Genomic DNA, 63,579 nt, shown 5'->3' with positions numbered 1-63,579 from the left:
TTGTGGACAGAGGAGGTACCCAAACTGCACTATTCGTTTTAATGGCATCAATTCAAATACAACTAATCAAGAAAAGACATAAAGTCTTTACTCTTTTCTTAGATTTAGAAAAAGCATATGATTCGATTAGCATAAATGATCTGGAGAATAAATTGATAAAACATAAAGCAGATGAACACTTGATTAAAATGATAAGTTTGTTGTTTGGGAGATACGAGACGATCATTAAACAAGATAATAATGTCTGGCCACCATTCACAACCTATAGAGGTTTATTACAGGGAGACCCTCTATCGCCGTACCTTTTTAATTTTTATCTATTCGACTTAAATAAATGTTTCCTTAGAGACGAAGATGGCATTCAAATAGATAACCAAATCATCCACTCAATCTCATACGCAGATGACATTGTATTAGTAGCTCCAACGGCTGCTTCACTTCGCAGGAAAATTCAACAAATAACTGAATATTTGGAAAATTTAAAAGTTAAAATAAATCCCAAAAAATCAGTTATAATGATTTTTCGTAATGGCAGTAATTTACCCAAAAAGCATATGTGCTTTTATATTAAGAAAGAAGAAGTGAAAATTGTTAATGAAGTTAAATTCTTGGGAATAATATTCACGCCTAATTTATCTTTTGACAAACAATATAAAAGCTCAATAACAAAGGCAAAAAATTTAATAAATAATCTGATAGTGTTATTCTGCAAAGCTAAAATCAAGAATCTGAAAACTTATTTCCAACTCTTTAATTCAATTATCATTAACTCGATGTGTTATGCATCTCCTATCTGGTCTACAGGCAAGTTCAACGAATTTGAAAAAATACAAAATACTTTTATCCGTAAAATTTTCCAATTAGAATATAATATACCAGGAAGTGCTTTAAGAATGGAACTGAGTAGATATAAACTAAACACCACATTAATAAAAAGGTACATAAAATTTCTACAAAAAATTATAAACGCTGATGACCTAACTACAAAATTACTGAATGTGTTATATCAAAAATCAAAGATTACAGATTTAAAACGAAATTGGATAGTACGTCTCTCGAAGATATTTAACACATACGGTTTTTCTATGAGTCTATTTATGGATCAGTCATACATCAGTGAACAGCAAAATAAACTATTAATACAAAGAGTAATGGAAAACTCCATTGTCCAAGATATCGACGATATACAGAAACGAAACAATATAAGCTGGTATAAAATAATTTTAAATTACCCATCAAATAATAACTATATGTTGACGAATCTCTCATTTAATGTTAAAAAGTTTTTTATACAGCTAAGACTAAATAAAAACTGGATAAATTTAAACAATGAATTCTTTGACTACTCTCATACCAAATGCCCAAGCTGTAGTAAGACATTATCTAAATTTCATATCCTCTGTGAAAACTGCAGCGAAAATTGTAATATTCAACAATCAGATATTGGTCGATTAATCATTTGTTCTAATGAAACGGATATGTATAAGTTCCTTGATACAGCAAACATCAATACTATCTTTAAATTATATAATTATACAAAGCAACGTATGAACAAACAATGCAGTGTTAATTATTAATTAATGTACTACATATTAGACAACTAACGTTCATTATATATATAGAAAAAGTTCTAATAATAGAGGACATATATCCTGTATATGTTAATCACGTCCTTGTAACAGGCGAAAGCCTTATATGATAAATAAACTTTGAATTGAATTGAATTATACTAATCTTTATATATTTGTAAATAATAAAGTAATTAAAAAATAATAATAATTTTATGAATCTCATTCTAATAAAAAGTGTTGTTTGAGTAAAAGAATAATAAATAAATAAGATTTTAAATTAATGTATATTTTAGGTCCTACTGTATATACAGTAATGTATAATAATATATGATATACTGTATAATGTATATGCTATAAGTATACACATAAATAAAATATTTCAATTATTTAATGTATTGTGTTATAATATTTTAATCACCTCTATTATTATTGAAATGTTTTACTTCAATATTCAGAATGATCCTAATTAAAACATCTCTATTCAATGACTTCTAGAAAAATATTCGGCAGTCCAAGTGCAACTAAATTTGGTATGACTACATTATGGGACATGGAGAAGACATTTTCGTAAGGAAAAAAAAGTACCAAAATTCGTCACTTTTGCCTCTTTGAGTCTTAATCCTGTGAGTTTTGGCTGCGGGGACACTACAAATGTGGTTTATCGATGACACGTTGCAAATCTGGCAGCCTTGAAATATAGTGTCACACTGCATGTGAGAAGCATCACTGAGGAGCAATTACATCTGGCCGTTGAACACGTTATTCATCTCCTTCAGGTTTTACACCTTCAGAATGGAAACCGCATCGAGCATTATCCGCTGCATCGCTAAGGTCTCTGTGCAGCGTGAGTATCTTGTGCAAATAAAATGTCTGTTACTCGCAGCGCCAAAAGTGACACGGTGGTGAGTTTTATTACTATTTGTTTTAGAGGAAATGTTTTTTACCATGTCCTGAAATGTCACCATAACAGATTTGGTTGCATTTGGACTGCTAAATATATCTCCGGATAGCATCTAATAGGGACACTTTAATTACAATCACCCAATATACAATATTTGAAAATTTTATCTAATGTAATTAAAACTTTACAGAAAACCAGTTGTTATACATATTTTAATAATAATAAATCGATTTAATACAGTATTTTAAAGATTAAGTGGGTGCAACTTTGTGTTTTCTATAAGTCGAGTGATAAATGTAAAAATATCTTAATAATAATTCTGTATTATATCTAATATATTTATATAATGTATATTATTATTATTATTGTTGTTGTTCTTAAATTAAAAGATTTTATTAGTTACTGTTTACTGTTATGATCTTTGTTATTACTCATTTCAAAATATTTGGACTTAAATACGAAATGTTTTCAACACTGTATACATTATTATACAGCTAATGATAATTATTATAAATTTATTTTGAAAAAGTTTGTGGGTTAATTCTAAAGCATATTATTTATTTAACATAATGATCAAAAATCGGTAAAAATAAACTTTTAATTTTTTTTTTTTTTTTAGAATGTACGGAAAATCATCTTTAAACATTTACCAAACTACTTACAATTGCATGAAATATAAATTTAACAAAGTTTCAACTCAATTTAACTTCATTTCTTTTTCTTACCTTTAAACTTTAATAATTTTACACTGTACTCTTGTCAAACGAAAAAAGCATTGTCTTGTTTTTTATATTTTAATTAATCTTTATTACTAGATATTATATTAAATTAGGAAATCAATTTGAAATGTATTAAACAGAGATATTAATTCTAAAATTTAAATTTTATAAAGTATCCAAAACAAGTTATAAAAAAATATTATTGATGAAAAAACGGGAGAAGGAGAAAGCTCATAGAATTCCAAAACATTTTAGACTATTTTGAATTAAAAGCAAGTAAACTGATATTATAATTGCAAAATAAGAAATAAATAGACATGAAGGAAAATTCATTTATTCTATTTTCTGTCATTTTTATATCTAATATTGCTTTATATTTTTTAAAAAGTATTTTATTTGCATAAACTTTTTTATAGTTAATCAGTGAACTTGTTATTTTTTCTTTTTTTTTTTAATATTTCTATTCAAAACTACCCTCAAGATGCACTTAGCAGTATTCTATTCAACTTAAAGGCTGTTTCATATTTTATGACTTCATCCAACATGCTTCCTTGAGAGAAAGATCTGTATTTAATAGTTGAAAACATTTCATCATGTCAGATGAAAGTATCAAATTCAATCTTTATATTTCAACTAGAAATTTTTCTATTATGCCTATAATAAATTCGTAATGTTAGGCTATATAAATTGAATGATAAATAAATTTTTATTGCTTGTATCAGAATAATATTTAATGCATGTATCTTATTAAAGTATATGTGAATTTTCTATATTAAAATGTTAAAATTTTCGTAACACGTTTTTATGAATTATTAAAGTATTAATAGTATTAAAGTATTAAAGCTTAAATTTATTAAAGTATTAAAAGACCGTACATAAATTCTTATGTTTCTTTTTTTAAATGAACATAAACATACGTATTTAAATCATTTTTAATTATTTTAAAATTAATCGATAGAAATTAAATTTTAATTAATATATTAAAATAAAATTGTGACGGATGATTTCCATTTTACTGATTTTCCGTTTCTGTAATATTTCTTGTTGTTTCAACGTTTCTTATAAATCGTATAAGATAAAATTCTAAATTGTTTAACATTAGAATATTGTAGAAAACAAAGACGATATTTTAACAGCATTTAAGTTGAACTTTATCATTTATATTCAAAAACAATTTGAATGTAAACGAGGAAGCTGTTTTGTAGAAAATTTGCCTTAAGGAATTTGTTACGTTACATCGAGTAACGATGTAACTTTTAAAAAAATCGATATGCCCAAATTTGAAATGAAGAAGAAATTTCTAATGAAAATAAATTCTAATACTGTATGTCTTACACGTAACAAGATAAAATGTAATTGATGCAGTTTTATAGTGTTTTCGGTCTGAATACGTTAAGGATTCATAACAAAATATTATGAATGTGTTAAAAAAATAAAAAAAACTATGAATAGATAAAAAGATATTTTTTTTCTTATAAGAAATGCATACATTATTTATAAGCTGTTCCTACTAATGCGTATATATAGTGTAATAACAATAGATCTACTTTGGACAACACTCGGAATTCTACACCAAAGAAATCTATTCACCCTGCTAAAATATGTATAATAGATTCCATTAATAAGATCTGTAACTAAAATAAAATCCAGACACTCTTAAAATTAATATCTAATTTTAAGAAATAAGAAAATACACACATTCATTCTATTTTTCTCATTTCATTCTATTCCTAATTAGAAATATTTGAGAGAATTAATAGAAGAGTATAATTAAGTAAACTCTGTCAAACTTTTGTACAAGAAAATCATTTTAATAATACAAAATTATTAGTAAACAAATTAAATTTCTTAAATCTCATTATAAAATACAAAACGAAGACTGACACAAATTGGCATCTTTTACGAATCCTTCACATACTGATGGTATAAAACAGTATATAAACGTTGGCAATATCAATCTTAATTTAAAAGTTTCCTATTTTTCTAAAACGCAAAGACGAGAACGTCCCTTGATAGATGGAAAAGAAGCATCTGAAAGTTTATAATTAAAGCTCCACCCGACCAATGTTTATAAAGTATTCCTATATTGATTTATGAAAGCCATTTATAACGCTTCAATTTTTGATAGTTTATATTTTTTATATCCAGGGAAATGTGTTTTAACCAACGTTAAATTTAACAAGAAGGAAGAAGGTTTTATTCTTAAAATAAAAAATTTAAATTTATACAGCTGCAATCAATGATTATAATGTAATTACAAAAGAAACAATAAGTCTTTAACTTAAACATTTATATTTTTATATTTTTCACTTTTATTATTATTGCCTGTAAAGCTATGTGACGTCGTCTCATTAATTCGTTATAAGTTTCTTGATAAATTTAAAACAAATTATCTTTACCCCATCGTATTCAACGACATCCGATCTAAATAGCAAGATAATCAGTCATATTCATGCAACGAGACATCAATACCATATACTAATGAGCTATCAGATAGAATATTCTTTATACTAAAAGAAATTGCCAAAAATAACAATACAGAAACTCCGTTGAAAACGTTAAGTTTGTCATCCATTATCGTGTTAACATTGTACATTTGTGCTTAGTCAAATAATCAATCTGCTTAACAACAATACATTTGTTATTTAGCTGAACGTTAACACGAAAGAAAACATCAAATCAACAGTGAGAAATTAAATCTAACTCTTAAAAACAAGTAAAACGATTGCGAAATAAAGATTTTTTTTTTAATTCGAATCAAAACATGGAAATAAACTTCTTTTCCTCGTTTAACTAGCTAAAATACTTCATTTCATTGACCATAATTTCCTCTTTTTAGGAGAAATATCAGTATAAATAATATAAATATACATTTGAATGATATTGATAAATTCAAAAATTGCAAAATAAATCTAAATTTTAAATCTGTAATTTTCTTTTTTTTTTTTTTTTCCTTCTGTTTGGCTGCAGAGAGGAAGACGTGAAAGATGAGTAAGAAAGTTCGGGAGTTAACATAAATAGACATAAGTTATACTAAGATAAATGACATCAATGCTCAAGTTACAAATTAATCTTAAGCCAAAATTAAAATGTCATATTCTAATTCATTCGTAATAGTAAATTTTTCTTTACATATTTTTATTTTATATATTTAACTTTTTAACTTTTTCATTCGATATTTATTTGTTTAGTTATTCTCCATACACATTCTCATATTTCCATACTTCCATCTAATAAGATCAAAACTTATAACTAAATGGTTTTTATTTATTTTAAGCTGGTTAATAAATAATTAACAGGATCTACGCTATTAAATTTATGCTCCATTAAAAAATTTCGAAATAAGAGATGTTTGCAATGTTTCAATAATTTCTAATATTCTCCTGTTTTTTTTTTCAATTGATAAGGTTGTATTTAATAATAAATGGTTTTTTCCTTTATTTTCTTATTTAATAAAAATTGTTTGAATATCATCATTTAAATTGTTTATTCTTGCGACTTATTTTGCATTATTATATATAATTTAATTAGATATATATAAGTTATACTGTTATAATTGAATAATTAAACAATTATAGGACACTTTCTACATTAGAAAATTTTCTCCCAATCTTATCTTGACCGGATACATAGTAACATATTTGTTCGTCGCACAGAGTACACAAACGTAATTAAGTCTACATTTAAAAGGACCTCCTTTGCAAACAAATCTATTAGGTCGAGGAAGAATGATTGTCTTCCTCGACTACTACTTTAAAAAAAAAAAAAAAAAAAAAAAAAAAAACATCAAATTCAAATAAAAATTGACTTATTTATCTCTTGATAATATTTATTCATAATCCTAGACTTTTCAAAATATATAGGCCCTATATATATAAAAATAATAATAAATTGAATTATTAAAGTTGTATATTTTCACAAAAAACGACTGATCTACTAAAAATACGTAGAACTATTCTAATACAAAAACTTTGGCAGGTTTTATTACGTAGGATATGAAAAACATATTTTTTTTTGTTATCCTCGAATTCAAATACATTAAAATAAATAAATATAAAACAGAATATTCCTATTCCCAATAATATAAGTTATACAGTACGTGCTTGGTAAGACACATCGCTAACCAAATCCCAAAATAGTTCAATTAATGTCTACGCAGTCTGACTGAAAGATGTTTCTAACTCAATGTATATCTGCTTCCAGCTTAATAAAAACCGCAAAAAAAAAAAGAAATTAAAATTATAAATTCAATATTGTAGAAAAGTTTTTTGTGAGAATAATATACACGAGTTTAGTGATGTTATTGCATAAGATATCTCTTCCGGAAAATAAGATACGTGCATTTGGATTCCATGTTTTCTAAAAAAAAATTTATCGACCTACCTTGACAGTGTCGAGAAAAACATTGAGTAATATAGTCGGAGAACATTTTCTAGAAGTAAATTATTTATCAATACTGAATACAAAAAGTGTTTAAATTATAAAAGTTAATAAACTAAATACTAAATTTTTTCAATGTAATTTTTAATATAGAAGAGGATAGCTTCTATTTATAGCGTATAAACCACACAAACATATCTATAGTTTATATATTACATAGAAGTGTGAGTAGATAAATAGACATCTAATATAGGTATATGTATGTAATACTGTTTATTATCTCATTACTTATTCATTTACAATAGAAATTAGATTAAACATATATATTAAATATACACGAAATCTGAATATAGTAATTATTAATTACTATAAAATTGCTATTAAACTGAATTCGTTTATTATATAAAATTTATGTTAAAAGAAACAATAAATATAGAAAAAAACGAATAATTGTTAAAGAAATTTGTATATATATATATATATTTGTTATTATTTTCTTTTCCTTTTCTTGAGAATTATAGGTAGCATTACATTTTTCTTTCATGAAAAGGTTTATCTAAACAACTCTAGATTTGATTTACTGTTACTGTCATCTTTTCTTGTGTCATTAAACAGAGTAAAAAAAAACCCTTTTTATTTAAAGAGCATTGGAAGAGACATGTGTATTGCAGATAAAGAAGAAAAGACTTCGTAATAGTCACTTTTTATCTGATGGAAAAGATAAATTAGTTATGATTTATTTAATCTTACATAACCCGGTGGGTATATTATTAGTGAGAAATAATGCATCCATCGTACAGTTAGTTAGGCATTTGTTCCTCTCCTATAAAGTGCTTCAATTTAAACGAGAAACTAAAGAAAAGAAGACAATAGTGATCTAGAATAAATTGACTGGAAGTCGACAAACCTTTATAAAAAGAAAAAAAAAATTGTTGACAACTCTCGGTAATAATAGCGATTGGGATAGTACAGAAGGAAATAGAAAAAGCTTCTAAAGATTTATAATGAACCTTATAAATTTTCTTTTTCTTTTTTATATTTTTAAAAAATTCCATTTAAATGCAAAACCTCTTGAAATCAATTAAGTAAACAATATGTAAATAAAATAATTATATATAAATTTCAAAAATGCTCGTTAACATTATAAATGGGTAATTAAATGCATAATTAAGAATAGTGTAATTAAGATATGATAATTTAAGAAATAAAAATTATTTTTACAAAGATAATTTCATTTCTATATCAAAATAAATCATTTTAGAAATAATTTTAAGTGGTAAATTTATATAAAACAATCCTCTAAAACTTTACGATTATTTGTGAAATTATTTTTCAATTAAAAATCCTTAAGTGGTGTTAACTTAATTAATCAATGTTCAGAATTTAATACGAGATGTATTTTAATGTATAAATGTATATAATACGTTCGTATGTTTAATTTTAAGAATTTTATTTCGATTAAATTTGCCGAACTTATTTTTATCGCGTATATATACAGAAGAGTAGTAAATAAAGCGCGGATGTATACACGACGTGCTTTAACGAAGAGAATCGGAAGAAAGTTGCTTCCAAACGGAAAATGGCATTCAACAACGTGGACAATTATGTATTACAGTTACAGCAAGAGAAAAACAGCATTGAAAAAGAATTCCCCCATGCCAAAAGACTACTAGAAAAAGGTGAGCATCCGTGACATCATGGTGATCGATGTAAACTTAGGATTAAGTAACATCGTCTACCTTACGCGGTATTATATAAATCCGATAATCTAATTTATTAATGTCACAACGCGTTAGATGAAAAAGTATAAATGAGAAAGTTTCCAATTGAAAAATTCTCCCGGTGGAATTTTACACCTATGCGTTGCTATTAATTCCATTCGAGCGGCTACTTGAGAGACGTGATCAAAAAGACCGCTCTGAATACGAAAGTTGTAGACAGAACAACGGGTTATTGAACTACCTCTGGTTTTTTCTCTCGGGAAATGTGCCAACTAAACTAAATTGAGTAAATAGCTAGAGAGAAATTAACTTAAATATGCTAGAAAGATATTTCTCGTTTCAGGACTTATTAGCAATCAAGATGATGAATGAGTCAGATAAATGTTACACTCCCACATATGCTAGTTATTGTTTAGATACTTAATCCAAATACGCATTCCTCTATAATAACAATGGTAAATGGTCCTTATATTTATATTTATGACTTTTTATATTTTAAAGCAATGGATGTATCTTAAAAATAGAATATATATATTTATATATATATATATATATTTTTATCAATAAAGGAAGTCAAACAAAATTTTCAGTTTATTTACATAGAGTTTATTTAAATAACCTTAAAAAAGATGGACTGTGATTTTTGCGAGTAGAGTGTGTCGATGCATTTGCAATTCCTCTTTAACCATATTGAATTATGGATTAGTAAAAAGGGATGAAATATTTCTTTCTTTGATCAAATCGTAGAAAACAGTGAAGAACTTTAGTAAAACCTACAGCTATTGATTTATCTCCTGATACTATAGGTTAAAGACAGATATGCTCTGCTGTTTAAGGCAGATAAGACACGACAAGCTATAAAAAAAAATACCTTTAAAGGAATTGTAAAGTTAATGTATCTCTATCGGATTTTTTGTTAAAGCTGAAAGTATAATGTAGATATTCGCTAACGTCGTGTTATCTTTTTTCTGATACTAAATACGGCTATTTTAATTTTACATCTTTTTAAAAGGTTTTTCTGCCTATTTTATCAGATTTGGGTTACATTATTTAAAAACTAATAAAATAGAAATAGTCTCTAACAAAGAAAATTGTGGTCGGTTTTTATCTTATCTAAATAAAGAAAGATAATACGTAGATATAGCCAAAGTTTATATTCTAAGATATTCATAACGATCACTTACTTCTTTAAAGATATATTTTGTAATTGAAAATCTCTCAAACTGTTTTTTTCCCCTCCAATTTTTAAATAATCTAAAGGAAAAAAATATGGAAGATATTTTGTAAATCGTCGCAGATGAAGTTAAAATATATTACGTTGAAAGCAAAGAAAAAATAAATTTTTACGAGAAAAGTAATCTTCTAATCAATTTGTATGTGTAAAGAGAATGTAAATAAAGATAAAATCCTACCAATTTTGTTTATTCTTACAGTAAAATACGAAGGTGATAATTATAGATTTAAAAATCATGATAGATAAATATTTTTATACGCGTAAATCAGTTTTTTTTGGAGGGATTTTAATTTAAATTTTAAATAAACATAAAAATTAACTAGTGTTGGTTATTTAAGGGGAAAATATTTATTCGTGATAGTTAAATTACAAGAACGATTTATGATAATTTCATTATCATAAATGTAACCACTTTAATTTTAAATTATCACAAACTTTTCTGGTCGTACAGCAAGTATCTTATTAGGTACAACGTATCAAAAACAACAAAAACCTAAGCAATTTTTTTATAAAAAGAATTGCGGTAATCTTTATAGAAGTCTTTTGCAATAAGAGAAACTTCTAATTTAACAACTAGAAGGAAACTATTAGGGATAAGAGATTTTCATCATCTAAAACATCTTCGGAAACTTTCAGAAACTAAATGCTTCCTTTGTCAGTTTAAACAAATTAAATTTCTTTTTACCATTAAAATTACGAAAATGATAGAAAAGTTTTACTTTATTTTATTTTTTTTCTTTATCAAAAATTAATATTTTTTCCGCCTCATTATCTGCAATAACGAACAATTCATTTCCATCAAAATAAAATAACTTTACAATTAAAAAAAAATGTAATACATTAAAATTACTCCTTTAATTTTAATTTAAGCTACGCTAAATTATTTTAATTTTAGAAAATAATTATTATAGTTTTAAATCTTGTTTATCGTTATCTTAATGATTTACTTTTGAAGTTTCTTTTTTTTAAAAAAATAAAATATTCTTCTCTAAGCTGATTAATATTGCAACGATTTTCGCTAGTAAAAATTTTCAATTAATTTCTACTTATATTATTTACACAAATATACTTATAAAATAAAATTAATTAATCCATATAATACTGTTATTTAAGTAATAAACTAAATATAGAACAAAATTTTACTTGTTTGTTTGTTTTTAATGAACTATTTTTATCTCTTTAGATTCGTTCCTTAGGACATTTTAAAAAAATATAAATAATATTAAAACTTGTAAAATATTTATATGTTAAAATATTATTAAAAATATGACTATAAATATTTCGAAATTTGGTATTACAGATTCGCTTCCAGCAAATCATCATCTTAAAAATTGCATACTGAAAATTACTATAACGCGTTTTAGCATTCTCCAATAAAAATATTTCCTGTAAAACTCTTGGCAGTTTTTCTGAAGTTCTTATTACACTCATACTTGGAAAATATGTCAAAAATGGCATTTTTCGATCCTCTTTATACGTCATTTATAAGGAGCATTTCTTCCTTGATCTTAAGCTTGAAAAGTCTATTGAGTAACGGTAGGACTAATAATATTTCTTTCTTTTTTATAAAAAATATAATAAAAATAACGTCAGTAATTACATCTAATCAATTCAAATACGTAATGTATATATTATTATTACAAAAATAATTATAAAATATTAATATATATTATATATATATATATATATATTGAGAAAGATAAAATTAAATCCGAAGCAATTTATATTTATATGTTAGAATTATGTTTACAGTATCTGTTCATTCGTAATTTATATGATATACTCTAATAGCATAATATAATACTTATATTTATAACTTATATAAATATTCGTGTAATATACATATGTAGCTTCTACAGTTACTATAGAAATAGTAACGGTGATAATTTTCCAATAAACTCAGCAGTTGTTTGTTCTTCTCCAAATTTTTTCAACGAGAAACCATGACAGGTCTAGATTTTTCGTCTGATAATGAATAAAAATAACTCTTAGGTGTGTGTTTTGATAGCACTTTCTCTGTTTTTTTTTCTTCTTCTTTTTAGTACGAGTGTTGTCATTTATAATACATAGAGAAATGAGTATTGCTTTCTAAACAAAATTTTTCAATTAACTATATTATATATAATATATAATGATAAATAATTATATTTGAAAACAAACTGCTTGGTAATTAATGTCGACATATTGAATGTCGTTATTTATATATTATATTCTTCTCTAAGCTGATTAATATTGCATACTCTATATATTTTATATTTTATCTTATAATTTTATATATTTTATATTTTATCTCTTACTCTTTATATTTTATATTTTATCTTATGAGTAATTCGTCTACGAATATAATTAGAACTTTTTTATCTTTGTCTAAGTTATTCGAGAATAAACTGATATATTCCTTTAAGAAAGGAAAGTAAGAAGCATTTATATTCCAAAGAGAAATGTACTTTTGGAATTCGGGAATACAAAATAGAGCAGTTTTGGAATAAAACTATTGACTTTTCTCTAAAAACCGCTGTAAGCTCTTTTTAAAATGTAAACTATTTATCATTCAATTACATATACCGATACAAAAACTACTTACTGACATAAATCAGCTTAGCGCCAAATGGTTTCAATCCCATTTTTTAAAAAAAAATTTACCTTTCCTTGAACTGTTGGTACACTTAACTCAATTATCCGCTTAAAATTTATTTGGAAGGATAATTTAAGTTCAAGACGTTTTGATCGATTTAAAACAGCAATTTGTCACTGAACGACTAAATTAAATGCAGCCTCGAACGAAAATTAAAGAAAAAAAATTCATTTTTAAAAAGTATAGGACCTTCTTGATCTTTTCCAGGACAGTAAATGATAAATTCCAAAAGAAAAAAAAAAGTTCTACAAGTTTTTCATTAAATCAATTTTATGTTAAAAGTAAAAGAGAATTTTAATGGGATTTACATTAAAATTTTAGGGTATTGTAATTATCGAATGTTGAGATTCATATAATTAATTTTGTCCCAAACTTTTTTTTTTTGGTTAATTTATATCTCCTATGATGATCGTACTTTTAATTATTCAAGATATAGATTTCTCTCCAGAGAGACAAACATGTTGAATGGCATCTCAAGAGATGTAAACATCTTGAATAAATAAATCATAAAGTAATATTTCAAACTTAACGTTTTTCGGTGCTACTTTTACTAACTCGTATAAATAATTAAATATTTTAATAATTAAATTTAAACTATAAATATATATATATATATATATTATTTATTTTGATATTAATAATTAAATATATTAATTGCTATATTTTCGTAAAATTAATTTATATTGGCTTACGAAGTTTGTTTTGTTTTGTAATAATTCTCAAATTTCTATGAGACTATTAATGATCGAATTTCTTTAAAACATGAAGTTGATATATGTAGGCAGTTGGTATCCTATCATGTGTCTTTCCTGTAGACTAAACAGCTCCAGATTTAGTTCAGAGTCTGCATTTAAACGATTACTTTTGTTTTCTCATTTAAATTTATTTAAATTACTGGATACCATTCGAGAAGTATTAAAATTAAATATTTCTCTGAGATATTTCACATATTTAAATTTATAACTGCATTGTTTATGAAATTATAAATTATGTTAACATAATTATCTCTGTCTAATTAAAGGCAAGGCAGTGTTAAAAATTTTATGTAGTGCCCAAAATATACTTTTTTTTCTGTACAAATTTATGATAGCGATGAAAGAAAAGTTGTAGTTTTAAATATGGCGTAACCTTTATAAGATAAAATAAATTTTACCGTAAATTATTTTTAACATTTATTTATTTTTAAGTTACCTCAAATTTAGATTCTTGTCTATAAATAGAACACATCCAGGAAGTAGTTTTGGATAAGTCCGAGAAATTACTGAATTAAAATAACTTTTTTAATTATTATTTTTTTAAAAAATTCAGCTAAATTATTAATGTTCTGTGTCGTTTTCCATATAATTCTAAAGAAAAAAAATCGAAAAAAAATTTAAAATTTTATAAGCTTAATTTATGTTCTAAATTGATCGACTGTCATATTTCACTTATAAAATAAAATTTATCATATTGTATTTTTTATTGCTTTTTTAAAAATATATATAATTATAAATTTTTAAAAGTTTAATAATTAATTATTTTCTTATTTTTATACACAAAAAATATGCTTATTATTTAATAATTTCATATATTTTTCTACACGAATTTTAAGTAACTTATTTCCGATAATAAAGTCAATCGTTGCAATTTCGGTTGCCAATTATTATGAGATTAACGTGTTTACATAAAATTGTTATGTGATAAATCGTTTTTTAACCGTTTATTTGTCGTTTACTTATTTAATTCTTTATTTTATTGTTATTTTTCTATCGTAAGCTAGTTACGAAATAAAGTATATTAAGTTTAAGAAATATTTTTGAGTTATAACAATTGATGCAATTTTTAAAAATATTTAAAAAAAAATATTTTTACAATATTAATAAAAAAGCTTATTCTATTTTATCCTAAATAAATAGACAACAAACATAAATTTATTGTTATTTTCTATAGAAAAGAATGACAAATTTTTATCTCTATAAGCTTATCCCATTGAAAGTAATGTTCGCAAGAAAATTCGTTTTTAACCAAACAAAATCCATCAAAACATTTTATATATGTTTACAATCAATATAGTATAGTTAGATAATGTTTGCAGATTTTCAAAATTTAGCCATCACTCTGCATACATATAAATTATGTTCTACTTCTACATCCTCTATCAATACAGAATATCTTTTTATAATATATAAATCTTAAGAGAAACGGCATTTTTTTAAAAGATATTTAGAAATTTTGTATATATTTTTATACGTGTAGAAAATTTTAAATCGTTTACTTTAATTTTTTTTAATGTCAAGCGCTAATTTGTCATTAGCGCTCGATATTAATCATTAGCAGAAAATTACAAAAAAAAATCATTAGCATTAATGATTACTCGTAAATCTGTATTTTGTCACCTTAATAGTTTTTCTATTAAAATTATTATTATTTTTTAAACTTTGATTTAATAAAACGATCGTTTCAGTAAATCGTCAAAAATGCATTTCCTTGTCGGTTTGGAACTTTAACAAAAATTAAATTGTCGAATTTGTATTTTTCTGTCACAAGTAATGCCTGTTAACACACATGTTGACTGCACGTTATAAATAGCGCTAATTATCCTCAACAAGAAACTGTGCCACGAATTCGTGAGAGGTTTTTTTTCCCTCCCCTCCCAAAAAATTTAAGTAGGGACAACATGATTATTCATTAATTACAAATAATTTATCTAGGAATTGATAAGACCTACAATTTGCATGCTAATCCCACGCGCAATTAAACATTAGTCAGGTTCATTCAAATTAAAGTAAATCTTGTTAACTCTTCCAAGAGGAGGAAAAAATGATAGAGAAGAGTGAAATATAATTTGAAACCTTTAGTATATTCAATATTCTTCAATTATTGTATAAAAATTCGATTTAAAATTGACTTTTTTAAATAAAACTTTCAGATAATTCAAGTTATTAAATCGTTTTAATATTTAAAATGTTATTTTAACTTATTAATATTATTATTAGAAATAAATTTATAAAATATGAAAGAAAGAGAACCATCCTATCTCGATATTTTATTGAAAATTCTTCGAGTTTTTTCTGTAAGCCCTTCATTTGTCAAAAATTGATGTCTCATTTATCATATTTTATGTCTTATATATATATATTTTAAACTTGTAACAAAAATAATTTATTATAAATTTTATAAAATATTTTAAAACAGAAACCATTATAAGTTCGTTTTAACAACGTTAATTTCGAGTATTTATACAAAGCTTTATTAAAAGTAGGAATAATTCTACAATTTACATGTCTAAAATGTAACACATTTCCTACAAAATAAGATATTTAAACCCGATATGAAAAACAACTTTAAAAAAATATATATGTAATTAATTTTAAAACATTAAAACTCAAACTTTGTCACGTAAAAATGAAAATAAATGATAAAATTTTAAACTGATTATGACAGAAAATTAAAGTGGATATAGAAGAGATATTTTAAGTATGTTTGCAGCTAATTATAACGGATAAAATTTTCAATTAATTTAAATTTATGTAAAAACTGTTCACGCCAAGAGAGTTTAGAAAATTAAATTGTTTAATCAATCATAACTCAAAGAATATTTTTTACTGATGGAATTGTAGTAATGTATGATTATACGTGTATTTATTTTTTGTTGTCGCTGGTGTGAACTATGTGTTAAATGACTACGAGGATGTTCTCTTAAGGAATAACAAACATAATGGAAGAACATCTTTTTGATATTGTTCCTGTCTCAAAGGACGTCCTACAGATCACTTGTCTGATGGACAAAAGATGTTCCTTTAGTGAGAAAAGAGATGAAAGAACACCTGGGATTATCATCAGCACCATGTACAAATTTCTCCCCGCATTTCTTTCGGAAAAATATAATTAATCACTATTCTTAACATCGATACTTTTTAAGATTTAATTTGTTAACACAATAAATTCTCCTTAATTAATAATCTTTCTATTATTCGCCAAAGAACCGCTTATATAAACTTTTTTTTTATTAAACAAATTGTATTATGAAGAGAAAGAGTTTTTTATTGGCTATTCTAAATAATGCTAGTATACAATTTTATTTCTGTTGCAAAGTAGAAAAATTCAAAAACGACAAAAAGAATTTTTTCGTAAGAATTGTAGTGTATAACAGATAAGAATAACTTTCTATACAAGAATAGCTCATGAGATAGAACATCAGAATAGAGGCAACAAAAATTGACTAGTCCACATCACTTCTTGGACAAAAGCCCGCATATAAGAGGATATCAAATTTATGAATGGATAAATCCATGAAAATTCTCTTCTGGCCTGTAACGATATTTCAAACAGAAGAATGTTGAAAATTTCCTAACTATTTGCTGATCGGGAATAAGTATTACAACAGGAAAGGAAAAGAAAAAAGAAAAAAAAACACTGAAAAATTAACAAAGAATGGCGATATTTTTACAAGAAGCACATTTTTTAAATTATTTTCAATTTAATTTGTAAAAATAATTTTCTTCTACTTTTACAAAAAAAAATTGAAAGTAATTTTTTACATATTTTTCTCATTAAGATAGTGATTAAAATAGTTTACTGCATTTAAAACGATATAAAAATTGTGATATATATATATATATATATTTTAAATGGCAGAATTTTGCAGAATTATTCAGTAATTCCATATATTTTAGTACACTTTAAATTCATTATTTTTAAAAAGTTTTTGTATTTTTTAATAAATTTTGACGGTGAGAAACATGCACGTTTGCCAAAATAATAAAATTTATCTTATAAACTGTACGTTGTCAAAGAAGTAAATTAAAACAAGAAAAGAAAAATAAAAGAAATAATTATCATAAATCTTTTTAAAATGATAATTTATTTTAAAAAGTGTATTATTTAATATTACTTAATCATTTAACGTTAACTAAAGAATGTTTTATTTTGAATTTAACTTTAAGATTAACGGAATATTTTATAGTTATTTATCTAATCATTTCTAGACTTTTCGGAATTATTTTTATAGAATTTAACGAGGTACTTTAAGAAATAATTTTGAACATTTTCCTTTTGGATTATTTTAATTTTCAATGACATCACTGGCAGCCTTTAATTATTTCGGCTTTCATCATTAAGGTAAACCATGCGACAAAGAAATATAAATTCAACAACTATCATTTTCTATACTGTATCAAAGATTTCGCATTAAAATTAACATGAAAAGCATCTTTATAAATTTCAATGAATTTTAAATTTCATTCTTCGAAACATCAATAAACTTTCTAAACTTTCTATATATTATCATTATATTACATTATATTTTTATTTAGGCTATATTACGAGGATTAATATATTAATATGATTAGTTTAAAATTCATGAAATTGTAAGTGTTGAGACTTTAAATTTTAATTTTCATTATTAAGCTTAATCTATTAGAAAATCAGTAGAAAATTACTTATAAACTTCATTTATAGCAGCCGCTAATTACACTTTTGTAATTAAATGCATAAAACTCTGTCGTATCGTTAACCAGAAGTCATCGAACAAATTTTAATTGATCATTAATGTAAATTATTGAGCTGTTAATGCTTGAGAATTTAGAGAGAAGCCTTATCATTGACTCTATATTTTAATAAAAATCAATAGTTAATTATTTTATTAATTAAAATTAAATTTACATTTATTTATTTCTTTTTCGTTATATATTTTAGAAAATTAAGGCAAAAATTCACTAAAAATAAATATGTCTAAATTAATTTTTTCTTTCTTTTAAAAAAATTACAGTAAATATTCTTAGATTACTCGTTAATTTTATCCAAGATCAACGCAAGTTATATATATATTTATTTATTTTTCATATTTAAGACGTTTTTAACTAGCAAATTAATTTTTAGAAAAGTAACGTATATCCTGTAGTACGGCATATTTTATATGAAAAGTAATCAGATATGTTCCTTCAACTAATTAAATTTATCGACTTATACATTATATTTTCATTTTAATATAAATAAAAATATAAAATTTTTTCGAATATGGATGTTTATACTTAAATTTTTTTAAATCTAAATATAAACATTTGACTGGAGCTTAGTATAGAAACTAAGTAACACTAGATTTTACTCGGTTCGACTAAAACCTCCCATGTAAAAATATCACTTAGTTTTTTTTTTAACTATAGTATAAGCTTACTGAAATTTTAAAATTTGAAATTTAAAATCTGCTTATTTTCTACTTAATATAAAACTTTTTTTTTCCTTTAGAAATCTCCAGGATTGAAAGTGGAGAGGAGTTTACATCGGCCACGTTTACTGACATCCATAAAGGTAAATCGATTCGCCTGCAAGTAAAAGTAGTAGTACCTGTAAAAGATCATCCAAATGTAAGTATAGTCGTTGGCACTTGTCCCATTTTGAGACATTTCAGTTAAACAAATAGGCTATGAAAAGTGGATATACGAAACGAGCAAATTCACATTCAAAATATTTTTTCTTCTATGAGATATGATAATGGATATTTTAGATATTTATCTACGATATCAATATGGTCGTTTAGTTAAATTATTTATTCTCTTATATATATATATCTTTTCAACAAAATTATACTTCAAAACATTTCATTTAACATAATCGAATATTTGACGCTTCTATTCAGAAGAGGAAAATAATAATAATAAAAAAAAGGAAATTAGTAACAGGTTTCTTTACGTATATTTTGAAAACCGACTTTCCAGCAGGTGTGTTTACACCAGAAAACACGACAAACAGAAAAAAAAACAAATGAAAAGAAAGAGTGAAGATAATTAAACTGAGAGCCTAGTGAAAAAGCAAGATTAAAGACCATGAATATGGATGAGATTAGAAAAGACTTCGGAGAAGGATAACTGTCTATTCAAAATGACAGATATTTTCCATTTAAAAAAATCATGATTGATTTAAAGAACGTAATTTTCTCGATTCTATCCTTATAAAAGCTATGTTTTACTTTCATATTACTATAATCATAAAACATCATAATATATTAATGTTTTCTAATGAGTTCAATGTATTTAAAAACAATTAGTGGGGGAAAAAATATATTTATGGAGGAAGAATTAAGGGTTCGGGTTACATAATAAACACTAGTTAAAACTTTTGAAAATTTGGATGCTGAAAGAGACATCATTAGTCGTTCAGATAATTAAGAGAGGGAAAGATGAGTCTCTAACGAAAATATAATTGTCTCGAGTGAGAAGAATATAAAAAGAATTATTTATTTTTCAATTATAATAGCTATTTTTGATGCAGAAAATAAAAATAAAAGTTACTGTATCTAGAAATAGAAATCGTATTTGATAAATTAGTAAAGTGGTTTATGGAAATTCATCTGATACTTTATTCTTAGTCAAGAAAAATTGTCTTGTTGAAAATTTATATTGATTTTTAATTATTATGTTACATTTATAAAAATAAATCTTTTAGGCTAAAGAATTTTAATCAAGAAATAGAAATAAAATTCTTTGCTTATTTATTGATTTGCAATTTTTCTATTTATAAAACCATCCACTCAAGCAATTATGAAATATGAATCTATATAATATTCAATATATTATACTGTAATTTATTCTATTAAGAGAAGTTTATTTTGAAAATCTATCAAACTTTTTATAGAAGTATTTTAAAATGTTGTATTTTATTATATTAAGTTATTTTTATAATGAGAACTTTGTGATATTATTTTACCAATTATTTCACTTTTGTGTATATAACATTATCGTACTGTAAATTGCGGTGTATAAGTTTTTAAGCTTAAAAATTCTCGATATAGATAAATTACATTGTATCCATGCTTCAGTTCTGCCCTGCTATATATTTTAAGTTTGAATTGTATGAAAGTATAGACCTAAATCAGAATTTTGAGCTAAAAGCCTATCGATTTACACGTTCGGTCGAATTTTACGGTATATCAGTTAATTTTGATTGTTTTCTTCACGATTTTTCTTTAATTATAATAGATATTTACAGTCTCTAAGTGATGAAAATTGTGTGTTTTAATATCTATATATCATATTTTCAACATTAGTGATAGAGAGACGAGGTGGGCCAAAATCGGTAACAATACGAATCCTACTCTTTAAATCGAATAAAATCGATAAAATAAATTTTTATAATTTTCTTATTATGGCTTTTATATTAAATATTAAATTTTGAGGCCGTTTTACATCTTGAATCCGAGCTAAAAAAAATCTAATTGGCTCTTCTATGTGGGTCTTAGCTTACGATAAACCAAACGTATAAATGCTTCTCGTGCTTTTGGATTTTATAATAATTTTGAATTTATTAATCTTTATACTTTTCATTCTTTAATAAATTGAAAAAAAGTTATAAATTTTCAGGGTTAAATGCATAAATATTAGATAAAGATACTTATTTTCTTGCAATTGTTGTAAACAAAAGAATAGCATGCATTCAAGCATGAGACGAATTGATAATTTTCAAAATATTCTATCTTAATGTTAAACAATTTTCAAAAGTTAATCAGAACGAACTTTAATCATTTTAAATTCTAAAATTTAATTTTACTTTTTAATTTAAAAATAACAAAGGTGTAAAGATTTCTTAACAGATAAAATTTGAAAAGAAGTTCCATTTATTACAGCAAAACTTTCACTTCAGCGCATCTAACTGTAGATAACAAGACTAATTCGAGAAGAAATCGTTTTTGAATGAATTAATTTAACAACGTTTTTACTTTAATTAAGGCTTTTTTTCCTATATATTTTTTATTTAAAGAAATGGTTCGTATTAATTAAAAATTAAAACTAATTCTGTAAACTATTGTAAATTGAAAATGACATTGTTTATCTCTTCAGTAGATTTTTTTTTTGTTTTAGTTTGTTCATTTTTTACAAATGCTAATTCAATAATTCTATGTAATTTTCTAGTTCATATATGTAGAATGCCTGTATTTAAAACATTATTACTAGATATTTAATACTAAAGAATAAATTTAAAAAACTGTAGAATTATTTAATCGTAATGGATTTAATTTGCATAAAAGTGAATATTCAATACATTTAAAAAAGAAAATTAAATCTAATGAATGTTTTTTATATACTAGAGATTCTACAGATATGTGTAATCAATAGTAATGTCTTATTAAATTCTCTTGTTCTTATCAAATTTTTTAGAAAGAGGGGTTAAACCCTGAAAAATCTTTCGTGTTTCAGGACCATAACAATTAATAATATTCAATGTAGCATTGATATAGAAAAATTTTTTAAATGTTATCGTTTGTTAACTCAGAAAGTTGATTGATAATTTAAATTCCGTGTTATCTTTCAGTTTACAACAAAGTTAAGATATAAGTTTCTTGTTTTCTCCGAAATCCCAAATGGCTAAAGAGTTACTGTTCTTCGTTTTTATTTATTTGTGAGAGTCTAAACAGATCCCAAGTTATCAACGAAATATCAGGCTGTAAGGAATCACTATCTCTGTTAATTTGCATATTAAGAAGATATCTAACTTGCTTGAAGTATGATATAAAAGAATTTACATAAATTTTTATTTGAAATGTCATTGTCCTCTCGATGAAGTTCTGTATCTTTCAAGCACTTATGAAAGTAAAATATTTCTTTAATAGCCTTAATTATACGATAATAATCTGTAGTTTATCAGATGTAAAGTAATTCTGTGATTCAATTTTCTCGAATATATATAAAAAATCTACTAGATATATGCTAAACAAAATTGTTTAAACGGTGTTGATTAGTGTAATGATTTAGTAATGATGTTTAAACACTTGGCTCCGTATTTTGGGGAGCTCAGCACAAAATATAAACGTGGAGCCTATTCAAAACGCCACTCTAAGCGCAAATATCTGTACCTAAACTTAGATCTGAAACTGGCTTTGTCTTTAAATAGTGTATACATAGAATATTTTACAAAAGAAGCTTCTATTAATTAACAAAACGTTTAATAACTGTACATATATATGTTAATAACTATGCAAGGTGTCTCACGCGAAGAGTTACAAGCTAATAACGCCAGAAGAACTTAAAAGATGCAAATTTTTATTATTTTCTATGGTTTTAAAGGAGCTTCACAACAATGGTAAAATTCTTTCGCTCCTCGGAAATTTATATTTGAAATTTCAAATGGAATCAAGTGTAAAATTGTATATTCAAACTGACAAGAATAGCAGTAACTACAACACTATTTTGTCTATTTATTTATTTTATTAAATATTCAAATTGTTGGCCACTTATTTTTAAACATTTATTTATTCTTTTTATAAAACTTTGCACGATTCTGCACAACATTTCGTGGCCGCTGTAGCACAGGTTTCACACCTTCTCCGTTTCATTTTTTCTCTCGAAGTAGGTGGTAGGAACGTCACTTTTTTTTTTCTTGATGTATCTCCGTAGAAAGTAATCGAGAGATGTGAGATCAGGTGTATGAGGGGGCCATCGAACGAGTCTTCCACGACCTATCCATCTGTCACCGAATTCCTGGTTTAATAGAGTACACGTATCTTTGGCAAAACGTGGTGAAGCACCATCTTGCTGAAACCACATTTTTCTTCCCAGATTTAGTGGTACATCTTTTATAGTCGACCGCACAATTGAAAGGAGAGGGACTAAACAATTTTGAAACAACGCAAGCTCCAACTGTGCCTAACATTTAATTGACTCATGTTATAAAAAAAGTGCTTTAGATGAAAGTTTATTGTCTTTTTTCTGTAGAACTTAAAAATAAACACTTTTCTCTGAAATTCCATTTGAATTTTTAAAGTTGTCCGCCCTACTACGAAAGAGGGCGAGGAACAACATAACTTTTGCATTGTTACGAAGCTCCTTTGAAACCAGGTGAAACCCCTCATTCACCTGATAAAAATGGGGGAAAAATACAGTTCACATAGGTCAAGTTATATTTGAGTTCGTAACACTTTACCTGTACACCCTTTATATAATGAAAGGGTAGAGCAAGAACATTTTAATGCCTTTATCATTAACATCACTGATTAAAATTACTTAAAAATTGATAAAAATTTAAAATAAAGACAGCTATTAAATTAATTTACTATTGTGGTGTATTTTATATTAGTTCTTACTCATTAGCATATCTAAAGATGAGATCAGAAGTGCTTCTATGTTTACAATTTAATTTTCTATTTATTATCACGCTGTTTAGCATTTAAGAAGATAACATATTGACTTATTCTTTGACGCAGTATTAATTTTGAAGTGCAATAACTGCTTTATTGTCTTCATAAATTCTTTTAATAGTAAGGCAACTGAAGTTTAATCCTTACTGTGCAATACACACCTTTTACTTAATGCTATTTTTATTATCTCTACTTTTTTTTATGGCTTAATGAAAATAAACAATACACCTATATAAAGTAACCCGAATATATATTTCTTAAGATTTTAAGTAGATAAGTCAGTAATATACTCTTGTACAGTACATGTACAGTATTTTAATAATACATTATATAATCCTCCTTTTAATGTTAAATATAAACATATTTGATAATAAACTTGATTATTCTTAAAGCAATTTATTTAATTAATTTAAATATCAGATTTCATCGAGTTGAAATTAGTGCAATTAATTTTAGTTTAATTGGAATCTGGATGCTTTCTATAATTATGACAATGCTAACTGTTAAAACGTCTTTGTTTTTAGTTCATAAAATTCAATTTTTATTTAAAAAAGAATTTATTTTTCTATGAAAATCATCTTTAAAAATTAAATAAATTTATGTAGATAATATTATTATTACTGTTCAATTATTAAATTTCAAAAATCTTTACATATTCTAAATTTAATTTTTATTTTTACATAATATATGAAAATTTAATTATACTTACAAATTGAACATACTGAATATTAAATGATAATATACATAAATTAATATTTGCTATTATAATAAGTAATTATAACTAAGATTTATAACTGAAAAAACACTTTTCAAAAGGGATAATAATAATAAATAAAATCCTAAAGGAAATGTCTTCTAAAAGGAAAGTAGAATGTAAGTACAGTACAAATAGCTATTTGCCAATATTACTTTATAAAGTATCTATAATGTAAATTCTTGGGATAAAAAAGCAATTTGAAGATAAACCAGTTGAATGCAACAGTTATCATAAAGACAATGGATTGCTGGAAATGACAGAAGTGGAATATCGACACGCAAAAGGTTTGGCAATAATAAATCTACGATGGATTCGATAAAAACAGATAAAAGACCAAAAGCACAACCCAAAAGATATGTTAGAAGAAGAAGAAAGAAAAATGGATCACATTCTCTGCACGGATATAGGATCCATCATACTCGAAGTTCAGTAAACAGTTATAATGATTGCTGTAATCTATAAAGTAAACTTCTCATTAAACAAAAAGATTTATCTTCTATTCGACGTATCAGTAACGATCACACATTATACTTTATTTAATCATAAATGTATTAGAAAAAATCCACCTTAAAATTAATAATCACTACCCCAATTTATTTTAATTAACTTTACAACTGTTATTTTAAAACTTGTAATTATATTAATACACTGTAAGAGAGTTAAGCTACGAATAATTTCTATTAATTATACATTTTTATGGTTAGTTTTCGAAGTATATATCCGTTTTTGTGTACTGAAATTTTAAAGTTTAAAATTAAATAATTTTATTAGATACTATTTTAGTTGTAAAAAAAAAATGTAGAAATTCATTTTTATTTGTTATTCCAGGCAAAAAAAATTGTTCTTTTGCTTCATTATCGTTATAATTATTATTGTTGTTATTAGAGTAAGGCGAGAAAAATGATTTTAATGATTTTCCTTTTCAGTTTAATTTCGTAGGCAAATTACTAGGCCCTAAAGGAAATTCTTTAAAAAGATTACAAGAAGCAACACAAACCAAAATGGCTGTTTTAGGACGTGGTTCGATGAGAGATAAGGCTAAGGTTAGAGATTTATTATCGCAATTATCATAACAGAGCCGAAAATTAGCCGAAAGTTTACGATCTTTCTTTCTTTTTTTTTTCTTTTTATTCATACTTTAGGAAGAAGAACTTCGTAAGGGTAATGATCCAAAATATAATCATCTAAATGAAGATTTACATGTAGAAATTACCGCATTTGCTCCCGTTTACGAGGCTTATAATAGAATGGCCAAAGCCCTTAGAGACTTGCAAAGATTTTTAGTTCCAGTTCGTATCATCTCGTTAACTTTTTTTTTTTTTTTTTTTTTTTTTTTTTGAATTTTGTCTACGTCAATAAGCTTATTGAAATTTTCTTCGTGTTAGGATTATTATGACGAAATAAGGCAAAACCAACTTCGCGAATTAGCTCTACTTAATGGAGAAGAACCACAATGGTCAGACTGTCATCTAGAAGATGGATTGAACAGACTGGGCTGCAATCTGACACCTCCCAGTGGAAGAATATGTCGAGCTGTAGTTAATAATCGCATTATATATAGAAATCCTATAAATTGTTCCAATCCCGCAGATAAAGACGGTTATGTAAGTTTAATTTAAACATTAATAAGCAAGTTTTGACTTCTAAGAAAAGCATAAGTTAATTTTTTTTATTTAGGTTACTGAAGATTCTTATTCGGATCATATATGCGATGCGGAATATTGTGCACTTAGGTAAATCTTATAAAATTTTGCATATGTTTCCCAATATTATCAGATTAAATTTATTATAAATTGTATCTTAGAGACGTGAACTGTTACGATTATTATCCAATGCCATCGGAAGATCTGTACGATTTTAAAGATTATGGTTTGTATACAAATGACTTATAATTGCTTGCATTTAGGCGCCTTATTTTATTAAAACACCGTATAATTTTACACTCGTTCCAGGTGAAATGCAGCATTCACTAAGAGGTAAGATGTATCGACCTTTCTCCAGAATATTTCGACGAGATCATCCGTATTTCTCTACACACCGTTAAATGTTCATTACCTTTATGGAGAAGGTAAGACACGAGGAAAAGTAAATCTAGTCGAAACGCCGAATTTAAAAAAAAAAAAATGCACAAAAATTTTATGTAAAATTGATTTAATATTTTTTTATTAAAAAAAAGATTTTTTATGTTAAACTCGATCTTCCCAGCAAAGTATAAACGAACAAAATTTCAATTAACATTAAAAAAAATACATTTGCATTTTTTCAAACGAGTTTAAAAAAAACATAAAATATAAATTTAATTCGTGAAATAATCTTCTTTTAAATATTATTATTATTATTATTAAATTAACGATATTAAATAATCGTAAAAAGAATAAGGATATAATTTTATTGTCTTATCTACGTATCCAAATGTTCTAATTCTTTTCATTCAGATTTGTAACTCGATTCGCGTTGATATAAAGATAAATATTGCCTAATTAATATAAATCGTGTTTAAGTATATATATAATTGTAACGATAAGATGAAAATAAAATTCATGCAGAAAAAAAAATCGTGTTTAACTGTTACTGCATCGTTCGCTGTAAACAGAAAAGTAACACTTAACAATTAAAAAATTGATTTTAAGATTAAGTTGCATTAATACAAAAATAATAATTGAATTATTAAATTAATGATTATATTAGGCATAAAATCATTTAAAGTAAGTAACTAATTTAATTACAAATTTTTATGAAAATAAATAAGTTTTTTAGTACTCGTAAAAATTCTTTTTTTTAATATATAAATTAAAATTTAAATTAATTAGGTAAAGGAGAAAAAATACTTCTCTGAAAACTTTCAGAAAAATATGTTCGCGAATCTAATTTAATCATACATTAATGAGTTTTAATTATTTTGAAAGTAATTTTAAGCGATACGAAGATAAATGAAGCATCTTCCGTAGATACGTCATGGTATTCTTGGTCCTAATCAAGACTTAACCATAAAATTGTAATTTACTAAATAATATGACTATCTGGATGTGTACTTCGTGATCCTCCGAGACCGTTCTCAATTTAACTTCAATAAATAGTTACCAAAACAGTTTATATCCGCAATATAAATTGTTCGTAACTAGAGATACATTCCAGTTACAAATACGAATATAATTTCCAGTTTTATTTGAAGTTTTATGACTTGAATATTCTCTAAGCTGTTATCTTCGTGTGCAGTAGGTCTAAACTAATCTGAAAAATCGATTATGATTCTTTGTTAAGGCTCATATATTCTCTAATTCAGTTGAAACACGTGTTTTAAAAATTACGTAAACAATTTTAGCATCTTCTATCCAGTTATTGTCGTTACTATTTTAAATATAAACAATACATTAGCTTTTACCCTACTACTAACAAGAACATTGTTCAAAGTCCTGCATACAAAACTGTTTAGATTTTAATTAAGCGAACAATTCGCATTCAATTACAACCCCGACAAACTGCAGACACATTCTCTATTCATGCTTAATCCTTTTATAAATTCGATCGTTATATTAATTTTATTTTGCATTTATATCCGATACACGTATATCGTTTTATAGACATTTCGAATGGTGGCGTTAACACTGAAAAGAAATCTTTCTGGACTGTAAACTAAAAGCTTTACCGCTGACATTTGTTTACTTATTGATTTTCATGCTGAGAATCGCTGTTTAAAGAGTCTTTGAAGTAGTCTTTAAAATAATTTTTTTTAGTTTAGAACAACTTAACTTGTATCTAAACAATTTAAAACACGTATTTAAGCTTATAATCCTTTTCGGTCCTTCAATTAATTCATTCTCCTTAAGACTCTAAGACAGGATAAAGTATAAATTTATATAAAATAGCTATTGAAGTTCTTATATCTAAGCGCTACACTATAATTTATTTTTCTCTTATTTAAAAGTAGAAATTAATTGGCAGATATCGGCACAATTAATTTCTTTAAGAATTTAACAAATGACATATTTATGGTATATTTTTCCTGCTAACAAGTCATCATAACTTTCATATGCCACAACTACGTATTGCCAACTTCTTGGGTAAATATTTAACCAGTTATCGAGATACATCATGTTTGATGACATTTGGTGATAAAAGAGACACTTTCCAAATATAAATGTCATCCCCAGATACAGTGATTGGTATATAATTTCTAAAGAGGAATCTTTCGTGCAGCTGTTTCGTTTAAAATGTTTAATTTTCGACATAGTAACCATAAACACGATGCAATTACCATTTCAAAATTACAATGAATTTAGTAGATATTGATTTTCCATTTAGATGAAATTGTTTCAGAATTGTTGTCACAGTTATATTTAGTCATAAATCTGCTGGAATACGAACGAGCATCAAAATGATAACGAATTACAAATAGCGCCGATTCAAATGAGGTATGGTAATTAACAAAACTAATTAACTTGTTTGGCATTTAATTATATCAATTTACCGTTTTTCTAATAAATTTTCTGTCTATGGAAGGTTTAAACAGCTTACACTTTCCATTATATTTCCTTTGCTTTGAAGATTATAAGGATCTAATATTAATCCTTACTAACACCAAAAATCGAATCATATTTTTTTTCTAAATCTTAACGAAACTATAACAAAGTTTTTAATAAATCTATAAATCTCTTATCAACGAGTTTATTTGGAAAAAAAAATTTTCTAGTTTTTAGTTTCGTTTCATAAACTTACAAAATGAACTAACATTAATTTTATGTTTGTTTCCAAACTTTTTTTTAAGAGGGGATTTACCGGTAATATTTTGATAAACTAATTTAGTTAATAATCTAGAAAAACCTTAAATAAAATATTAATTTATTTGTTGCCAAAAAGATTATTTAAATACATAAAATCACTTCACAAAAGCAATTTTATAGTAGTCATAAGTAATAAAATTTGAATCGTTTTTAAATTTGCCTTGTATAAATATATGTATACATTTTTCTATTTTATTTATTTATTTTTTTTTTATTTGCATTTTTATCTTCTTCCTTGCCCATTTATTCTGAACTGCATTGACGTGTTTGTTTGCCAAGTTTCAGAATAGCCAAAATGATATATGCACGTGATGTTTCACAATGTGAAAATGTATTTATTTATTTATTTATTGTCTTTATCGAGGGGATTTTTCATTATTTTTTCGAAATAAATTTTCTCCTTCCATCTTCTATAATATCATTAATATTATCTTTAGTAAAATAAATAGTTATTAGCTTAGTAGAAACAATGTTTTTAAAATACTTCTTTTGTTTATAAACATAGTAATCAGATTTTCAAATAAAATATAATCATCGGTGGAATAAACTCTCATGAATTTTAAAATTTATCGTATGAATATGCACGAATTTTAAACTAAATAAGTATCAAATTTGCAGGAAAATATATATAATTTAAGCCGGTTTGAATTTTAGAAAAGCAGTTTTAGAAAATAGCTTTAACTTAAACTATTTTCGTCGATTTACCGATAACATTTTTATTTAAATATAAATTTTATTTGGATACGGAGAAAAGTTATTTATATTTTGAAAGTACTAGCCGTACACAAAAATGTCGAGATATTTTTGTCTATAGAAAGCTTTGAATTTTACTTTAAAAAAAAAAAAAAAAAAAATGGATGCATCGTTCTATGCTTACGTGCTCTTTCATATTACCTACACGTATACAAATACGAAAATTTAATGATATAATTTATAAAATTAATACTGGAGAATGCTAACAGTTGTGAATATATAATAATAACATCGTTGACAACTCATCTGTAAAATTATTTAACACGGTTCTATTAATGATATATCAGTAATATAGTTTTATCGTTAATATTTAATTCGTCTTATAATATTCCGTGATAATTTCGCTATCATTTCCGTTAAGATACTAAAATTAATATTGATATTTGCTCGATTAAATATTGGTTTGTTAACTAATGTTGAACATGTCAATACGGTGGTTATATACAATGCATATTTTAAAACGCTTTTGTACAAATATCATTAAAATTAATTAATGCCAAGTTAAGTAAAATGAGTCAAATTCACCTAGGTTGTTTTTTTTACAAAATATAAATAATTTACTAGATATTTATTCGAGTCAATAGAGTGCAAACCTACGTTCACCTCTGTGTTACTGTGGATGTAATAGCCATTAGCGAAGAGTAAACTCTTAGAGATTGTATACAGTAACATGCATATAAGTGTGTTTGTCGTATTTAAATCCTTCTGGCGTACTTATTTGATTTTTTTCTTCATTTATTTATATAAGAAAGTAAGAAGCTCGCCCCGTTTATAACACTGGTTTAAATACTTTAGTAGAATGGAGTAAAAAAAGTATGTTAATTTAAAATGATGTTTATAAAGGTAAATAACTTATAAATTAATTGATTTTATTTATTCTATGAAATGTACGGTTATGTTAAATAATTAAAAACATAAATTTGCATTAACAATGAACGAGACGTTAACAAAATTTAATACAAAAGAATATGGTCTCGTGTTTATTATTTTTTCGGTAAAATATATATATATATATATATATATATATATATATGAATTTATCAAATTTTCACATTTTCATATATGTGATAAATTTGATTTAGAGAGTTTCAACCATAATCTGTTAAAATAAATTTTTTTTTCTATTGTAAAGAATAGAATTTTCTTATCTTGTCTTTCAAATGACTGTCACTCGTTAATATGACATTATCCTTTTAAAAAACACGAATAAATTCTCTAGAGTTACAAAATAACCTTTAAAAACTGATATTTTATACGTTTAACGAGATTTTATTGAGTAAAAAAAGAGCAAAAATTAATATAGATTTCTATTTGAGTATTTTATTTAATCATAAATTTGAACAAATATGAGTTTTCTTAATAATGTAAGCGGCTTAAGGATAACTATTTATTATTTATGAAAACGTTATTAATGTCTTCGTATTTTATATGTAAACGTTTAACGTCTTTTTATTTAATTAATGTAAAAATTAGAAATAAAAATATAATTAGAAAAGATTTATTAATTTAATAAAACATTTCGGACTTTACTTTTCGTACGAAGAAAAACAATTTCTTTTTATTTGTATAATTTAAGTTAAATTATTAAATTTATGAAAAAGTACAATTAAAAATATTTATATTATGATTAAAAATTATATTAATTAATTAAAAGCAATTTGTTTAAATCAAAGTGATGTTATTGGAAACCTTTTATAATAAAGTTAACAATAGATTTTATAAATTAAAAATGAAATTTATTCAAATTAATAAGGCAAATACAGCTTAAAAAATACTTTTAACTTATAATACGTACTGTATATAAGCCTATTATAAAATTTAAATAGGCAAAGATTTATTCTTTTAAATTAATAATTAGATTTATTTTATAGAAAAATATGACTAATAAAAAGTTGTTTTGAATTAAATATTTAATAAATTTTTCGAAAAATTTACAATAAATTTTATATTCCAAACAAAGAAGCTAATTATACGCGATTAACTTATAAGATTATAATCAGTTTTTAAATTAATTTATTAAACTAAAGTTTACAAAGATTGGAACAAATATTTTTAATTATAAATTATATTACAGAAACTCTTGACATTTTTGTGTAAATTCAGAGATACGATATTATAGTAAGTGGCGTTATTTTAAATTCAATTAGTATTATATATCTAATTATTAAAACTTGCAGGTCTATGTACAAAACTTTTAATATTTCGTTAGCATATTTTACCCATTATAAGTACTAAACTTCGTGACCTTACTTAAACTGTAAATTTAAGTTAATCAAATTTTTAGATGAAAAATACGTTACCCATTTCTTCTTCCAGGATATTCGATAGTCAAAAAATAAATAAAATGCGAATAAAATCTTATCCATCATCATTCCATTATCAACGGAAAAGAGATGATTTTTTCCTTAATAAAATTTGGAGAAGAGACGATGCTTCGTCACTTTCCACCAAAATAAAGTAAGAAGTTTGGAAAAAAAAGAATAAAATATAAAAATTTTCCAGAAACTTTACAATCTTCCATATTCATATATATTCCGCCGAAGAAAAAAACAATGGACTCAAATCGATAATATAAATTGTCGAAAGAAGTCTCTGCGTAGAGCAATTAAGAATAAATTTCGGGGTTTTGTCAAGCGAGGTAATTCTCTTGTACGATAATGATAGTCCATACACTTCTCGGCCAACTACAGAAACATTTGGATCAATGAAATGCGAGAAAGAGGGACATCTGCAAGTGCCGATGCTATCTCTCACCGTGTGATTTAAAAATTCTGCAACCTTCAGAAATGTCGATAGGACTACAATTTCCTTCCATCAAAAGTTACCAGACGAAATTTGTTAATGGTTCGAACAACCGAGTTCAGATGTTTTTAGCCAATGATTTATCTGAACTAAAAGTGCAATGTTCACTTTCATTTCAGCGGCCATTATTTTGAATAATTCACGTAATGTATTTTCTAGACAAATTCCTATTACTCTGCTTATTGTAGGCTGTTTATTACGCTTATTATAACTACCCAAAATAATATATCGTTACAATGATTTATATTTATACAATATTTATAAGTTTAAGTATAGTTTTCTCATATTATTCCATTCGTGTAATTTATTTTTACTTATTATGGTATTGTTACGTAGTGTTAATGTATATAAAATAAGATAAAATTCTATATTTGAAGAAATTGATCTCTTCTTTTTGAAATCAATGAATATAATCAATATATATATATATATATATATATATATATATATTTTGCTGCTGTAAGTATGCAATGTATGTTATTATATTATATTCGAAAACCATTCGATAAGAAAAACATATTAATTATAATTCCAGATATATAATTACATTTCATTATTGTAATTTACTACGTGTACTTGAAGAATTTGCATCGATAAATTATATATTATTACAACAGAAAATTTTTTTTAAAGAATTCATAAACACGCCTATTGATCGTTATTTATTAAGCTTGCATTACAACAAAATGTGTAATGAATTAAATATAATATTACAGTATATAAATTACAGCCACTGTCATTTGACTAATAAAGAAATGCAAGAAGTCGAAAAACTTTAAATTTAATTAACGAAAATTTCTTTTAAATTTAACAAATTCTGATGATTTTGACGAGGATTCATTTAAAATAAGTCGTTAATTTTTATCAGTATTTTTTAAATATTATTTTATCGACATTTTTATATGTAAAGTACTGATGTTGGAGCGGGTTATATGATATTCGATTAAAAAAAATAGCAAATGACCTCATCGACGTAATTAGACAAGTCATAGTAAACATGATCGATGACACTGACAAACCATTCATAATATCAGTTTTCAAGTTGTTTCAGTGTGACGATAGACACAACGCAAAACTTTTAACTTTGTATTCAAGTTTTTAATATCGTTATTATTATTATTATTATTTGATTTGATAAATAAACAGTAGAATTTTTAATAAAATTTTACTGTTTATTTATCCGTAATTTTTAGTAACTTTTAATAAAAATTTTTAAATTTATACTTAAGGTTTTTAAACGACAAGTTAATGTTCGTCATAATACTAATTCGAGTAAATTACATCAAGTCATTTTTGATTAAAACGAAAAAGAATCTTCAATATTCTTATTAACGTAAACATTTTACTTTTAAGTTTTCTTAATTAAATGTTGAAATCACTCTTGGGAAAAATTACGTCAGTAAATTATTTGTTTCATTTATACGAATCGATCCATTAATTAAATACGAGGGAAAAGAAATGGGGGAAAAATTTTGTCACATTTCATTCTTTTAATCGAATTTTCTTTCGTTTTAAAGTAATTTTGTCGTATTTCGTATGTGTAATTCAGACGTGAGGTTTCGACTTAATCGATTTTTCAATTTTGTATTTGATTTAACAATAATGAACATTCTAACTGACTAATCATTTGCAAATGAACATTTACAAGGTCTTTTTTTATATATTTTTCTTCGTTCTTTTTCATCAATACTTTAACCTAAACTCCTCAAATATTCTTAATATTGTAACGTATAAAAGTAAAATTTTAAACCGATTTTTCTTTAAATTTCTCTCTAACTTTCGTTAAAATAAAAATTGAATATATTAAAATAAAATATATTTCGAAAATTCTTATCAATTCTCAATCGATTAATCTGTAAAATTATAAGAAAAATATTATTTCGAAATGCAATTACTGGCTATAATATTAAATAAAATGAATCGCAGCCTTTTGTGTTGATACAATGCGCTATTTTTAAATTCATTCTCTTTTTTTTATGGTCCCATTATAATTCAATTTTTAAAATTTTGAACAATGACTTCTTAGACGTTGCAAGTCGACAAAAGCGAATGACTTAACCTTAAAAAAAATAGTTCAGAGGAAAAAATGACAGAATATTTTTCCCCTTTGGTAAAAATTTCTACTTCTTTTCCTTTTCTTGGATTTCTTTAAAGAAGAACTTTTTGTCAAAAACTGAAAATTAGAGAAAGGTTTTACTCAAAAGTAACTTCACTTAAAATCCAATAAAATATATTATATAAAATGCCTGGAAATGTATATATATTTTTAAATAAAAACTTGTCGAAAATAGACTTTTAATTTACATGATTTTAAACCTTTTAAAAAATATTATCACTAAAACTGTTAAACAATAAAATAAATACATAAATATCGAACATAAATGTGCATTTATACTTATAAAATTATTGTTTATTTTAATAAAAGACGTAGAGAAGTGAAACAACTAGGAGTAAGAATTCGTGTTATTTTGCATGGAACCGATTTATCTCGGCGTGATTTAATAAATTTATATCGATACCAACGAAAATATAATAAATTTATTTATTTTCTCCGTAAAGCTTAAAATAAGAGAATCTTCCGCACTGATAAATTTAAACAGAAAATAAAAAAATAAACTTAAATATAAAGATATGTATCCGTTCTTCTCAACATAATTAAATTAGCTAAGGGTGGCGAGTGTTTAATTTTTCATTCAGATGCGAATTTATTATTTTCTTATTAAGAATAATGATGACACAAGAAACTGAAATAAATGATGAAGAAATTAATGCGAATCCAAGTTAAAAATATATTATTTTCGTTTTTTTTTTATTTTATTTTAATATAGAAGTAAATAGCTAGCTTGAAAAGGGGAAAATGTACATTAAGAACAAGATGAAGAATAGAAAAGAATTTAATTTTCTCCTTAATTACTGAATATGTATTAACTTGAATAAATTGTGAACGTATTAAAATTTAATCTTTATTAGCATAAAAATTTATTTTTAGAATTAGACCGATTAAAACTTTAAAAAAATTAGAAAAAAAAATTGTCGCTAGGTTTGTATAATCCTTACATTTTCCAATTATGGAGCATCTGTTTTCGATATCGATTGACTGAACTTGGTCGAGGTTCATAAATTTTATTTTTATACTTTGCTAAGAAACCTTAAAAAGAGATTTTCAAATTAAATATACTGTAATTAAAACTATTTCTGTAATAAAAATTACAAGGTGATTTACTACGAGTAGTTAAAATGGCAATTAATTCGTGTATGATTTTAATTACTTTGTCCACTCAATTCTTCTTTTAAGAAACTAAATCAGAATTGTTTAGTTTGTTTTTAAAATAAAAGAACTTTAATAAATAAATAAATAAATATACTTCAATTTTACGCCATTTTGAACTAAAAGTTTAAAGTAAAATTCATGAAATATTAAGTAATAATGATTATATAACAGTAAGTTATTTATCAATTATTTTATATAATATCTCTACTTTCTTAAAGATGTATTTTAAAAAGTAAATAATTTTCTTTATAGGCCTAATGATATATTTTATAAGAAATTCTTTTAAAGTACTTATCTATTTATTTGTCGCTGATATTAGTTTTATATAATGTTTCTGTATCGATGAGCTAAGTTATAAAGACGATAAATAAAATATTTTTATAAAGAACTCTTGCAGGAAAAAAGAAATTGTAGAGAGTTGAAAACTGAAGAACTGCTTTCATGATGACTTCTTTCATCGAACACGACACAACATCAAACAAACCTATCTTTATAGTCTATAAAAGAAAGTCGTACACTTTCTTAGCAAAATATTTTTATATATTGAGAAAAAAATGATTAGGGATAACTTTGGGAAAAAGTAGAAGACATGTTGTTATTTTGTCAAGTATTAATACACATGGAGAGAAAATTTAACAATTTTTGACAGTGGATCTTTCCGTAAAATTCCTTTCAATAAAACTTGACAATTTTTTGCTTCGAGATTGGATTTTTCTACCTTGTAAAAATAAATTGTTTTAACATCTCGGTAAAATTTTGAGAAAATACCTTTCTATAACAAATGAAAAATTAATAGAATAGAAATTCGAGTAAATGACAATGCGAAGTATTAAATAAGTACACTACGAACGTTTTTCGTAACAGAAATAACAGATATTTTTGTAAAGTAATATTGAAATTATTTACTATTCTTGTACTCTATAACATTTGAATTTGTAAGTACAGAATAGAATTTTCATAACATCTCTATGTTTTCCATCGAAGATTAATTTATATTCGACGACATTATGTTTAGAATTTTTGAGGAAGAAAAAAAAATAAAACAGATGTTATTTTTATTTACTTTATTTGTTTAATATATAATTTATTAAATACCGTATAATAAATGTAATTCCTTAGATTATTTACTGTCTTATACATTAAATACTACAATTTTCTACTTTAATTTTCTTATAAAGAGTACAAATTAAATTTGATAGAAAACATCAAAAAGTAAATAAAATATATACTTATTTAGTACATATATAAAGTATAAAATATAAGTTTTATATAATCGTGGTAAAAGAGAAAAAGAGGGAAAAGCGAAAAGCTAGAATTTTAGAAAATCAGGATAGAATTTTCAAGCTCAATAGAATACAAACTCAGTTTTTATAACGCATCACTCCTCTCCAGCTGACTATTTCAGAGAACTTTATGGCATATAACATAAAGCAAGGTTTTTCATTGTCATATTTTCCTTCCAGGTATAACTGCATTCCTTCGGGATATTTTAATTTTCAAATATTTCCCTTTCAATAAAATTTTTAGTATCGTAAAATTCGTTTTTAACAAATCACACGAAACAAAAGTAAAATAATTTTCGTGTAAAATATTACTGATAATTCTTATATATTATAAATATAACACTATTATTTAAACTTGAAAATTAATAAATATACAACATTCACCTGAATTTTAAAAATGTTTAATAATATGCCAACGAATTTAACATTGTCTGTTGATAATTATAATGCTGTAATTTATGTAATTTACTTTTAACAATATTAATAATAAAATGATATGCAATTTATATAAATTAAATTATAAAATTAACTAATTTATTTATTTATGTAACCAACACAGTGTATTTATTTATTCTTTCAATAAATTACCAATATTTTAAACAATGGGCCAGAAATATTTTAGAAAACTATTAATATATTCGATTAATTTACATTTTTCCAGCAATTTTTAAATTAATATTTATGAATTAATAATTTTCATGAACCTTAGATTGTCATTCGGATAGTTTTCGTTATATTTTCTACACTAATTTACATTCGTAAGGAGTAAACATTTCATTATACAGTATCATTAAACACTAACATATTTGTTTAGTGAATCTCTATAAAACGAACGAAAAAATATATAGGCCTATACAGAGATATTATGCACGTATTGTATTGAATCTTAATACATGTTATCAAAAAGAAAACAGCAGGTTATAAAGGCTCTCTTAATACCCATAGGAAGGAAAAATTCAAAAATAAGGGTGCAATACTTTCAAATATCAACCATTCCTTGCAAATGCAACAGATGATCTCTTATTGTAATTCTCTGCATAAAAATCTGCTCTTTAGATATGTATTATGGATCTTTATACAAAGATCTGTAAAAAAATATCCGCTTTTAAATATGATATTATTAGAATAAATTATGCTGATCGACTGATAGATAAATAAAATTGAATTTCCTGATTGATAAAAAATAATGGAAAAAACTTTTTGTGCATGAAATTAACCTTATGTTACGTTAAAAGTTTAATCTCTTGTGGAACCGGTATCAACAAATAAAGTGTTCCACAATGGATCAAGGCACTGAAGTTTTCAGGAAGAAGAACCAATTATAATATAATTATATTGCTTAGTTTCAGAATAAACAAATTAAATTAATATTGATAATAACTGTTCGAAAGAAATCGAAGGCAAGTTTTGTATTACTTATATAAAATTGAAAAATTTAATTTATTTACTGAATACAATGTGACATTTCGAACCAGATAAACAAAACAGGTAAAACTGATTGAAAAATTAATTTTAGTATGTCCCAAACTGTCTTCAGTTTTCAAATCAATACCTTAAAACAAAGACAGAAAAATGTTCTAAAATCAGCATTTCTTAATCTGTAACCTGTGGATCGGTACTCCTCTTCGAGGAATTTTTAACGATTCGTGGAAATTACAACCCAAGAAATTGTTAAATAAAATCATAAGAAAGTTTTAATTAAAAATATAAATTTTATGATAAACGAATATTTTTATTGTTAAAAATTATCCGGCTGTAAATACTCTTAAGCATATGTTGGTATTCCAAACAGTATTACGCATAAATTATATGTACACGCATAATACAAATACGTGCTCTTTGTTTAACTACGTGTCTACTTATTGTTATAAATGTTAAATTTTGTGTATTTATTTAAATGGAATTTTATTTTTTAATGTTGTTATTAAATTAAATGCAGTAATTATGTGTAAAAATTAAGTTTTTAAACTAATCTCTGGTAGAAAATTATAGTAGAACTCCCATTATCCGAGATGAACCTGTTCTAACACTGCCATTTATGAAAGAAAGTTTAAAATATGTAATACAAAATTATTTGTTTCTGTACCTTTATCATTTAATTCCAATGTGAGACATCATTCGTATTAAAATGTGACTACAATTTGATTTATATATTTACATAAAATAATATACAATATACATATTTTTATTCTAAAACTCTTTTATGTATTACCTTTATAATAAATTATTATTATAGTATTGTAGTTACATTTTAATATGTAAGGACTTGTCTCGTATTGAAGTTAAATGATAAAAGGTAACGAAAACAAACCATTTTGTAATACATGTTATCGTTTTGATCTCTATTTTATGGTTTATGGTGTATGAAAAGTAGAGTATTCACTTACAGGTTTGCCTCGGATAATGCAAAATCTCGGTTAATCGGGTTTCTAATTTATATAAGGTACAGTACATTCGCCAAATAAAGCTCATTAGTAGTCCGAAATAAAGTCCATACATAAAGAAATAATTTATTAATTAAAGTAAAAAGTAAGAGTTAATTAAATTACAATAAATTTATTTAAACCTAATAAAATACAAGAAGTAGCTTTAAACATTATATATTGGGCAAAAAAAAACTGGATATTTTGTTTTTATCCGTTAGTCAAACGCATTCTTCATGAACATATTTTGAACACTGTACACACAGTCTTTTGTCAGCAATTCGATCTTCTCTGCATAAATAACAGAACCAGCTTTCTTTTCTCGTTGTTTGTTTGTCACCAGGTCCACCTGCAAGATTTATCACAAGTTTTGCAAAATGATATACCCATTTGATGAAAGTCGCTGTGGTCCTTAATCCTTTCTAAGTCATCTCAACCTCTCTGCCAGGTGGAAGGATATCCTTCCATTCGGAATTTAATCTTTTCCCTTTAAAAATAATCACAGACGGTATGACTTGACTCAGTGCCTTTCCACACGAGACAATAGACACACGTTTTCACCGTGTTCAGGTGCTACAAGATGCTCTCTTTATTCTCCTTTTCTGGCATACACATTTTGCTGTTTATTAACTAGGATCTCTTCGAAAACGCTTATCGCTGAGACCAGGCGCCATTTAAAAACGTTACGTATAAAATTTCGGATGATTTACCGGTCGCTCCCAGACTCGCCGATCTTTGAGGGTAGTTAGAGATTGATCTATTGATTTCGGATGACGTCGTTCACCGCTACCAATCAACTGATCGGTAAGCAATTCTGAACAAATATTAGAACGGCGAAACAGCTGTCCACCATGGATCAAGATCAAAATCGAAGATGGTCGTTCAGTGAGGTTACCGTTCGAACACATTAGTGCAGTAGGTTCCCTGCTTATTGCACTGAATTTTGCGCTACTGTGGAGCGTCTTGCAATAAAACAAAGAACTTTGTAATCGGAAACAAGGTGCAACTGAGTTAACATGGCAAATTCGGTGAATTTTTCTTCTAGAATAAAGAAACGTAACATTTGTAGCGGACAGGATATAATAATTCATACGGTAAATCCACAGCGATAGATTTTTTTCCGAATGAAAAAACGCCCAGTTAGAAGAAAGTAAATTAATTTATTGAAAGGATCGTAATTCTGTTTGTTTTAGATGTCATAAATGCAACATGAACAGTACGTTATTTTGAGCAACATTTAAACGTAAATTTGAGAAAATTTCGTAAGGTACTATTTTTTCGTTTATTTCGCATTTAATTTGCATAGAATGTACTGTACAGTACGTTGAGCTTGACCTGATCGGCTGTGGGAGTGAGTAGTCGAACTGCTGTTGACTGGATGAATTTTATACTACACATTATGATGGTTTCGTAGACTAATTTGCCCCAAATGAAATTTGCGGATCCGGAAAGGTGGTCGAAATCGACAAGACTGATTTGAGCAGGACTAAAGCAGGAGAAAGTTTCGACATGTTCGTTCAGCATACGAATAAGGTTTATCCAGGAGCGGTACGTGTTTCAGTTTGGAGAGTGTCAGGAATTGTACCTTTAGCCATGAAAGTAAGTACCGATAAATCCGAAAATCGTAAGAGGAAGAATGTAGACACGTATGTTAATAATTCAGAAAAAGTTTCTACGATGTGAAAGAATGAACTTACGAAAGAATAATCCGACCATGTTATTTGCCGAAGAAATTGGAGGTAGGGAATTAGAAATGTCAACGGTGAGTGAAAGATTTTTTTTATTTAAATGCCGGTGTAGTTAGTAGTTGCGCTGGACGCCATTTTGTTTGCGGACGTCACGTTTACAAACAAGATGGCGGCCGGAAGTGCCGCCATCAGGTTTACCTAGATATACTTTTACCGAACAATAATATTTATCACTGTCTCTGATAATGTCATCTGGAGAACGGACTAGTCATGACATTTCCGAGCAATGCACTTTCATTTAGCTGATAATGTATGAAGAGTTTTCTTTCAGTATACTATAATTGGGGATATGTGTTGGTTTGTTTTCCTATATCTTTTTCTTGTTTCAAAAATGTGGCTAATTTTGTTTGTATTCCTTTTTTAAAGTTGCTGGCTTGTGGTAAACTTGTTCTTGATTCTATTTTTTCTTCTTTACTAATAAAAAATATGATTTAACCAGGGACGGATCTAGGTTTTTCGGGGTCTAGAGCTCATTGAAGTTTAATGGGGGCCCCATTTTTTGTTAATACAAATAATACTATAAATTATCATTATTATTATATTATTATTTTTACTATTTTTTACTATACGATAAGTGCTCATTGTTAACGAAAAAGTATTAAGAATTTATGATGATTCAAGTTTTTGGGACCTTGACACTTGGAGGCCCGGGGCTTAAGCCCTATTAGTTTCTATGTAGATCCGCCCCTGGATGTAACCAACTTTAATATAATTATCAATTTAAACCCTAATATTTTCGGACGGATTCCAATAATAAATTCGAACATACTATAATCGATAATTGTAACATAATTTTGCCATTTTAGATTTTTTAAAAATTTTGATACAAAATCCAAACAAAAGTATTTGAATACTAATTGAAGCTCAGCGAGCGAAGCAAGCAAACTTCTTTTGTAGACACTCAAATTGACAAATCGCCGAAACACGTCTTGCGAAGTAATACTCGACCTATTCCAACGAAAATTTACATATTGATAGAAATTAACCTATCACACCTATTAAAAACTTTTTTCAAAAAACGATAAATAGTGGCAGTAGCCTATATTGAGTTTCAGATTCTCATTGTAAGTCTAAGGAAAAATTCCTGTTGAGTTCTATTATTTTTGCTATTTTTTGTTAAATACAGGATTATTTTAAAGTGCATTAACAGTGGTACGTGTGAGTGCTTACGTGTAATTTGATATTTACGAAAAAGAATCGAAATTCTATCTATCTTTTGCCGAGTAAGCTGCTTAGAGTTTTAGACCAAAGAATTTTGAGTTAATATAATCTATAGGTGTCCAATGAATTTGTGTGTACAGAGGGAAGGTGAATTACTAGTAATATAAAAAAAAATGAAAAACTTGGGAAGATTTATTTTAGATTTATTGTTATTGCCACTCTCCAGTGCTCAGTGCAAAAGTTTTTTTTTCAAAATTAACTTAATTAAACAAACATTCGCAACAAACTCTCAACGGAAACTATTAATGGTTTTCCATTAGCTTCCAAAAGTACCAATAAATAATGTTTTTCGTTAATTGTCTGTATAATCTTGTTAGCTTAAAGGTGAAGGGACTTATGCCATATAATTACTTCTTTCCCTCTGTCAAAAATCTATGTATCAGTACGATCTAGGCCAACTAATTATTCTGATCTAGATTTATTTCTTGTTTTTCTGTAAATAACATTGAATTGAATAAAAGTCATTTTATAATTACACCATTTTTTGATGTATTGTACTGTACAGTACATAATATTTTCATTTAATTTACCTTAGGACGTTATTTTTCATTATTTTTAAAATGGTTTATTTTGGTTTAATGACGGAAAAATTTGATTTATTTTAATTTTTTTTGACCCATATCTGGTTTATTTTGAAAATACAAAGATGGAAGTATATTATAAGTAAATTACTGAATAATTTATTTATTCCTGCGAGAAATGAGTTGCAGCTACTCAACCTTTTCCCTACTAACACTGCTTTTCGCTATTTTTCATAGTAATAGCCTTGTACTATACCCACTTGCATATATACTAAATTTAAAAAATACGTTGTTTATTTAATGTGATATATGTGATTGATGCTTCGCTACTAGGTTTTTAATATTTGGAATTATATTTGTAAGTTTAGTCCTGTCTCCTCTTATATCAATTCTTCTTTCTTTTTGTCACGATTTTATTGACTGAACTAAATTCACATTCAGTCAAATACGAACCAAAAAATATTGTTATGCTTTCCAGTTTGAAAGCATAACAATATTTTAGCCATTTCAGACATGTTCTGATGCAGCTGTATATCTGTATTTGACAGTCATAATTTAATTATTCCACCTTTTTCAAATTTGTACTTGAATTCATTATTGTATTTTACTTCAATAAGTTGTTCTTGGATATTTTCACTGATATATTCTACATGACAACCGAAAGGTCCATCATCCATCGCTGAACTTCGAATGAAAATCGGCTACTTAGTTCTTTCAATTTTAATAAAAATTTTGCGTATTTTTTATCAGTTTCTTATGAGAGATGTCCAATTATTTCTGTTAACTCGTGCGTGCTATCGAAATTGTTCTATATATTGATTTAAAACAAGCTTAATTTTTCAGTGAAAACTTTCAGAACGCGTGTACAATCTAGCAACATGCATAATTTACCTTGAAGCTGGAGTGAAACTTCATTGAACATGAGATAAAAATACATGCCATAAAAAGTAGATATCACATTTCTGGTTCTTTGTTTCCACTGCCAAATCTTTCTCCCTTTCATCTTCCTAGAAATTAACTACTGTATCAAATAAGCTTATAAATCTGCTCAAGCAGTTTTCGTTCGTGATCCATCGGACTTCGTTGCAGTATGTCTTATGTACTGCTCTTCGCTATCAATGCAAAACTTTTGAAAAATTCGGTCATATTACTGTAAGATTTAATTTTATTAACTGTTTTAATAACTTGTGAAGATCAGGACTAGTATTTTTGACAACTAAATGATGACCATGTAGCAGCATATTAGTGTAATAATCGAAGGATATACATTTTTTAAGTGAGCAATAAATCCCTTATGCTTACCTACCAAGGACAGAGCACCATCGTAAAGGATGGTACTCTGTCCTTATGTCTCAACAAATAGCTCTATTATCGCTTATTGTAGATTCGTCTATTTGAATTGGAAATTTATTATTATTTTAACTTTTCAGCTAACTGGTTTTTCACATCAGTTGATATTTCGTCAATTCTTCTCGAATTGAACCATTGCTTAGTGTTAATGCTTATAAAACATTCACTGAATCTTAATGCAACACAGTTTTCACGAGAATTTCAAAGGAAGACATATAACATTTTCAGCAACTGTACGTTTACTTCCAGTTTATGCAATTATTTGGTGTATGTGACGGACACTGATGTACTGTACAATACGTGTATACTGTCAATCGCTAGTTGCTTGTTGCAGTGAGGTCGGTAAAACTGTCACAATCATCATTAATACTATGAACTAATCTGTAAACTGAGTACGTTTTTTACTGTTCGGTAAGCACAGTACATACATATAAAATCCAGTAATCCCACACCCGCCTATCTGATATATGTCAGATTGCAGAGAGACACTACTATAATTTGAGAAATCAATTATTACAATATCGAAACCATTAAATTTCGGAATTGCAGATTATCGAAATTCAATATCAAATTAAGCACAACAATGGACGTTTATTAATTATGGACGTTTGCTACCATATACAAAATGAAATGTGTTTACAGTTTATAGCCAAAGTTTTAAGCGAACAAAGGGACATAAATTTGAAATAATTTTATTAGACTATACACTTGTGTGTTTTTTATTTACGAACATTTACACCTATAAACTTACTAAAAGAGATTTTTAAAAATATACGCCTATTTGTTTGTGACAATTTATCGCCTCCTTAAGCGGAACTTTCGCCTTATGGGACGATATGCACCCCTTAAGAATATCTGGTCTAGACTGTCATTAATTTATCGTAGTATCTCTTCACTTTTAAATGTAGAACCTCTTTTTTATCGTTTTTAAATTTACAAATCTAACAAGTAAGTATAAAAAATTACTTTTTTAGTTTTGTGCTTTATTCTTTATTGGTTTTGTATTCTATCTTTTATTGAGTCTATTTGTTTTTAGTAGGGTGAAGGTAAGATTATCTCGTGCTGTACTGCACTATCAATAAAATGTATAAATAAATAAATTATCTCCGAAAGTATACGTTATTTACATTGACACCTTGCTTTTTTCGTAATAGGCCGAAAAATTTAATGTAATGTATAAATATGCGAACCTTAATTAATCACCGTAATTGTTAGAGGGTGATCCAATTCAAAATAACATAACACTGTTTTTCAAAAGGAATGTCTAAAAGTTCTCTTGTTTTGCTGTAAAATATTCTCGTACGTGTACAGTTATGAGAATTATTTCATTAACTGAAGTAATTCCTATCGAAAGTAATTCGAATAATGTACAGTACGTTTCACTCGACTGCGTATATTCGAAACACTGACTTCTCCGATGAATTCATCGCTACTCATCAGAAAGGAATAAAGAGTGCCCCGTCTCTAGTCTTTATTTACTTTATTGTTACCGTACAAATTTTCTTCCGTTACACGTTTATATTACTGGATATTCGTTAATCCAACCAAATCGAAGCCTTCTGGCAGCAAATATTATACTTGTAAAAATAGGACGAGACAAATACCTTGTATTAATGATTTAGGAAGGCCTCGAAAAATTATTGTTACGTGCAGGACCGGAATTACAAATAAGTTATGTAAGCTGTAGCTTAGGGCCTCGAGTTTTAACGGCCTCAAAAATGTCTACAAAAAAAGAATTTTTTACAAGCCAACAAAATATACTTTACAACCTATCTTGTTTATATTACATTTCTAGTGATTTTTTTCCTTTTTTAATATAAAATCCATCTGATTTTTATAGGTAGCTTTTATTAACTTTTAGTATCTTTGTTTTGCGATCAAAAAATCTCAAAAACGAAATATTTAGTGTTTCCCTTTTTAAATTGTACCTTATTTTATAAATATGTTGCAAATACTTTTTAACAATAAAACATATATTATTAAAATAAATATGTTTATGTTAATGCTCTTCTTTCTGTGATTGACTTCTAAAATTATAAACGATTGGTAAGGGAGTTCAGAGTTCAGCTTGGGATCTCGAAATGTCTAAATCCGCTTTGGTCGTGTCACAATGTATGACGACTAGAGGAAAAGATAAAATATTATTATACAGGGTGTTTTTTATCTCGAGACAAGAAATAACTTAATTGGATCTCATTATTTTGGGAAAAAGATATAGACAAAAGTTGTAGGGTTTCGAAGGACCAATCAGTTGGTGATCTTGGATGTGACCTTGACCTTCAAGGCCATTTGAGGGTCAAGTCTGTTTTTTTCAATAGAAACACACATTTTTGACCCCGGCAATGGAAAGAGCGGGAAATTTCACAACCGGATATACCTTTGACCTTATGGTCTAGGTCAAAGGTCAAGATTATTTTAAGGTTTAAATTACAAGCTTTTTCTAATGGGAAACCATACTTCTTATTACTAGAATAGGCAGGGAGGTAAAAGTTACACTTTTTCATGACCTTATTACTTTGACCTTTAAAAGCATTCACTACTTTTAGCACTACCCAGGTGTAACAATGTGGACATAGTAGTTTTCTGCTCCTTTTGAGATGCTCATTTTCAGCAAGTCCCCTTGCCTCTCACTATCACAATGCTTGTTTTCGGTGAGTCACTTTACTTTTCACCATTGCTTGAGATGTTGGTTTTGGGGAAAAATTTTATAACAAACGTTCAAAATGATGCCCTTCCACTTTGATGCATTTGTTGAGCCGCGCTTAAAATTATCGTGCTTGAGATGACCTTTAGAGGTCAAATTTGGGGTACTCTAGGTCATGGCTGATTGTGAAATTTCCTGCTCTTTCCATGTAAATGTGACTTTTACCTCCTTACCTATTCCAGTAATAAAAAGTATGGTTTCCCATTAGAAAAAGCTTATAATTTAAACCTTAAAATAATCTTGACCTTTAACCTAGACCAGGCCTTGCCAACCCACGGGCCGCATGTGGCCCGTCACGTTAAATTGTGTGGCCCGCTAAGCGATATTATACATCTATTAAAACTTTTGTTTCCCGTTATCTGTACACAAAAACAATTAAATAAGTGAAAATTTGCATGTGTCATTGTTATAATGCACAAGTGCGAGTACGAATTCTTGGTATAACAATAAAATCTTATTCATTTTGTATTTGTTTACTTTTTTAAAATCGTGTTTTCCTAAATTGTGGCCCACCGTAATTTTACGCGTGATCAAAGTAGCCCACGAAACAATTTGGGTTGGCCAGGCCTGACCTAGACCATAAGGTCAAAGGTATATCTGGTTGTGAAATTTCCCACTCTTTCCATTGCTGGGGTCAAAAATATGTGTTCCCATTGAAAAAAACAGACTTGACCCTCAAATGGCCTTGAAGGCCAAGGTCACATCCAAGGTCACCAATTGATTGGTCCTTCAAAACCCTACAACTTTTGTCTATACCTTTTTCCCAAAATAATGAGATCCAATTAAGTTATTTCGTTGTCTCAAGATAAAAAAACGCCCTGTATAAATAAAAAACTTCAAGTAGCTTCTTTGGATATAATTATACCCTGCATAACACATTGCCAGCCAGCATTTAGCAACTAGAAATTAATCAACAGAATTGAATAATGTTCTTTCTGAATCTACAAAAATCATTAATTTCACAGATATACAAGCAAAATACAAATAATTTCAATAAATATACAAAAAAAAACCACATAATTTCAACAAATGAATTGAGATCTCTTTACGAAGAGAGATCTCAATTCATGACTATTTGCAATACTATGCCAAGAAGTTGGTGCAGAACATGAGTCACTATTACTTCATGCTGAAGAAAGATGGCTCTCTGGAAGAAAAGTACTGACCAGGCTGTATGAATTAATTAAGAACAGAAGTAGGACTATTTATGATTGAAAAAAAGTTTATTATAAAAATATTTTTCTGACATTGAATGGATTATAAAACTAGCTTTACTTAATTGATATACAGTAGAGCGTCGATAAGTGAAACGTCGGTAAGTGGAACGGCCGGAAAGTGGAACGATTTTCAGTCGGACTGTGTCGTGCTGAATCGAATGTTTTTGATACTAAATTTACTTCTAAAGTATAATTTTCATGTTTTTTATATTCTTTAATATATTTATTTTGTTTGTACAAAATGCAGAAATAATTTTTAACGATACGATAGCCTCGATGATTATTATAAAAATTTTCGTTAGGCTTAAAATCGACGAAAATTCAACAGGAAGCGACACGCAACGGAGAAAAATTCAACAGGAAGCGATACGCAACGGAGAAAAATTTGAACATCGGACAGGTTAATGTATTTTTTCGTACAAAGTCGGAAACTGGAACAAATCATTAACTGGAAGGACCCCAGTCCCCAATTGGTTCCACTTTTCGACGCTCTACTGTATTTTCATATGTTAATGATTTAAATTTGCTGTGTAAGTCTAAAGGGAAGTGTAATAAACGTATTTCATTTATAACTTATAACAAAATTAATGGATTTAAAAAAAAAAATTTGGAAAAAGTAAAAGAAAACAGTTGCGATATACAGTAGAGTCGTTTATCCGAACACCGGTTATCCGAACGCTTTCCAGTCGGACTGTGTGGTGCTGAATCGAACATTTTTGATACTAGATTTACTTCTAAAATATAATTTTTATGTTTTTATATTTTTCAATATATTTATTTTGTTTGTACAAGATAAAGAAATAATTTTTAACGATACAATAGTCTCGATTATTATTATAAAAATTTTCGTTAGGCTTAAAATCGACGAAAATTCAACACAAAGCGACACGCAACTGTAGAAAAATTTCAACATCGGACGGGTTAATATATTTTTTCGTACATAATCGGTTATCCGAACAACCCCAGTCCCCAATTGATTCGGATAAACGACTCTCTACTGTATTTGTTTCTTATTTCGATTTTACTGCTCCTAAGCAAGACTAAATGTAAATAAACTGAATAATTTATCTATTATCATTTAAAATCATTGTATGATGGATTCTAAAAATATTCCTTAAGAGACACGAACGTGTGAGAGATAAATTTATGGATTACAAATCTTTTTTATGGAGCATAAATACAATAATTTAAATTTAAATAACAAAGAGCAACAAAAATGCCTTTTGAAACTGAGTTCAGATTTGACGTTAATTACAAATTTTTCAAACAGAAATTTAAATAACTTTTGGACTGAAATGAAAAATGAGTATTTTAGTCTTCCTGACAAAGCTGTGAAAATGTTACTTTCCTTCGCTAGGACTTACAGCGATGTCGATCATAAAAAAAAAAAGTCGGCTATCCATGGATTCAGATTCATCTCTTTGTCTGGTATTGACTTATTTGAAGTCTAATATATTGAATTAACTATTGGACAAGACAAACAACAAAATCGCATTAAATTGTGAATAATTTTTCAGTTTATTATAATTTTTACTAACAATTTTATAACTTGTAATTGTTTTTTTGTGAAGATTATTTTGTGGTTTATATGGAAACATCACATACAATGTGTTGTTTCCATATAAATCGCAAAATGTAAATATATATATTATTATTATTATTTATATATATATAACTTATATAGGCCTATATATGTAACTTTTTATGCAAAATGTTACTATTAAAAATAAGCATAATTCGTAGTCGTATATAATTACTGATCTGTGTGAAATTACTGGAATCCATGATTTTATCGGTCCGCGATAGGAAAAAGCTTGAGAAACACTTATATAAAATATTGTACAGTGCGAAACTTGCGTTTTCTACTTTTTTCGGGAAGATCCAAAATTTCTAAGTTTTATTTTGAAGAATCAAACTTACAAATCTCTTTTCAGCGTGATATTTTACTTATTATATTATATTATATTTTACTTATGATATTAAGCGTAGTTTAGATCAAAAATTTAATATATAATAATAAGTTTTTCAGTATTGATTTTCTTAAGAAAAAATTTGCGATACATACACAGTAAACTTTATAAATAATTAAATAAAAATTAAAATGACTAATAAAACCATAAAAATCACAAACTACACTTCAAAGTCAAAATATTTAATGGTGTCAAACAAGCACAAGTTTAGTAGTACAGAATCTCATACACTTCACACTTAACACTTCAATCAACAGCGAAGATTCAGAAAAAATATGGAAATGTCAAAAAATTACATATAACATAATAGCAAGGTTTTCCTGTACAAAGTTCGGAAATAACGTGTTATACAACGTTGCAAATACTCGTTTAATTACTCGATTTTCGGGTATTTTCGGCGCGTGAAGGTAATTTCGAAACTTTTAACATTAAGTTTAATGTCTCTATATTTCAGCATTGAATTAAAGTGAAATCCATTTCTTGCAATCCTCAGTTATTCACACTCTCAACTAACACATTGGTATTGCAATCGGTTTATTTAATATTTTGTTTAGTATTGTTATTATAAAGGTTATAATGTATGCGAACACAAATTGCAGGCAATTAAAAATTACTCCTTTATATATTCACACTATAACCTTTATAATATAATTCCATAAAAGAAAAAGACACTTTTAATTAGGTGCCTTTATTAATTTATTAAATATAGCAGACTAGGCATGATAAATGAAAGATGCGATATGGCACAGCCGAAACTGCGATACTGAGAAGCCGTAAGAGAAACTGATTTAGAAGAACATGAAAAGTTGTAAAATGTTCTTTTAGATGAAATTTTATGTAAATCCGTTCCTAAGTTATAAAGGATGTTATTTATTGGATGCCTTATCCAATAAATAACATCCAGTCTTTAATGGTTTCATCGAAACTTTCAGAAAATATAATTATAGTTAGATTTTTTTTTACTGAAATGAGTAACTATTGATGTCTTACTTACGTATACAATTAGTCGTACATACTGGTTTGGTTTATTTGGTTACGGCAATGTGACGGATCTGTCGAAGGAAAAGTTCCTCTTGGAAGGTCTTTTAAGGAAAACTGACCCCTATTTAGGTATTATTAATGTAAAGAAAACTCGCGTGGCCAGCCCGTTAGGCAGGCCACAACCAGTGTTTAGTGACTTTGTCTACTCGACCGCTGGTGGGCGAGTTATACAGATATTAAATAATTGTGGTTTTAATGTACTGCGTCTCATTTTAGATAATAGAATAAATTTTAACCCGTTTACTTAATGGTCGGTTAAAATCAAGCATTGACAACCCTCACTATACAGTACATATGTACTACAAAGAAACTGTTATTTCTTTTTGAGAATAAAGTCTGCAAGATGCAAACCCTTGGTTAATTAAGTCAAACGGGTACAAATCAGATATTTTATTGTTGATCTCCAACAGATTATAAAGACACGTGTTATAACCTTTTTTTTGTTGTTGTTTGTTTGTTTCCTGACTGCATTAAAAGGTTTTAGTTAATTATTTGACATCAAAATGCATTTATCATTTCCTAAATAAAATGGATGTTTTAATTAAAATCGAAATTACTTTTTATTAAACATATTACGGAAGCATTCTATTCCAAAAGGACTGACTGATTCATCGGAAAATATTTATATTGTACAGTAAAAGCTCGATATAACTGAGTGACCGAAGAATTTGGTCCATTATAATGAAAGTCCATTTTATCGTGGTTACTTGTCATTACGGACTCTTCCATTATATCGATAAGTCCATTATTATACAATGGAATCACGTCAGAGCGGATCTCGGTAACGAACCTGGAGAAAATGTCTACATTCGAGGATTTTTCCAGGTCCAAATGTCAAATCAATTTATTTTTACCTCGTTTCAGCGGATCTGTTACTATATACAGTAGAATCCCCTTATATTAGAGGTAATATCGATTTGTCCATTACTGTATATCGATATTCTGGACAAAAGTCAATTACGTAGTGGACAAAATTTCAGTTGTAAAGTATATAAGTTAAGCCAGATTTTTATTAACTGTTATATATTGTTTTTACTAGTTTATATCTCTTACAGTAAATCTAAAATATAAATCTAAAGCCTTTCGTTTTCTTCTATGATCCACGGCTTTACTTTACTCAACAAATCCAGGACTGGTCGCTCATAGAGAAAACGAAACTAAAACTAGACTTAATGTAAAATTCTACGTCAAAAAATTTACAAAAATAATATAAAATTCATTTTAATATTTCATTTTTACAAATAAAATAAATAAAACGATTATTGCGGCGAAATAAAATAGCGACTAAAGAGTCCGTAATAACGGAAGATCCATTATATCGGGGTTTTACTGTATAAATTTTTGCACTTTTTTAAAATATTATTTAATACAAAAAATTACGATATTGTTTATTTTAAAAATGTAGATTGTGTGTTTTAGTCTAATCAATTAAATATTATATTCATACATTCTATTTCTGTTTATTTTATGTAGAAAAATTCGTATTTTATTAATTAATTTTTTTTAAAGATTTCCTATTTATGTATGTATTTTACTCAAGGATCTGTCTAAAATAAGAGCGGAAAGATTCGTTGCAATAAGTGCTACTTAATTAATAAAAGATTCTCCAGTTGTTCGCCATTTTTCATATAAAACTATTAAAAGATAGACCGAACGAATGCCAGAAAGCAACTTTCTCAATTGGCAAATATAACATCTGCCATTAAAAATATGTTTTTACAATATTTTCTAAATTAGAAAATGATAAATATTTTTCGAATGCCATCTTAAAAATTCATTAAATGTAATATAAATATTTCTATATATATTTTTTTTTTTAATTTAAGAATTATAAAAAAAATAAAAGAATGTTTGTTTTTGAATATGGCGTATATATTTCTGCATTTTTAAAATCATAATTTTAATTGTTTCCATTTATATCTTAACTTTCGATTAACAATTATTAAATATATTTTAATAAATTATTTCTTTAAATACAGAAATTATATTCTTTATTTATCTGAAGATTTACGTAAACTTATTCTTCTATTACTTTTATTTTATTCTTATATTAAATATATTTTATGTGGAAACTATAACGGTAAAGTGTTAAGGATTCAAAAAAAAATAAAGAATTTGAATCTCTAATTTTACATAATATTGACAATTAAATAATCACAGTTCGGAGAAAAAGTATGGCTTTTAATAAATAAAATACAAAATATAGTTAAAACGTCTGTTAAAAATAACTAGGAAATTCTTTTATGCTTCATGTAAATACCCCCCTGGGATTTTTCTATTTATTCGAACTTGTTTTGCTTTTAAATTCCAGGTTATTCGTCTAATTGATGTAGTAAGTAATTCTTAACAAATATAAAAATTAATAGTAAAAGATTTCTATTTTACTGTTTTTTTCCAGATTAAATTCTTTTTAATACATTCGTTTCCGACAGATATGAATTAATTTGAGTTTCCTTATTTTGATTCTCAGCTCTAATTTATTAAGTAATGGTCTGAAAAAACTAGAAGGAAAAAATAAATCTTTATTTTTTTAATACAATAACAATATTTGACTGAAGAAAGTTTTCGGGTACATTAACTGGGAGTTATAAGAGCTATAATACTTATTTTTTACATAGAGTTTAATTTGTGCTAGACGTCTTGATTGTATCAGACCCAACTATAATTAATAATATCGTTATTCTTTAGATAGCAATAACGATTAGTTTACGAGGTATTTGAGGATACCTTATTGATCCGTAGCGGCCGGATGGCCGAGCGGTTAAGGTGGCAGCCTACCGCTCTGGGGGACCCGGGATCGAATCCGAACGGGTCGAAAAATCCCCAGGAATTTTTCGGGGGGTGGTCCGTTCGGATATGTCGGGCCCCGTCCCTCACCACCCGGTCGCCCCATTGTGGGCCTACTAATAGAGGCCCTCTTAGTGCCCGCAGGGCGGAAAGAGTTAAAAAAAAAAAACCTTATTCATCCTTAAATACGTGTTTTGTGCCATCATAATTTTCAAATCCCTTATGTCACCTATTGTCGCATGTTTAACTCCTCTATCTAAAAAGCGTGATATAATAGACGTTAGTAGAATTCTTTTCTAGAAGTAGGTATACATTTCAATCTACAAGTTTTAGTGTACAGTATATTACGTGCGCTTCTAACACGTTTAATGCATATTTCAGGTCGTAAAACATCATGGTCACATGATTAAAAGCTTTTACGGTGAGGGGTTTTACGGCCCTTTTACGGCTAGTGGAGTCGCGGCCTAACAGTGCGTGTGTGTCATTTTTACGTGTATAAGTCTGCGCGCACCTTGCGATCTTAAACGCATATACATTGGCTCTTAGTTAATAATAAATTATACCATGATATAAACTTTCTGATAAAACAGTGATTATTGACTTCTATAAAGAAAAATATAAAAATAGCACAGTTGCAATATTTATTATTATTTCGATATTAAAAAATAATACATTGACGAACTGGGACGTCTCATAAACCAACTCGTATTATTCAAGAATAATTGCAGGGTCCATACCGATTCGAAACTAGATTCTCACCACCTGAACTAAAATCTTATTATACAGTCATCAGCCGACTTTTCTATTATTAATGTGTGTATTAATTTTCGGACAGTTAAATTAGGTATTTAAAGGAAATTCGACATCCACAATCTATTCTGTTTCTAGTTTTTAATGACTCTTATTGCAGAGGCAGGCAGTGATTCAAAATTCTAGTGAGAAGACATGTTTTCTAACAAACTAAAGCTCATTTTTACATCAATTTCTGCAATGTTGTCTTTAGCCTTTACAGCCAGATTATATACATACTATTCTTAATCGTCTTAAATTGATTCCCTTCGGTTATTTTGGCACTGAAGCAAGTATGCACCACACGCACACATTCGTGCAATGCTGGAAAGATTTATTTTGTCCCGAATAAATGTTTAATTAAGTAGACATCCTGTATATCGGGGAATGGCGAATCTTCTTTATCTCTGTAGACCACCAAAAAGTTGTTAACTACGGCATCGGCAAAGTCATTGTAAAAAAATATATGTATGTACTGTATAGTACCGTGTCTGTGTATATATAAGCTTATGGTAATACAATAAGCGGTGGTAATAAAATGATCTGTTATCTATATTTAAACTTACAACTATGAAAACGTCAAAAAATATTTGTATCGATCTTACAATTTATTGATCAATAAATTTTAAGTTATCGAGCAGTGGACAAACAGAGTACATTTATAACTTTTATGGAAAATAAATTATTTTCTCTCCAGTGTTGGTAACGTTAATTTAATAAAATGGCTCGAGTTCGAAATTAAACGAAAAACCTACTCCTGTCTTTTATTATTATTATTAACATCAAATAAATAAAAATATTCCCATAAAACTAATAATGTATACTTTCGTATAACTTACTTTCTGTTCGTTTTATATGTAATATTATAATACATATGGAAAATTTTGGTTCATAATTAAGAATGCGAGAAATGGATTTAAATGTCAATTTTTCAATTGAAATGAATAATAATAATCTATAATTGCTCGCGGATCAGTTTCTACACCACTGCTATAAATGCAATATCAGTACGACATGCAGCAAAACACTTTAATTTTCCTACCAGATCTACACGGTTTCTTTTAGAGTAGAAAAACGGAATAATTTAAAAAATAATAATATAATCATTGACAATAAGCAATAAATGAACAATTTGTAATATTTTAAATTAAATTTATTTGAAGACTAAATACAAATAAAAGTTTGACGTCTTTACACATCCTTCACGACCACAGGAACATAATTAACGCGAATAAAGTATCTTCCCTTCGAGGCTCTTCTCTGCTTACAAATATGTAAATTGCATAAGATCCCTTTGGCAGAGGATTTATTTTTACAAGAGATTTTTTCGAGATCAAATTTTTATTTGTATTTAGCCTTCAAGGTAGTTAAGTTGTTTTCTACCGCTCTGGGGAATCCGGGAGAGTAATCCCGGGTGATCTCGGATATGTTGGATTCTGTTCCTCAATACCTGTCCTCTCATTGTGATCTTTTTCAGAAGACTTTTCTGAGGGCAGAGAGTCAAAAAATGAAAAATTTTTTATTCAGTTTAAATAAAATTCTTCATTTACTATCTATTGTTAATCGTGACTTCATTTTTAAATTTATTGTCTTCATTATTTTTAATTACAACAAATTAATATGGCAAAAAATTTTCCATTTAAAAACTTTTCCAACTTTCGTTATTTCTGTTGAATTTTATATATTTAAATTTATTTTTCAAATGTAAATTGGATAAGATTATTTAATTAATATTTCCCAATTGAAAATCTAATTAAAATGATCAATTTTATTCAACATATTGTTAAAACGCTTAAATAAATCTTCAATGAATTTTTCGCCATTTTGAAAACCAGAAATATTCTAATCAGGAGTGACGCCATCGATACTAGAAAAATACATATCTATTTTCATTTTCTGCTCTACGTGTTCTACAATACATAAATAAAAATTTAATAATAAATTGGCATTGGTCCAATATCGAATCTTTCTCTTTCAGGTAGTTCGTTGACTCCAACTATTCAGTTCAATACAAATATGTAAATCTATAAAAATAAGTTTTATAAAAATAGATATTAATTTTTATGTTACTTTTCAGACTATTTCTTTAAATTTCAGTATTTTTAATACAAATTCGTATCCTGAGGATTCGAAATTGCTGGTGTGAGAGGATATGAAGGAATCCATAATTTTGTAATAATGGTTGCCAGATCCCACTGATAACTATTCCTGCGTTTAAATTCATTTTGTTTTCTGTAATTTTAATGATTTCGAAAGAAAAAATATCACAAAAAGAAACCCTATGAACGTTTAGAAATCATTAAAATTACAAATGTAGAATGAGGAATTACTGGTTGAAAACTCAATTCTTTGACAAATGATCGCTCTCCCCATTATGAACATTTTGAGACTCCTTTTACATCCGAAACTCATTGAGGAAACGTACGTAATATACACACTAGAAACAGCAACGCCAAATTTTGCTCTAGTGGCTGAAAAAATAATAATTAAACTGGCTTTTACATCTTTTTTTCTAGTTGAATGTTGCGAGCGACGTATCGGTGACATTGTCAATCAGCGATGATCGGTCTGAGTTATATTTTTTCAATCATTTTATACAAAATCTGATTGTATTTTGTAAAATTATAATTTTCTTTAATCTAGAATTTAGTAAGAAGAATTTGCCGAGTGTAAATGATTTTTATTTGATTCGAATGTCATCTGTCAGAGGAATCTCCGTAAATTATTCCAATACTACAGCAGAAAACTCGGGTCTTTTTTAAGGCGCTTTAAACAATACGTCGCGTTTAGGAATGCAAATTTTCCTGTTCTATTGGCCACATAAACAAGAATGTCCTAAAGTGACATTCCTGTATATGTGGCCATTTTGATTAAGTGGCCACCAAGGAGCTTTTAGTTACATTAAATTAAACAGTTAAGAAAATGTGTAAATGTAAATTAACTCCACGGGGTTTTAAATATTTAAAATGTATAACAGTTTCTTAAAAAAACTTTTATATATATAATTTAAAAATTATTGTAAAAAACATTTAAGCTTAACCAAAAGAAATCATCAAAATGGAATAATGGAAAGAAAAGTTAATTTTTTTTATAGTACATCGCGATTTCATTTTCATTTAAATGTTTTACATATTGTATTTATAATCCGTATCAATCCAGGAATAAAACACATTTATTTATAGAAGTGAATATAATAAACATTAATTTTTAATTTAATATCTTTTTGACACTGAAAAATCTGTGAAGCATTTGTTTTTAACTATATTCCTTAATATTAACTTAATTTACAAAAAATTATTATTGTGTATTTTATATATAGTTACAAATATATTCCATTTTTAAATGCTGAATATATATGATTAAGAAACCGCACGAAAGTTTTCAAGTCACTGTGAAAACTTTGTAAGATAATTCTAATATTGCTGGAATCACTTCAAATATCTCGAAAATATTGTGCAAATTTTTCAGTTTGCATGGTTTTTATCATCCCTTATATAAATTCAGTATTTAATACATCATCACAATCAGATTAAAGTTTTAATACTGTAATATTTTTCTCCTTGTTTATACATTTTTCTCTTATTATTTTAATATCAAAGTTACTTTAAGATATTGGAAATATTGTTACATATTCTTGACAACTTATTATCCTTTAATGCAGTTTGACACAACAGGAGGCTAAGCTACAATACCAATGATTTATTTATTTTCTAATTTTCACTAAAATATAAATTTTTCTAAAATTTAATGAAAATAAGAAACCAAATTAGATTATTAGTGCTGCAAAATATGAAACTATTTTGGACGATCACACAATAACAACATAAAGGTAAGTTGCCAACATATACTGTATATCAAAATTCTAAATGCTTCATGTTGTTCAGTTGATAAAATATATTATTTCTAAAATACTCTTATTATAATATCACTTTTAAATTTCTCAAGATCCAAAAACATTTCTTCACATAAAAAAAAATATCTTCTAAAATATATATTTTACAAAATTATACTAAAATACAAAACAAAAATAAAACAATGACACACAATATATTGGTAATTGCAATTTAACAATGCATTTACAGGATAAAGATGCATAAGTCACAATAATATTTATATAATATTTTAATAGGATAACAAGAAATTTTACACACACTGTTTAAAAATTATTTATGTCTAAATTTTAAACTTTTTTTTTTATAGAGATAACAAACAACAATTCCATTTTATATATTTTAGAATCTATACTAAAATACTTTAGTAGACTTAATTTCATATTATCAAATACAATACAAATTTTATCTCCTATTTAATTTCATACAATTTAACAATTTTTCCTTTTTTGTAAATATTTCCTTCTCTTTGAGACACTCTTCTTCTTTGGCCTGTAACTTTGGGACCATCTCTGCTCAATTCATCTCTTGCCCTACAATTCTGTCTGATTATTTGATTCAAATGATGTATTTGTTGCTAGTTTCCATCTAGTAATGAAAAGAAAAAAATATTCTTCTCCAGTAGAATCTGATCATCATTTCAAGATCAGTTTGGAGATGAAATTAAGTGAAAAGGGAAGAGTCTGCATTTCTATCAGCCATTTTCGGGCCAAGCAAAAAGAACTCATTAAAGGCAGAATTATAAGGAAAAGAGATGAATCAAGCAGACTGTCCCAAAGTTACAGGCCTGAGAAGAAGAAAATTTAATTTTTTTATCTTTGAGATTCTTATCTCCTATAAAACTATTATTATTAAATATTTGACAAATTATATACAGGGTGTATCTGTACAGTGATTACAAACTTTCAGGAGTGATAGGTACACCTAGATAATGGGAAATCACATTCTTGTGTTTTGGTCACATAGCAATGCATGCAATGCATACAATACATTGCTATGTGACCAAAACACAAAAAGGAAGGATAAGAACAGGGTGAGAAAACAAACATGTTTTCTCACCCTGTTCCTGTCCTTCCTTTCTTGTGTTTTGTGTTGTCACTACCGTGCCAGGAAAGCGTTTCCGACCATGCATTGCTATGTGATTTCCCATCGTCTAGGTGTACTCTATCGCTCCTGAAAGTTTGTAACTGCTGTACTGATACACCCTGTATATATAGCCTAATATTTTTAAAAATTAAATTATAAAATTAATCAATTAAACATTTTGATAGTTCTAATACAAAAGTATACATAATTTAATTTAAATACAAATTTTAATGACCACTTGAAAAGAATTATTATTATTATTTGCAAAATTAATGTAAAATCAAATTTTAAAATTTAATATGAATATTAAATGTAACTTTACAATACCAAAGATACCAAAAATATTTTAACATATATTTTATTATAATTTGATTTTAGTTATTTTAAATGGCAAAATTTTCTGTCATTGTTATTATTTTTTATATATACAGTACATATGTTTTTTCTAATAATACAATTTTTTAATTGCCAAATATATATAGAAAATAAGAGCAGTAGAATCTGCTTATTGTAATTATGGTTATTGTTATCAGTTAAATGTTTTGAGACATAATTAATGTTATAATACACTTTTACTTAATTGTAAATCAGTTTCCATTATACTTATCATTATCTTCAAGTAAATAAATATTTTTAAGCTGTCTTTTCATGCTATCATCTTCAATTTCATGGCTAATGATAACAGAAATAATTGTATGTTATTATCAGTCTTAAAGAATTAACATTCAAAGTTAAAAACATTAAACTATTAAGTCATAGTTTAAATTGCTGGCACTTATTACTTCAATTATAAATTAATAGTTGCCTATATTTTTTAATAATTTTACTGAACAAATTACTATTATTTAATAATGATGATTATAATTAACAAATCTAAAAACAAATCAAAATGTATTACTTGAATAGTCTTTTTAATTCCAATAAAACCAACATTTCCATTAGTCATATTAATACTTACCCTGTGCTCATTATTATTAGTTGATAACTATAATTAGCATAGACAAGTCCCAAAGTGATTACAATTTAACAGATTCTACTATATAATCAATATTTTTGTCTATCAACTCAATCAAACACAAAAGTATCAGCCGAACAATACAAAAACAAATATGATTTTATGTTCATATCTTAGATATGAGCCGATCACTTGCAAAGTGGATTAACTCCATAAAACAAAGTATAAAAATTTTTTAAAATTCCTTTTTAATTATCAATTTATAACTTAATGGTATACATTCTACAATGTTTATATATCTTAAAGCATAGCTTTAATTAGTTATGTGAAAAATGTAAAAATAATAATGATTAACTCCATTTGTAAATCCTTAATATAATCGATTTGGCCTCTGAATGGCTCATGTATCTCACGAATATATTTTATTCACATGTAAGTGTGTGTGTAATATTCATAATAACAAGTTATTGTCAAAAAAAATTTATATAATTTACTTTATGTACCATTAACATGTTTGTGTAAGATTACTGATTAAAAAAATATTGTTTATAAAAAAATTTCAAAAGTAAAAACAAATAATTCAAATTCATGCAATTATGAATTGGTAAGTGAGGTAGATTATAAAATTTTTAAAACTAATTAAATGTAAAACATTTATCATCAAAATAATTTTGTTTCCTGAAATTATTTAGTCACTTTTCAATTGTTCACAAAAGAATAATTTGAAAATAGATTAAACTGTATGAAAGTAAAAACATCAATTTCAGAAAGTAAGGTTCAGCAGTACTTATATAATAATAATGTATATTTTTCACAATAATTTATTTATTTACAAAAGAAATAAATCAATAATTGTAAAAGATTAAAATATAAAATCGAGATTTTAAAAAATGTGAATAATAATAATTCATCTTTAAATTTAAATTGTTTTGTGTGTGATGTATTAATTCATCATGACCAGAATGAATAAAAATGAGAAAAAACTATGAATATTAAGTACTAAAATTTCTCAAAATGCATTTTAGTACAATATATATAATAATGGCTTTTTCTATAATTTGTAACCAACAACTTTCAATTTATTATTTTAATGCTAATTTCAATGAATATTAAAAAACTATAAACAAATGTTATATAATTAAAATTTTACATTAAACTTTTTATAAAAAAGGAACCATGAAATATTTTCTGAAATAAATAAGAAAATTAAAAAATTTTTCTATTACTTATAAATGTCTTATTTATTTCTATAACTGTGTGTGTAAATAATAAAATTGTTGAGAAGAGAGAGTTCAACTAAGAAAATTTAGCATGTTGTAACAGTATCAGAATTTGAACTAAGTAATCCCTTTCCAAGATACGATCTTGGAGACGTCCTTTCCATTTCTGCCGCTGGCATTAAAACAACCTGGATGATTTCATCCAAGATGATGGCCAAAGTGTGTAAGGACTTTGTAAACTTCCAGATGGATGTAAAAATCCTTCACTATGACAACCATTGACTGCAGCGAATAAAAATGACGATTTCCATTTTCTCTTATCTTTGATATCAATATCAGAGTAACTATCAACGGGCCAGCAATTCTAATACATAGAATAAATTCAAATGTATGTTTTTTTAAGTAAATTATTTAGAGACATTATTAAAAGTTATTTTCATAATTAATGTGAAAATGAATCTACAGAATATTTTCTATAGAAAGAAAATTAAATATTTCACATTTTAACTTACCATTGAATCAATGGACCAAGCAGGAACTTTTAATTTTGGTTTTTTTGATAAATGCATTAATTATACTTTTTGCAAATGGAATATGTTTATAATGGTGATAATCTGATAATTTAAATTAACTTTCTTTTCCCATTGCAACATCTGATGTTGAACCGGTGAACAATTCTGATTCTAGAAGCAATGGTCAAGTTGATGAACATGTCATTTCTGGAACAGGCCATGTTGTTAAA

General features: G+C 26.4%; 1 protein-coding gene and 1 long non-coding RNA gene across 2 annotated transcripts in view; one reads left to right on the top strand and one right to left on the bottom strand.

Annotated features, from left to right (window-relative positions):
* Positions 1 to 9,092: 9,092 nt before the first annotated feature.
* LOC136975183 (KH domain-containing, RNA-binding, signal transduction-associated protein 3-like) lies at positions 9,093 to 27,726 on the top strand. The gene is made up of 8 exons (XM_067270217.1): positions 9,093 to 9,250; positions 19,387 to 19,505; positions 25,952 to 26,068; positions 26,168 to 26,314; positions 26,411 to 26,629; positions 26,703 to 26,758; positions 26,830 to 26,894; positions 26,978 to 27,726. The coding sequence occupies exons 1-8, from the start codon at positions 9,151 to 9,153 to the stop codon at positions 27,067 to 27,069; spliced, it is 915 nt and encodes a 304-aa protein (XP_067126318.1). The 5' UTR covers positions 9,093 to 9,150; the 3' UTR covers positions 27,070 to 27,726.
* Positions 27,727 to 63,383: 35,657 nt separating this feature from the next.
* The window catches only part of LOC136975182 (uncharacterized), a 5,317-nt gene continuing 5,121 nt past the window's right edge, over positions 63,384 to 63,579 (bottom strand). The window contains exon 3 of the long non-coding RNA XR_010880761.1: positions 63,384 to 63,579. This exon is cut by the window's right edge and continues 20 nt beyond it. This is a non-coding gene — a long non-coding RNA (uncharacterized lncRNA).

The sequence above is a fragment of the Centruroides vittatus genome, unplaced genomic scaffold (assembly GCF_030686945.1).
Source record: "Centruroides vittatus isolate TY-2023 unplaced genomic scaffold, ASM3068694v2 contig_364, whole genome shotgun sequence".
Classification (NCBI taxonomy): Eukaryota; Metazoa; Arthropoda; class Arachnida; order Scorpiones; family Buthidae; genus Centruroides; species Centruroides vittatus.
The sequence above is the reverse complement of the archived record's forward strand: the minus strand, read 5'-3'. Positions and strand labels throughout refer to the sequence as shown.

Bases quoted from the DNA above. Each gene is read 5' to 3' on its own strand.
- LOC136975183 (XM_067270217.1), top strand. From the start codon at position 9,151: ATGGCATTCAACAACGTGGACAATTATGTATTACAGTTACAGCAAGAG. The intron at 9,251-19,386 runs GTGAGCATCCGT...TTTTTCCTTTAG, and splicing joins CAAAAGACTACTAGAAAAAG to AAATCTCCAGGATTGAAAGT. The intron at 19,506-25,951 runs GTAAGTATAGTC...TTTCCTTTTCAG, and splicing joins CTGTAAAAGATCATCCAAAT to TTTAATTTCGTAGGCAAATT.